Source organism: Nicotiana tabacum, chromosome 10 (genome assembly GCF_000715075.1).
Source record: "Nicotiana tabacum cultivar K326 chromosome 10, ASM71507v2, whole genome shotgun sequence".
NCBI classification, from domain to species: domain Eukaryota; kingdom Viridiplantae; phylum Streptophyta; class Magnoliopsida; order Solanales; family Solanaceae; genus Nicotiana; species Nicotiana tabacum.
Genome location: NC_134089.1, coordinates 2792464 through 2863050, shown reverse-complemented (window position 1 = coordinate 2863050; position 70587 = coordinate 2792464). Strand labels below are relative to the sequence as shown.

The following is a 70587-nucleotide window of genomic DNA, read 5'->3' as shown; positions in this document are numbered from 1 at the left end:
TTCCGGGACCATATAAAACAATCTAAGGAACAATAGTCACCACCTCGCTATGATTTTTCCTATTTTTTGGAATTTTAGGGCCATAAAACTGGAATTCCATCCGATTCCTCGATTTTCGTATGTTATAGCCCATGCCATCTTCATGGGTCCGGGCGACCAGACCTGGATCGCCTAAAATTTTGTCGGCCCATCAAAAATGATCTATAGAACAATGGCCATCTCCTCGCCATGATTGTTCCTCGTTTTTGGTATTTTAGGGCCATAAAACTGGAATTCCACCTGATTCCCAGATTTCATGTGTTATATATAGCCCACGACATTTGTATGGGTCCGGACGACTGGACCCTAATCGCCTAAAATTTTGTCGGCCGAAAACAAAATGACCTAAGAAACAATAGTCATCGCCTCTCCAAGACTGTTCCTCGTTTTATGGCATTTTAAGACGACAAAACTAGAATTCCGCCATATGTTCATTTGCTATAGCCCACGCCATCTGCATGGGCCCCACCGACCGAATCCGAATCGCCTAAACTTTTGTAAACCCATCAAAAAAAAACTAAGGAATAATTGTCATACCCTCACCATAACCGCTCCTCATTTTCTATCGTTTGAAGGCCATAAAACTAAAATTTTGCCCGATTCCCAAATTGTTTTTGTGATATAGGCCACACAATCTGCATGGGTTTGGGCGACCGGACCCCGATATCCTAAAATTTTTCCACCCCATCTAAACTGACCTAAGGAACAATATTCGTCACCTCGCCATGACTGTTCCTCATTTTTTGGCGTATTAAGGCCATAAAACTGGAATTCACCCCGATTCCCGGATTGGGTCCGTCCGACCGGACTCGAATCACCTAAATTTTTTATCGGCCCATCAAAAATGTCCTAAGGAAAAATTGACATCGCCTCACCATGATCGGTCCTCATATTTTGGCGTTTTAGGGCCATATAACAGGAATTCCGCCTGATTCCCATACTTTCGTATGTTATAGCCCACAATATCAGCATGGGTGCGGGCGACCGGACTCGAATCGCCTAATATTTTATAGACCCATCAAAAACAACCTAAGGAATAAAATTCATCACCTCTCCGTGACTATTCCTTATTTTTTGGCATTTTAGGGCCATAAAACGGGAATTCCGACGACTCCTTAACCGGACCAGATTCCTTGCCATGAAAACAACTACCGGCCCAAACCGAACCTGATTACCAGCCCATAAAAATGACTTAAGGAACAATATTCAATTCCTCTCCATGAAAAATCCTACTTTTTTGTATTTTAGGGCCATAAAATTGTAATTCTGCGCGATTCCCAGATTTTCGTGTGCTATAGTTGAGGCCATCTGCATGGGTCCGGGCAACTGGACCCGGATCACTTAAAATTTTGTTGTCCATCAAAAACGACCTAAAGAAAAATATTCATTACCTCTCCATGACCGTTACTCATTTTATTTTTTGCATTTTAGGACCATAAAACTGGAATACCCCCTAATTCCCTGATTTTCGTGTGCTATAGCCCATGCTCTATGTATGGGTCCGGAAGACCGGAATCGGATCGCCTTAATTTTTACCGGCCTACCAAAAATAATTGAAGGAAAAATAGTCTTCGCCTCTCCATGACCGTTCCTCTTTTTTAGAGTTTTAGGGCTATAAAACTAGAATTTCGTTCGATTCTCATATTTTCGCCCACACAATTTATATGGGTCCAGGCGACCGAACCCGGATCGCCTAAAAATATTTCGGCCCATCAGAAAAGACCTAAGGAACAATAGTCATCGCCTCGCCATGTTCGTTCCTCATCTTTTTGCATTTTAGGGCCATAAAACTGGAATTCTAACCGATTCCTAGATTTTCGTATGCGATAGTCCACGCCATCTGCATGATTTCGACCGACTGGCCCTAGATCGCCTAAAACTTTGCGGGCCCATCAAACATCACCTAAGGAACAATAGTCATCGCTAGGCCATGACCGATACTTATGTTTTTGGAGTTTTAGGGCAACAAAACTTGAATTCCGCCCGATTCCCAGATTTGTTTGTGCTATAGCCCACACCATCTGCATAGGTCCGGGCCGCCGGAACCCAATCGCCTAAAATTTTGTCGTCCTATTAAAAACGACCTAAGAAATAATAGTCATTGCTTTTCCATCACCGTTCCTCATTGTTTGACGTTTTAGGGCTATAAAATTTAAATTCCACCGGATTCTCAAATTTTCGTGCGCTATATTCTACGCCATCTGCATGAGTCCGGGTGACCGGCCCCGGATCGCCTAAAACTTTCCCGGCCCATAAAAACCAATCTCGTTTTATGGCATTTCAGGGCCACAAAAGTGAAATTCCGCCTGATTCCCAGATGTTTATGTGCTATAGCCCACGCCATCTGCAAGGGTCCGGGCTACCAAACCCAAATCACCTTAAATTTTGCCGACCTATAAAAAACGACCTAAGGAATAATAATCATCATCTTGCCATGACCGTTTCTCATTTTTTGGCATTTTAGTGCCATAAAATTAGAATTTCGTCTGGTTCTTATATTTTCATTTGTTATAACCCATGTCATTCGCATAGGTCCGAGAGACCGGACCAGAATCTCCTAAAATTTTGTTGGCGCACCAGAAATGGCCTTGGGATTAATTTTTATTTTTCCATGATCGTTCCTTATTTTTTAAAATTTCAGGACCATAAAACTGAAATTCTGCCCGATTCCCAGATTTTCATGTGCTATCGCCCACGCCATCTGCATAGGTCCGGGTAATCAAACCCTAATTGCCTAAAATTTTGCTGGCCCATCAAAAATGATCTAAAGAACAATAGACATCACCTTGCCATGACCTTCCCTCATATTTTACCTTTTTAGGGCCATAAAAACTGAAATTCCGCCCGATTCCCAAGTTTTCATATGTTATAGGCCACGTCATATGTATGGGTCCAGGCGACCGAACCCCGATCGCCAAAAAATATGTGTCCCATTAAAAAGACCTAGGAAAATAGTTATCACCTCACCATGACCGTTCCTCTTTTTTTGGCATTTAAGGGTCATACAACCAGAATTCTGCCCGATTCCCAAATTTTCATGTGATATATGGGTCTAGGTGACAAGACCCCGATCGCCTAAAATTTCACTGGCCCATCTAAAATGACCTAAGGAACAGCAGTCATCGCCTCGTCATGATTTTTCCTCATGTTTTAGCGTTTTAGGGCCATAAACTTGAATTCTGGCCGATTCTTAGATTTTCTTGTGTTATAACCCACGCCAGCAGCATTGGTCCTGGCGACGGGTCCCAGATCACATAAAAATTTGCCCGCCCTTCAAAAACAACCTAAGAAATAATAGTCATCGCCTCTCCATGACCGTTCCTCATTTTAGGGCCATAAAACTAGAATTCCGACCGATTTTCAGATTTTCATGTGTTATAGCCCATGCGATCTGCATGGGACCGGGCAACCGGACCTAAATCGCCTAAAATTTAGCCGAACATCAAATAAAATCTAGGGAGAAATAGTCATCACCTCGCCATGACCGTTCCTTATTCGTTTTTTGCATTTTAGTACCATTAAACTAGAATTTCGCCCGGTTCCGAGATTCTCGTGTGTTATAGCCCACACCATCTGTATGGGTCCGAGTGACCATACCCGAATCGCCCAAAATTATTCCAGCCCATCAAAAATGACTTAAGGAACAATAGTCATTGCCTCTCCATAACTATTATTCGTGTTTTGGCATTTTAGGACCATAAAACTAGAATTCCGCCCGATTCCAAATTTTCATTTGCTATAACCCACGCCATATGCATGGGTCCGGGCGACCGGACTCGGATTGTCTAAAATGTTACTGGCCTATAAGACACGGCCTAAGAAACAATAGTCATCGCCTCGCCATGACTGTTCCTCATTTCTTGGTATTTAAATGCCATAAAACTTGAATTTCGTACGATTCCCAGATTTTCGTGTGCTATAGCCCACGCCATCTGCATGGGTCCGAATGACCGAAACTGAATCCCCTAAAGTTTTACTGGCCCATCAAAAATGACTTAAGGAACAATAGTCATTGCCTCTCCATGACGGTTCCTCATTTTTTGGCGTTTTAGGACCATAAAACTGGAATTCTGTCTGATTACCAGATTTTCATGTTCTACAACCCCACGCCATCTGCATGGGTACGGGCGACCGGACCCGGATCGCCTAAAATTTTGCCGGCCCATGAAAATTGACCTAAGAAACAATAGTCATCACCTCGCCATGATCGTTCCTCTTTGTTTGGTGTTTTAGGGCAACAAAATAGGGATACCACTTGATTTCCAGATTTTCGTGCGCTATAGCCCACGCTATCTGCATGGGTCTGAGCGATTAGACCCCGATCGCCTAAAATTTTGTCGGCCCATCAAAAATGACATAAGGTAAAATAGTCATCGCCTCTCCCTAACTGTTCTTTATTTTTTGGCGTTTTAGGGCCATAAAACTTGAATTCTACGCGATTCCTAGATTTTCGTGTGCTATAGCCCACGCCACGGGTCCGGGTTACCGGACCCGAAATGCCTAAAATTTGTTGGCCTTCCAAAAATGACCTAAGGAACTATAATCATCACCTCTCCATGATCGTTCCTCATTGTTTGGCATTTTAGGGCCATAAAACTGGAATTTTGTCCGATTACCAGATATGGGTTCGAGCGACCAGACTCGGATCGCCTAAAATATTGTCGGCCCATCAAAGTCAACCTAAGAAACAATATCCATCACCTCGTCATAACCGTTCCTCGTTTATTGGAGTTTTAGGGCCAAACAACTGGGATTCTACCTGATTCCCATATTTTTGTGTGCTATTGCCCAAGCCATTTGCATTAGTTTGGGCGACCGAACCCAGATCACCTAAAATTTTATCGGCCCATCAAAAATGACCTATGGAACAAAAGTCATTATCTCTCCATAATCGTTCCTCATTTTCTAGCATTTTAGGGCCATAAAATTGGAATTTCGCTCGATTTCCAGATTTTAGTGTGTTATAACCTACGTCATCTGGATGGGTCTGGACAACTGGACCCCGATCGCCTAAATTTTTTCCGGTCCATCAAAAAACACATAAGGAATAATAGTCATCGCCTCGACATGACCGTTCCTCATGTTTTGGTGCTTTTGGGGCATAAACTGGAATTCCTCCCGATTTTCAGATTTTTGTGTCATCTACATCTAAACCCCGATCGCCTTAAATTTTTCTAGCCATACAAATGACCTAAGGAACAATAGAATCACCTTGCCATGATCGTTCCACATTTTTTGGCATTTTAGGGCCATAAAGCTGGAATTCTGCCCGATTCGTAGATTTTCGTGTGCTATAGCCCACGCCATCCGCATGGATCCGGGCGACCGGACCCCGATCATCTAAAGTTTTGTTGGCTCATCAAAAATGACTTAAGGAAAAGTAGTCATCGCCTCGCCATGACCGTTCCTCATTTTTTTGGTATTTTAGGACCATAAAACAGGAATTACGCCCAGTTCCTAGATTTTTGTGTGTTATAGCCCATGCAATCTGCATGGGTTCGATAGATCGGACCACGATCGCCTTAGATCGGACCACGATCGCCTTAGATCGGACCAGGATCGCCTAAAAAATTGTCGGCCGATAACAAATGACCTAAGGAACAATAGTCATTGCCTCTCCATGATCGTTCCTCGCTTTTTGGTATTTTAGGGCCATATGTTTTGCCTGAAATTCTAACTCATCAGCATGGGTCCGGGCAATCGGAACAAAATCGCATAAAATTTTGCTGGCCCATCTAAAACGACCTAATAACAATATTTAACGCCTCGCCATGACTGCTCCTCGCGTTTTTGGCATTTTAGGACCGTAAAACTAGAATTTCGTCTGATTACCAGATTTTCGTGTGCTGTCGCCCACGCCATCTGCATGGGTTCGGGCAACCAGACCCGGATCGCCAAAAATTTTTGCGGCCCATCAAAATCGGCCTATTAAATATTATTCATCACCTCGCTATGATCGTTCATCGTGTATTGGTGTTTTAGGGCCATAAAACTAGGATCTCGCTGGGTTCCCATATTTTCTTGCGCTATTGCCCACGCCATTTGCGTTAATTCGAGCGACCGGACCCGGATCGCCTAAAATTTTATCGGCCTAACAAAAATGATCTATGGATCAAAATTCATTTCCTCGCCATAACCGTTCCTCATTTTTTGGCCTTTGAGGGCCACAAAATTGGAATTCACTCTGACTTCCTGATTTTAGTGTGCTATAACCCATGTCATATGTATGGGTCTGACCGACATGACCCTGATCGCGTATAATTTTGCCGGCCCATCAAAAAAGACATAAGGAATAATAGTCATCGTCTCCCCATGTCCGTTCCTCATGATTTGGCATTTTAGGGCCATAAATTAAAATTTCGCCAGATTCCTAGATCTTCGCGTACTATAGCCCACATCATCTACATGCGTCCGGACAACGGACCCTGATCTCCTTAAATTTTGCCGCCCTATCAAAAACGATCTAAGGAACAATATTCATCACCTTGCCATGATCTTTCCTCATGTTTTGACATTTTAGGACTATAAAACTAGAATTCTCCTCGATTCCCAGATTTTCGTGTCTATAGCCCATGCCATCTGCATGGATATAGGCGACCGGACCCCGATCATCTAAAGTTTTGACGGCCCATAAAAAATGACTTAAGGAGCATTAGTCATCGCCTCGCAATGATCATTCCTCAGTTTTTAGAGTTTTAGGGCCATAAATTTGGAACTCTGCCCGGTTCCCAGATTTTTGTGTGCTAGCACATGCTATATGCATGGGTCCGATCAACCGGACCCCGATCGCCTAAAATATTGTCAGTGATAAACAATGACCTAAGGAAAAATAGTCATTGCCTCTCCTTAATCGCTCCTCATTTTATATATTTTAGGGCCATAAAACTAGTATTTCATCCAGTTCCTAGATTTTCGCTTGTTATAGCCTACGTCATCTGCTTGGGTCTGGGTAACCGGGCCTAGATCTCCTAAAATTTTGTCGACCCATCACAAATTACCTAAGGAACAATAGGCATCGCCTCTCTATGATTGTTTCTCGTTTTTTGGCGTTTTAGGGCCATAAAACTGAAATTTCGCCCGGTTTCCATATTTTAGTGTGCCATACCACACGCCATCTGAACCGGGCCCGGATCGCCTAAAACTTTGTCGGCCCTTCAAAAATGACCTAAGGAACAATGGTCACCACCTCGACATGACCGTTCCTCATGTTTTGGCCTTTTACGGCCATAAAACTTGAATTTCCCCTGATTCCCATAATTTCGTGTGTTATGGCCCACAATATCTGTATGGGTGCGGGTGACCGGACTCGGACCGCCTAAAATTTTATAGACCCATCAAAAATGACCTAAGAAAAAATAGTCATTGCCTTGTCATAGTTGTTCCTCGACTTTTGGCGTTTTAGGGCCATAAAGCTAAAATTCAACCCGATTCCTAGATTTTCGTGTGCTATAGCCCACGCCATCTGCATGGGTCCGGGAGATTGGACCCCGATCCCCTAGAATTTTGTGGCCCATCAAAAATGACGTAAGACATAATAGTCATCGCCTCACCTCGCCTCGCCTCGCCATGACCGTTCCTCTTGTTTTGGCGCTTTAGGGCTATAAAGCTTGAATTTTCCCCGATTTCTAGATATTTATGTACTATAGCCCACGCCTTTTGTATGGGTCTAGGCTACCGGACCCTGATCACCTAAAATTTATCCGATCCATAAAAATGACCAAAGGAACAATAGTCATCGCATCGCCATGACAGTTCCTTATTGTTTGGCGTTTTAGGGCCATAAAACTAGAATTCTAACTGATTCCCAAATTTTCATATGCTACAGCCCACGCCATCCGCATGGGTCCGGGCTAACGGACCCAAATTGCCTTAAATTTTGCCGGCCCATCAAAACGATCTAAAGAAAAATAGTCATTGCTTTGCCATGATCGTTCCTCGTTTTTAGTATTTTAGGGCCATAAAACTAGAAATTTGCCCGATTCTCGGATTTTCATGTGCTATAGCCCACTCGATTTGCATGGGTCCGGGCAACCAAACTGGGATAGCCTAAAATTTTGTTGGTTCACCAAAAATGACCTAAGGAATAATAGTTATTGCCTCGCCATGAACATTCCTCAGATTATAGCATTTTACGTCCATAAAAGTGGACTTCCGTCTGATTCTCAGATTTTTGTGTATTACGCCATATGTATGGGTCCGAGCGAACGGACCCAAATAACCTAAAATTTTGCTGGTATATAAAAAATGACCGTAGGAACAATAGTCATCGCCTCGCCATAACCGTTCCTCATTTTTGTGCGTTTTAGGGCCATAAAACTGAAATTCCGCCGAATTCCCAGATTTTCGTGTGTTATAGCCCAAGCCATCTGCACGGGTCCAGGCGACCAGACCCAGATCACCTTAAATTATACCGGCATATAAAAAATGACCTAAGAAACAATCGCCATTGCCTCGTCATGGTTATTCCTCGAGTTTTGGTGTTTTAAGGCCATAAAGCTGAAATTCAGCCCGATTTCCAGACTTTCGTGTGCTATAGCCCACGCCATCTGCATAGGTTCGGAAAACTGAACCCAGATCCCCTAAAATATAGCAGGCCATCAAAAATGACATAAGGAACAGTAGACATCGCCTCACCATGACCGTTCTTCATTATTTGGTCTTTTAGGGCCATAAAAGAGGAAATTCGCTCGATTTTCAAATTTTTGTGCGATATAACCCACGCCATCTGCATGGACCCGAGAGACCAGACCCATTGCCTAAATTCTGTCAGCCCATCAAAAATGACCTAAGGAACAATAATCATCACCTTTCCATGAACATCCATATTTTTTGTATTTTAGGATCATAAAATTACAATTTCCCCTGATTCTTTGATTTTCGTGTGCTATAACCTGCACCATTTGCATGGGTCAGGAGGACCAGACCTGGATCGCCTAAAATTTTGTCCGCCTTTCAAAAATGACTTAAGGAACAATAGTCATTGCCTCGCCATGACTGTTCCTCATTTTTTGGCGTTTTAGGGCCATAAAGCTGGAATTTCGCCCGATTCCCAGATTTTACATAGGTTCGGATGACCGGACTCAAATCATCTAAAATTTATCCGGCTCATAAAAATTGACCTAAGGAATAATAGTCATCACCTTGCCATGACCGTTCCTCATTGTTTGGTGTTTTAGGGCCATAAAATTGGAATTCCACCTGATTCCCAGATTTGCGTGTGTTATAGCCCACGCTATCTGCATAGTTCCAGGCAATCGGACCTAGATCGACTAAAATTCGGACCATCAAAAATGACCTAAGGAACAATAGTCATTGCCTCGCCATTACCGTTCCTCATTTTTTTGGCGGTTTAGGGTGATGGTAGGCTAGGAGGTCGTGTTTTAGCTATATTTTGCACTCTAGTTACAACACTTTGATTGTATTTGAGGCTAAATATTAGTACTTTATACTTATTACGTGTGTTATGTTGTGTAGGATGTGATTCCGCATAAAGAAGCAACTATGGAGCTAAAATAGTTGATTTGGAGCTTTGAAGTTTGAGTAGAAGCCCAAGAAATTAAGTCGTGATCATATTCGGAGGTCGAGGACCAAGTCTAGATGTCAAGAAGTGAGAGAAAAAGATTACTATAAAAAAATGCACTACTGCACCGCGCCATGCGCAGCGGGTCACTAGTGCAAATTTCATGTAGAGTGAAAAGAATAGGCCTCTGAACTTTTCCACTAATGCGGCGCATGGTGCGCCACTCGGTGCGTCGTGGTAGTGCATTTTCTCGCCCAACATTTCCCACTTCGGCTTGGAAAGTATAGTTTCGTCTGGACCCATTCCTTCATGGTATAAATACATCAAAAATACGATTTTTAGAGGACTTTTGACCTTGGAAGCTTTTGGAGAGCATTGTGGGCTACAAGACACAAGATTTTATCATATTTCCATCAATTCAATACGTGAGTTTAGATTGTCACGTTAGATTGATGTTTTCTTACTCTTTAATTATATTTTTTATGACTTCTTTCATGATTATGGAGTAGTTTCTCTTAGGGTTTGACTAATATGGTGTTTTGATTCCTATTTGTGGATTTTAACTCAAGTTCTTTGCTTGAATTCGTTCATGGAGCTTTGAATTATTGCAACTTTATTCTTTGGTTTATTTAATCCAAAGAGAAATATTTTGGTGATTATCTTTGAATTATTTGGTTTGATTTAAATCAGTGATTCTTTAAAGTAATCAAAAGAGCTTGTTGATTAACTCAAGTTAGAAGAATATTCGAGAGACGTTTTTCTGAAGACTAATCCATTAACGCATGCTTGCATATTTTCACAGTGCTATATTAGTTCACCTCGTAGAGTTAATATTTAATCAAGAGAGAAGTCTTGGCTACACGTTTGAACTAATCACCGAGTGAATTCGTTAGAATCATTAGAATAATAGAGTGAATTGAACTAAAGTTGAATTTCAAATAGCTATCTTGCACCTATCCTGTCACGACCTTTATTTTTTTCGTTGATTATTTCGGTGTTGCTCAATTTTTTTTTTCTATGATAAATTGTCACTTGTTTAGTTTTCATAGTTAGTTTTAGTTATTAATCATCCCAACTAAAGTGTTAATCAACCTGAATAACGTTAAGCTAGAAATTACTTGAACTATAGGGCCACTAATCCAATCGTGTTGTGTTTTGCGCTCGTCATAGGGCCACAAATTAAACTATAGTCCACAATATCTGCATGGGTCCAGGAAACCGGACCCAGATCGTCTAAAATTTTGTCGGCTCATTAAAACAATCTAAGGAACAATAGTCATCGCCTCTCCATGACTGTTCCTCGTGTTTTGGCATTTTAGGGCCATAAAACTAGAATTCAGCCTGATTTCCAGATTTTTGTATGTTATAGCCCACGCCATCTGCATCGGACCCGAATTTCCTAAACTTTTACCGCCCATCAAAAACAACATAAGGAATAATAATCATCGCCTCGCCATGATCGTTCCTCAGTTTTTGGTATTTTTGGGCCAAAAAACTAGATCGCTGACCGATTGCCAAATTTTTGTGTACGTTCACACCATCTGCATGAATCCGGGATACCGAATCCGAATAGCCGAAAATTTTTCGGGGCCATAAAAATTATCTAATGAACAATAGTCATGGATTCGGCATGACCGTTCCTCATTGTTAGGCATTTTTGGGCCAAACACCTAGAACTCGGGCCAATTTTCATGTGTTATAGTCCACGCCATCTGCATGAATCCGGGCTACCGGATCCTAATTGCCTAAAAACTTTTGGGGCCATAAAAATGAACAAATGAACACTATTCATCGCTTCGGCATGACCGTTACTCATTTTTATTTTGTATTTTACGACCAAAAAAATACTATCTGCATGAATATAGGCTACCGAATCCGAATAGCCTAAACTTTTGTGGGGCCACAAAAATTATCTAATGAACAATAGCCATGGCTTCGGCATGACCGTTCCTCATTTTTCGACATTTTGTGCCAAAAAATAAGAACTTGGGTCGATTTTTGATTTTGCGTGTAGTCCACGCCATCTGCATGAACTCGGACGACCGACTACGAAACGCCTATAATTTTGCGGGCCCATCAGAAATGATATAATGAATAATAGTCATCGCTTCGCCATGACTATTCCTCAATTTGTTTTGACGTTTTAGGGCCATAAAATAGGAATTCGATACTATTTTTGATTTTTTTGTGTGCTATAGTCTAAACCAATTGCATGAACTCGGGAGACCGGTAGGTAAATAAAATTCATCTCTTTTTTTTATGTGTTTTAGGAAGAATCCTTAGTATTTTTTTATTTTCTTATTCTTTGAATTTTGAGCTCTAGAAGTATATCAGGTTATTCAGGAGTTTGAATATAATACTTAAGCATATAAGTTCTTTATACCTATTAGACTAACTCATGTCCTGGGTAATTTATGTCTGTATACGGGTAAAATCGGGGTAGTAAGCACCCCGATTTTCCGGTGGGGCAAACAAAGCAAGGACATAACTACATGGAACTAGAATCGAAGCTAAAAACCTCTCGTACTAAGGCCTGAACGAAGCGCTTACGATTCAGGCCATCGAGACAACGCCCCCCGAATCTGATTCGGGCTCCAGGCCTCAGAAGGAATAACCAACACTACTAAAAAATGGTCAATTTCCGACTGAAATATTCCGACCGGAAAAAATAGTCAAATATTTCCCACGGAATCGGTCGAAAATTGAATAAAAATATATTTTTTAATTTTTAATAATAATTACGACTGATATTCCGTCTATATCCGTTGTAAATTTTGGCGGAAAATACCGCGTAACTGTTAGCGACCAATTCGGTCGGAAACAATTTAAAAAAATTAAAAAATTGCGATCGATTTGGTCGGAATCCTTTATTAAAACGATGTTTGACTAATTGACCTAATTTTCGACTGAATCAGTCGGGATATAATTTTAACCCCCCCCCCCCCCCCCCCGACCCCTTTCATTTTTCTTTTCCTATTTTCTCCCTTCTCTCTTCTCTCTCTCACACTCAAACCGCCCCTCTCCCTCCCCCCACCCAACCCGCTGCTGACATCACCAGCGACACTCGCCGGCGATGCGGCCCCGCTGCAGCTCCGTCGACGACCCTCCACTGCCATGTAGGTTTTCCTCACCTTCCTTTCTATTTTTTTTAAAAAAATACACCGATTTTGTTTAATTGCTCCTAGTTTGGTTTGTAAATATTGATTGGTTTTAGCTAAAGTAAATATATAACTATTGTTAGTAGCTAAATTAAAGTTATATATTGGTAATTTAGAGTTATATGTTAAAGTTATATGTTGGTAATTTAGGGTTTTATGTTAACCTTATATGTTAAAGTTATATGTTGGTAATTTAGAGTTATATATTGCTAAATTAAATTTATAATTTAAAGTTATATGTTGGTAAATTACATACTAATTTGGGGGTAACATTACCCAGTTGGGGATAATTTTACTAAATAATTTTTCTAACTAATTTGTAGAGTTGTTACATATATAGCAATTCATCACATTTGATTATATTGGGGAGGGTACTAATTTTAAGAGGAGAAAGTATGAAGAATCTATTAAAACTCTTAGTGCTAGTTGACTATTTTTGACAATATGTCTTACTCCTAACTTTTTTAATATCTTTTGACTGTCATGGAATTAAGCTTAATTGAAATCTATTATCATTTTTATCCATTAAATTGTTAAATTGTTGTTGTAGATTAGTCCATTTGTTTTTGCATTATTGTTATTGTAGATCCCAAATATTTGAATTCATTCTACTTTATATTAAACAATTATGCTCTTTAAATTAAATGCCTTAATTTTTATATTCTATTTGAATTCTTTAATTTTTATATTTTGAAATAGTTTAAATAATTGTTAATTAAGACTATTTCTTTTGTTTGAGAAATCATTAGTTAATTTGGATTATATGAATATTTAAGAAGCTATTCAAATTTAATTATTATATTTAAAGACTTATATTATTTAGAATAGGAATTAATGTGAGATTTCGAGTGTTAAAAAATATTAATTTAAAAAATAAAATATATCAATTCAAGTGCTTTGATACAATGATATGTATATATCTAAAACGAACCTTTGAAAGAGTATAACTTTTTAACCAGTTTAAATAAATCAAATTGTTTTAAATATCTCATTTCTAGATTTCTATTTGTGTAGATAGAATTTGAGCATCGTAGATGGATATATAATACGAATCGTCCTAATCGTGCCGTGTTGAGGGATGAATTTATTGAAGGGATTGCTGAATTTATTGCTAAGGCTCAAACACTTGATGATTTTCTTATTGGAGGAAGGATTAGGTATCCTTGTGTGAAATGTAAGTGTGTTTGTAGAAAATTATTATATATGGACTGTTCACGGAGAGAAACATGCTAGTTTAGATGATGTTAACTTTCATAATTCTTTTGGTGGTGAGGGTAGCACCATTGCGGAGCATAATGTTGAAAATTCTCGATACAATGAAATGATGAAGGATGCTTTTGGGATATTTTCTGGGGTTCATTCCGAACCAAATGATGAGGCTAAGAGTTTCTATGAACAATTAGAGGAAGCTAGTCGTCCATTGTATGAAGGCTCGGTGCATTTCAAGTTGTCTGTTGCAGTTAGATTGCTAAGTATTAAATCAGATAGTTTTATTTCCCAAGCAGGTATCGATTCTATTATTGGGCTTATGAATGAACTTAATCCAAGTAACATTGACTTACCAAAAGATTTCTACACTGCTAAGAAATTGGTTTCTAAGTTGGCTCTTTCATCAGAGAGAATTGATTGTTGTGAGAAAGGTTACGTGTTATTTTATAAGAATGATGCATCTCTAGAGAACTGTAAATTTTGTAATCCTCCTCGTTTTAAGGAAGTCACAAACGCCAATACAAAAAAGAAAGTTACAGTTAAAGCGATGCATTACTTACCTCTTATACCTAGGTTAAAGCGATCGTATGCATCAATGATATATGTTCCTCATAGGAGATGGTACTATGAACATAGAAGGCCACCCGGTATTCTCTGCCATCCGTCAGATGGAGAAGCATGAAAGCATTTTGATAGGGTGTTCCTCGAGTTTGCTAGTGAACCAAGAAATATTAGGTTGGGATTGACTTGTTATTCTTTTTTAGGTTGTTCTTCCTTCAATCATTTAATATATTTGAAGAATTATTGTATGTTTTTTTATGACATGTTAAACATTTTATGTTATTCCTTTAATTATCTATTATGTTGTAAAATTATTTTATATTTTTATGACTTGTTAGATTGTTTATTTATTTCTTTAGTCGTTTAATTTGTAGAATAATTATTTTATATTTACTGTCACTTGTTGTATTTTTTGTTTTATATTTTATTATGTTTATATTACATATATGGCATCTAAGGGGAAGGAAAAGATGAAATCTAAGAAGAAAAAATAATTTGTTCCAACTTTCTCAAGTATGCCAAATATGAGTCCTCCTCTTCCTCATTCTCCTCAGTTGACTTCATTGCCATCTACCATGTTCACTATCCTCCCTCCATCTAATAATTCAGTTTAATATTATTCTATGCCTGCCAAAAGAAGTAAAAGTAACATTGTTTTTAACTTTGTACTCATACCTTCTATACCATCATCTTCACCGGGCTTTTATGGTAGTCAGCATACTGGCTTACCAGCTGCTGCACCCCCGAGCTTTTATGGTAGTCAGCATACAGGCTCACCAGCTATTGTACCCCCGAGCTTTCATGGTAGTCAGCATGGTGGCTCACCAGCTGCTGCATCACCGAGCTTTTATGGTTGTCAGCATGATGGTTTGTCTTTTGTTACACCATCATCTTCCAGTCCACCATCATCATCCATTCCCAGCATATCTAGGATGGATATTGGAGGCTCTCGCCCAGCTACATTCTGCACCATCTAGTAGACGTAGACAGAATCTTGGAAGGGATGTACAATTTGATAGTTATAATCGATTGATAATCGTCCCCTATGAGGATGGGTAAGAAGGTTCTTATACTATTTTTTAGGTTTTGAATGTACTTTTAGATATGTCAACATTAAGGAATATTTATTTATAATTAAAACTTTTGAAACTTTAAGATGTTTATTAATTATATACATGTTAACTTTAATGCAGGTTTTTGCCATCCTTTCAGTCTACATATTTAGTTGTGGATTCTATGACGCTATTTTATCATGAGCCATGGAATTCTTGGAGACAGACAGATATCGTACAGCATCAGAGAGCAAATGTGGAATCAATTTAGGATAAAATTGATTATATTTATTTAATAATTATCGTCTTCATCTAATGTTACTTTTTTATGTTGCAGACAAAGTGTACATGGCATCCACAATATCAAAATAAAATAAATAGTATTTTCGAGAAGAAGGCTGCTAAGCGGATTAAAGATACTATGTTCGCTGCTCGGAATGTCGGTAAAATGCCGGACTGGGTAAGAAACGATGTTTGGGATAAACCTCTTGAGAAATGAAATACCGTAGAATGGAAGGAGAATATTGAACAAGCAAAGGCAAAATTGTGCCTCCAATAAAGATGGCTCGTTCCATACAGGAGGTTCGATTAATTTTGCAGCCCATAAACTAAGATTGGTAATTACTTATAAAATTATTCTTAGTTTTACATATAGAATTTTACGTTTGTAATGTCTAACTCATACTTTTTGTTATGAAGGATAAAGGAAATAGGGCGAGATATGAGTCACGCTGAGGTATTCGAGGAGACGCATAAGAAAAAGAAGAAGGATGGTACAAGAGAACACTAGGTGGAGACGCGTGCGTCAGACACGTATGTAAAATTCTAACTTCATAATTATTTATAGTTTATGAATATTAGTTTGTTTACATAATAGTTATGTTTTCATTTCAGGAAGATTATCATAAAAAGTTGGAAGAATGGCAACAAACTCAGCCTCCTTCAACTCAACCAACACCTGATGATATGGCTTCATTGTGGACAGAGGCAGTGGGTGGAGTAAACAAAGGCAGAGTCTACGGACTTAAAGTATGTTGACCTACAGGTCATCCAAATTCACTCTTAGCCAATTCTTCTTCTTCTCAAAATCAAGAACAAATGGATGATATGAGAAAGAAAATTCATGATTTGAAGCAACAATTGGACTCCCAATTCGGAACATTTGTTAAGATGCAGAAATTCATGAGAAAATATGGGCATGATCTATCTGATGATGAGGATGAACAAACTGAATCTGATGTGTAGTAGTTTAGGTATGGTATTTTGGTTGATTGGTAAACTTGATTTTGAAAGACAAATTATGTTTTGTTTTTAAACTTGAATGTGGGCTACTATTTGGATGTTTATGCCCAAAATTATTAGGTTTAATGGTTGGTATTGTTGGTTTAGGTTGTGTTAATGATTGGTATTGTTGGTTTAGACATAATGGTCGGTATTGTTGGTTTAGACATAATGGTTGGTATTGTTGGTTTAGATTGTGTTAATGGTTGATATTGTTGGTTTAGATTGTGTTAATGGTTGATTGGTTGTTGGCGTTATTGTATTGTAATAGGCTGACAGGTGGTGTAGCTCAAAATTGGGCAGAATGCTGCCCAGTTTTACAGAAAATTCCGACTGATTTCCGACGAAAACAGTAGGACAGCTGCCCAGATTGTGCCAAAAATTCCCATATTTTCGACCGATTCGGTCGGAAATTTAAAAAATAAATAAATTAATATTTAAAGGTTTTCGACGTATTTCGTCAAAAATTAAATAAAATTTATTTTTTAATTATTAATTTTCGACCAATTCGGTCAGAAATTATATATTTATATTATTTTAATTTTAAATAAATAATTATTTTTATTTATATTATTACGGCTGATTCGGTAAGTAAATTCCGACCACTTTGGTCGAAAATTTGAAAATACTTGGTCGTCTGACCTTTTGAACGTTCCGACTACTTTGGTCGGAAATCACCAACGGATTCGGTCAGAAATTATTTTCCGATAAACTGTTTTCCGACCGACCAATTTTGGTCGGAAAGTAGTCAAAATTCGTGATTTCTGACCGATTTTCGATAGTTTTGGCGGTCGAAATTCTGCCATTTTTCAGAAGTGTAAACGGTTTTACACGACTAAAGAAGGGCAGTGATATCCGCGCCCAAACGGATATCATGACCTAGATCTCGGCCTGTGTCAACAACGGATCAGTAATTAACGAAAAAGAAGATTTTTACCTTTCTTAGAATTGTTCTTAGGGTAAAACTCCCCTACTATATAAAGAAAAAGTTGATTATTCAATACACACATTTGTAACACGCACATCAAGGCAATATAGATTTGTTTCCTCTACATCCAAGTTATTCAAAGTTCTTAATTTTTCTCATAGCTTTTCATACATTTCTGGCTCCGAGTCGAGGGCAGAACAATCGTTAAGCTCATATCTAAGCCCCTACTTAACATCACAACTGGTTTGATTATTTAATTTATCCTCAATCTACTTACCTAATGTCATTGATCACTTGTATTGAATTATTCCACATATCCTTAAAACCACGTATAAATTCAATTGTTATCTAGTTTCAAGGGTAAACTGTTTGGCGCCCACCGTGGGGCTAAGGATAATAGTGATGGTTTGATACAAATCTCCATAACACACTCTATTTTACACTTTTCTTTTAGGTCTCAATTTCAGTTCAGCTTAAAAATATCAAATTCTCAATCCGCTCACTTGAACATTGAGGATGGGTCTGGCCATCATGGCGAAAATAACAATCTGGTGCTAGGGGTGATAAACGGGGGGTCGGATATGAGCAGATCAAAAATGGGTAATTAAAAAATGGATAAATTATCCGACCCGGACCGTATTTGAGACAAATATAAAATTGGTTATCCAGTAGATAACATGGATATCCATATTATTCATGACTTCTTGAATATGATCACTTATGGGAGAATTCCTAGTCTCCCAAACTTGAGGAACACCAAATTTGAGGCTTTACAAATGTAAAAGTTAAACACATTAGTTATCCATTTGGTTAACCATTTTCTAAGTGGATAGTATGATTCGTATCCATATTCGGCTCATTTTTAAAAAGTTCATTATCCAACTCATTTTTAATGGATAATATGGGTGGATAACTATTTTCTTTTAACCATTTTGCCACCTCTATCTGGTACCTAGCAATGAGGTGCCCCGTACTGATCCCAATGGGGTCCCAGTCGTAGACCCAGTCGATGATAACTCACATATGGATATCGACGCTAACCTTCCTATTGACCCCAAAAATAGCGTTCTTGGAGGAGCCCAACCGACTGTTCAGGGAGCACCCAAAGGCGACGGGGTTAGTCTACGATTGATCTTCAAAATGTTGCAGGCTTAGCAAGCGGTGATAGCGCAGCTGCAAAACCAAAGCCGCACCCCCAACAGAGTTGAGCCTGAACCACCCCGGGAAAACACCCAAAGAAATGAGTAGATCGCCGAAAGGTCGGGCGAAGCTGGGTCCGGTGTGAGCCTTGAAGTAATGAAAATGCTAAGGCATTAATGAAACGAGTGGAATCTGATGAAAAGAAAATCGAGGCAAATGACAAGAAGGTATAGACATACAATTCCAGAGTTGATCAAATCCCAGGAGCGCCTCCAATATTGAAAGGCCCGGACTCCAAGAAAATTGTCCAAAAGCCTTTCCCTCCGAGCGTGGCACCAAAACCAATCCCAAAGAGGTTTCGTATGCCCTATATTCCAAAATATAATGGAACCACGAATCCAAATGAGCATGTGACCTCTTACACATGTGCCATCAAAGGTAACGACTTGGTAGACGATGAAATCGAGTCGGTGTTATTAAAGAAGTTTGGGGAAACTCTGTCAAAAGGAGCGATGATATGGTACCACAATTTTCCCCAAAATTCCATTGATTTGTTCGCTATGCTCGTAGATGCTTTTGTAAAAGCTCATGTCGGGGCCATCAAGGTCGAGACCAAAAAATTGGACCTTTTCAAAGTTAAGCAAAGGGACAGCGAGATGTTCAAGGAGTTAGTGTCAAGGTTTCAAATGGAACGGATAGACCTGCCTCCGGTTGCGGACGATTGGGCCATTCAGGCATTTACTCAGGGACTCAACCCCCAAAGCTTCTTGGCTTCGCAACAGCTGAAACAAAACTTGGTAGAATACCCAACAATAACTTGGGACGACGTCCACAATAGGTATAAGTCAAAAATTAGATTCGAGGATGCCTAAGAGAGTCGCCAATCATGAATGAAGGTCGGCCCGAGATCGGTATCAACCATAATGTGCAGATCGAAGGGGAAACGGGCCTGGGAGCAACTCTACAAGGAACGAAAAGAGAAGAGATCGAGGGCCCAATAGCCGAGGCTCGATGAGCAAAAATGGTTTCGACAAGCCGCTCAGGGGAAGGGAAGCTCCGATATTATTAGAGTATAACTTCAACGTCGATGCAACCAATATCGTATCTGCCATCGGGCTCATCAATGAGACCAAATGGCATCGACCATTGCAGTATGATCCTGCCTAGAGAGATCCGAACCTTATGTGTAAGTATCATGGCACTCATTGCCACAGGACCGAGGACTACTGACAATTGAGAGAAGAAGTTGCCCGGTTGTTTAATAATGGGCATCTCCGGGAATTCCTGAGTAGGGATGGTTATCGGGCGGATAATTACACTTAACGGTTTGGCTTAATAGTTATCGGATTATAAATGTAGTAATCTGTTAGCCATCTAATAAGACAACGTGCAGATTGGTATCAAATTAACAATTATCGGGTGGTTATCAGGCGGCTTATCGGCTAAACCAAATAGAAAGTTTTTGAACAATCATTCAATCAATACCAAATTTTTAATACCATCTAAGATCTAACTAAATAGTATTATTTAATTGAAGAGTCTTCAAGATTACTCATACTGTCATACATGTATTAACAAAATTTTTAATACCATCAAGACTACTCATACAGACATACACATATTAATCATTGAGATTTCAATTTATTTGACTTTTCAGTTCTCAGTTCAAGAGAGAGACAAGACTGACGACTTCTCTGCCTCTAGTGGCTGCAGACAATTGAGAATTAGAAAAAAAAAATTAGGGATTTAGTCATTTAGGGTTTCAATAATACTTTATATACATAGGGGTAAAAGTGTAAATATAAAAATTATTAACGGGTTAACGGTTTACACGATAAGAAAATTGAGTAATCCGTCCCCAAACTGTTAAGACATTAATTATAAAATATGAATCTATTCACCATCCATTACCCCGATAATTTGATACCAATAAGCTAATAAGTCATCGATTCGGTTCAGTTAACGATTTTGGTTCGGTTTTGAACAACCCTATTCTTGCGTGATCGAGCCAAAAACAACTTCAGGAACAGGGACTCCAACAAACATTCAGACCAAGAAGAACCTCAACACGTCATCAACATGATCATTGGAGGGGTCGATGTCCCTCAAGGGCTCGTGATAAAGCGCACAAAAGTATCCATCAAGAGGGAGAAGCGTACCTGAGATTATATCCCGGAGGGAGCCATTTTGTTCAGCGACGAGAATGTCGAGGGCTTCGTGCAACCTCATAATGATGCACTGGTAATATTCATACTTATAAACAGATCCCAAGTCAAGCGTGTGTTGATTTATCCGGGCATCTCGTCCAACATTATGAGATCGAGGGTCGTAGAACAGTTGGGTCTACAAGATCAAATAGTGTCGGCGATCTGGGTGTTGAACGTATTTAACATGGCATGCAAAACCACCAAAGGAGAAATAACTTTGCCGGTAAATACCGCCAAACGATTTAGAATACCAAATTCTACATGATCGAAGGGGACATAAGGTATAACGCCTTATTCAGAAGGCCTTGGGTTCACAACAGTAGGGAAGTACCCTCGACATTACACCAGGCACTGAAGTTACCCACACCGGTAGGAATCAAAACGGTTTATAGAGAGCAGCCGACCATAAAAGAAATGTTCGCACTCGATGAGGTAATCCCGGTTCCCATGCTCTCGACATCAAAGTACACAGAGCCGATTAAGAAGGAAGAAACTAAATAGAAATCACCGATATCGGCCCCGACTGAATCGGAGGAGCGGGGAGCAGGCGAGGATGATGATTACGGAGTCCCTAGGTCGTTCATCACCCCTGATGATTCCGATGCCACCAAATTAATGGTTGAGGAGCTGGAGCAAGTCATATTGATTGAACACTTGCCCGATTAGAAGGTATACATGGGCACGGGGTTAACTCCCGAGATCAGGAAAAAACTCATTAAATTCCTTATATCTAACATAGATTGTTTCGCTTGGTCCCATCTTGAAATGACAGGGATCTTGCTGGGCATAACCACTCATAAGTTGAGTTCAGATTTGAAGTTCCACCTAGTTAAACAGAAGAGGAGTCCGAAGTCTGAAGTCAAACATGCATTCATCAAAGAGGAGGTATCTAAACTCCTTAAAATAGGTTCTATTCGGGAAGTTAATTACCGTACTGGTTAGCTAACGTAGTGGTAGTGCCTAAAAAGGAAAAATATTAAGAATATGCGTAGATTACAAAGACTTGAACAAGGCATGCCCTAAGGATTCTTATCCTTTCCTAACATCGATTGTGTGATCGATGCGACGCCAGGCACGAGATACTCAGCTTTCTCGATGCCTATTCCAGGTATAACCAAATCCGGATGGACCTGGACGATCAAGAAAGGACCTCATTTATCACTAAATTAAGCACCTATTATTATAACGTAATGTCGTTCGGTTTAAAAAATGCCGGAGCCACTTATTAACACCTAGTAAACCGGATGTTCGAAAAACAAATAGGAAAAATCAATGGAGGTTTATATTGACGACATGTTAGTCAAGTCCCAGCGAGCAGAGGACCTTTTGAAACATTTGTAGGAAACCTTTGATATATTAAGGAGATACAATATGAAGTTGAACCCGACAAAATACGCATTCGGGGTCGGATCCAAAAAGTTCCACGGGTTCATGGTGTCCAATAGGGGGGATCGAGATCAATCCCAATAAAATCAAAGCTATAGAAGACATCACTGTAGTGGACAGTGTCAAGGTCGTTCAAAGACTAACCGGGTGTATAGCCTCCCTAGGCCGGTTAATATCGAGGTCCTCAGACAAAAGTCATCAGTTCTTTTCACTATTGAAAAAGAAGAATGACCTTTCTTGGACCCCGGAGTGCCATCAAGATTTGGAAGAACTCAAACGGTACCTTCCGAGTCCACACCTGCTCCATAATCCGAAGACAGATGAGAAATTGTACCTTTACTTGGCGGTATCCGAGGTACCGGTAAGTGGAGTCTTAGTCCGGGAAGAGGAAGGTAAGTAATTTCCTATTTACTATGTTAGTAGAACTCTAGGCGAGGCTGAAACAAGGTATCCTTACCTGAACAAATTGGCGCTCGCTTTGCTAAGCGCCTCCAGAAAATTAAAACCATTCTATCAATGCCACATCATATGTGACGTAACCTCTTACCTACTAAGGAACATCATGCACAAACCTGATCTCTCGGGTCGGTTAGCCAAATGGACAGTCGAAATTAGCGGGTACGATATCGAGTATCGTCCCCGAACCGCCATCAAATCATAAATTTTGGCAGACTTCGTAGCTGACTTTATGCCGGCCTTAATACCTGAAGTCTAAAGGGAACTATTGTTAACCTCGGGAATTACCTCAGGAGTATGGACCCTCTTTACGGATAGTGCGTCGAATGTAAAGAAGTCCGGGCTCGGCATCATGCTGAAACCACCTTTGGGTAACGTTGTTAGGCAATCTATTAAAACTGTGAAATTGACTAACAACGAGGCCGAGTATGAGGCCATGATTGCAGGTCTCAAATTGGCTAAAATCCTTGGGGCCGAGGTGGTCGAAGCTAAGTGTGATTCAATCCTTGTGGTAAATAAAGTCAATGGGATATTCAAAGTAAATGAGGAACGAATGCGAATGTATTTAGACAAGTTGCAGGTAATGTTGCATCAATTCAAAGAATGGACCCTACAACACGTGCCCCGAGATCAAAATAGTGAGGTCGATGCCCTGGCTAACTTGGGATCATCAGTTCATGATGATGAATTAAGTTCGGGAATAGTCGTACAACTCATGAAGTCGGTGGTGGAAGAAGGTCATGCCGAAGTAAACTCAATAAGTTTAACTTGGGATTGGAGGAACAAATACATAGACTATTTGAAGACTAGGAAGTTGCCCTCGGATCCTAAAGAATCGAGAGCTCTACGTACGAAGGCAGCCAGGTTTAGCTTGTCCGAAGGGACTCTATTTAGAAGAACATTCGACAACCCGCTCGCCATATGCTTGGGGCCGGGAGATACCAAATACGTCTTGAGATAAGTTCACGAAGGCACTTGCGGAAATCATTCAGGGGCGGAATCTTTGGTTCGGAAACTAGTCAAAGCCGTCTATTACTGGATCGACATGGAGAAAGATGCGAAGGACTTTGTACCAAGATGCGACTGCTGTCAGAGACACGCACTGATGATCCATCAACCCGGAGAGCTACTACATTCGGTTTTTCCCCCATGGCCTTTCATGAAGTGGGGAATGGACATCGTTGGTCCCTTGCCGTGGGCACCTGGTAAGGCACAATTCATATTGTTTATGACCGATCATTTTTTCTAAATGGGTTGAAGCTCAAGCGTTCGTGAAAGTATGGGAAAGAGAAGTTATTGACTTCATTTGCGACCGCATAATATACTTCTTGGGGATACCGACTGAAATCATATGTAATAATGGGAAGCAATTCATTGGCAGCAAGATAAATAAGTTTTTCAAAGACCAGAAGATTAAAAAGATACTATCAACACCCTATCACTCTAGTGGGAATGGACAAGAAAAATCTACAAACAAGACCATACTCCAAACATTAAAAAAGAGGTTGACCGATTTCCAAAGGGAAGTGGAAGGAAATCTTGTCCGAAGTCTTGTAGGCATACCATACAACTTTGAAGTCTAGTACCGTGGCCAACCTGTTTTTATTGGTCTAAAGTACCGAGGCCTTAAAACCTGTTGAAGTTGGAGAACCGAGCCTCAGGTTTCAATATGCGACCGAAGAGTCGAACGGCGAGGATATAAACATTAGACTGGAACTATTGGATGAAAGACGTGAGGCCGCCCTGGTCCGGTTGGCCGTCCAGAAAAAACGGATGGAAAGATATTATAACCGAAGAGCCAACCTTCGACACTTCAAGATCGGGGACTTGGTGTTAAGAAAAGTAACATTGCACACCCGAAACCCGAACGAGGGAAAGCTAGGACAAAATTGGGAAGGACCATATCGAGTCGTCGAAATTACCGGCAAAGGCTCGTACGAATTCGAAGCAGGAAATAATGTACAACCACTGAACAACTAGAATATGATGCACTTAAAGCGGTACTATTGTTATGGTACGATCTCATTTACTTATTTATAATATTATGAATTGGACAAACACTTTCAGGAAATGTCCAAGGGAGAATGTGAATATTAGGTCTGAAAGCACGTATTGTACTCATTTTCCCTTGAACTCGTTTTGTCCCAAAATAGGTTTTTCGGCAAGGTTTTAAATGAGGTAACAGTAAAACGTGCTAACTTAGATTCGATGGCCGGTCTCAAACCAGAATCAATTAGTGTTCATTGGGCATCAACAGTATCTGAGCCCTCTCAAGCTCGACCTCGAATACTGGGGGCCATCATCCCGGGGTGGTTCTTAGCAAGGAAGGGAGGACACTTCTTACTTGAGTAGCCAAGGCTCGGCGGTTAGGATACATTGTAAGGGCCAAACAATCATAAGAACCATGCCCACATAGCCCACCTTAGACATGATACAAATATTTATCATGTACTTTACACATTAAAATGAAAGAAAGTTCTGCCTTGCTATTATACATTTTCTTGCCTATTAAATCCCCGGATCCTAAAAGCCCAAGGGCTACCCCTACTCGGAGATTATCAAACTCAAGGGCTACCCCTAATCGGGGACTATCGAGCCCAAGGGCTACCCTTACTCCAGGACTATCATCCAAAAAAAGGTTCAGATGAATCGAGCTATTAAATCCCGGGGGCACCAAACCTATTGAACGACGCCAAAAAGTAAAAGGCTACGGCCGCCCAAAAAATGACTCAGAGACACCCGAAGCTCATAATCAAAAGAAAGGGCTTCATAAAAATTCAAAACCTGCTAAAAGGTTACCCTCAAGAAAAGCACTCTAAAATCACTTAAGCATCTTAAAAAAACTTCCGATCACACCAAGATTTTAAAGCCTCGAGCAAACAAGGTTGCATCGAAGTCAGGCTCCGTTCGAACTTCTGAAAAGACGGGTACCCTATAACTACCTTAGATTTTATGCTAAGGCATTAGGAACATGTCAAGTATATAAATTATTAAAAGATGCTAAAAAGGTAAAGACTCGGAATTTCCAGAAAAGGAAAATTTTATATATTCCAGAGGACATAATGATGTCTTACCTAGTTTAGCGCCTCATTGAAGAGACACGACATGCCCACCTCGTTCATTTTTGCATGGTCCTCCTCTTTCACCGGGCATCGGAGGTAGCTGGCTACGCCCACAGGAGTGGATAGAACTCAAGAATCCTCCGGGACAATAAGAATAATTGATCTCTTGCCACTAGGGCCCACACTCGGAGCGGGAAACTGTTTAATCAATTTTTGTCTCAAAGTCGGCCTGCCAGCTTTCGAAGGTACGTCCTTCTTCGGTACCTCCAAGTCGCCAGCCCGGTAAAAATATCCAAATTAGACATGTCCACGCCATCAAAGAAGGAGCGGAGGGGGTCATCTGCACCTTGTGCTCTTTCACTTGATTTCTCTTTGCCTGCTTGGGCCTCGTCGAGCATAGAATCGGTGTAGGATGGCGCCTCAATGATGTCAATCACACCTCTATCTCAAGGCAGAAGAAGTCTCTTGAGAGGTCGCGACTTCCATCTCAACTTCGGACTCTCGGACTAGGAAAGGCTCGACCGCGGCAGCCCCAGGCTATCCCATAATAGAGGAATCGATGAGTAGGGACGCGTCCCCGTCCCCCTTCAGTGGCCTAAGTTCGGTGGTCTTAGGAAAACCCATGAAGGAAAAAGAAAGGGTGAGTTGTACGGTCACGAATACGAATGATGAGAAAGGAAATGAAGAAAAATTTACACTTAAGTAAATACTGCACTTACGAGATGTGTTCCACTTCTCGGGGAATGAAAGAAACTCGGAAGGGATCAGATCTTCAGTCTTCACCCGAACGAAGCGCCCCTTCCAGCAAGGTCTCGATCTTCGTCAATACTCTAAAAAGGGACCTTGCTGGTCCGGCGAGTGAGCTTGATTAGTCCTCCTCACAAAATTCGGGGATTGTATAGAAGGAGAAGGTGGTTGAGGGTGAACCGAAAGGATTAGGTGTGGCTCACAAAATAACAAAGAAGGATCACGATCCTCCAAAGAGACGGGTGGATTTTCCCGAGGCACACCTCGTACCTCTTACAGAGGGCCAAAATCATGGGGTCTACCGGACCTAGAGTCAAGGGGTAAGTGTAAATACTTATGTACCCCTCCACATAGGTAGTAATATCATCCTCAGGCCCGGGGACTACTACGTCCTTGCCTTCCTATTTACAGTCCTCTCGGACCACAGGAAGGACATTTTCAGTAACGGAGCATATATACCTCGATGCTACTTCACCCCTGTCCTATTTGGTTGAGGACTTCTCGACTTTAAATTCATCCGTGATTGAGAACCCCCCCCTCCCCCCCGGGTATAAAGCTTTTCATGGAAGGCTCGGGGGAAGCCACCTAGGGAGCGACCACTTCGGGAACTAGCCGTCTCAAGAGCAGCCACCTCAACATTTGTGTCCAGGTAGGAAGATGAAGAGGCAACCTGTTGAGGAACTGATTTGGACATTTTAGCCATTGCTATCTGGTAAAGTTTGAAAATTTAAAGAAAAAATATGAAGGTTTGAAGGAACAAGTTTGAAGGCTGAAAAGCAAAGTATGAAGATTTGAAGAAAATCTGGGTAAGAACCTAAGAACAATTATGAGAATTTGAAGATCAAGGATGAAGAAATGAAGGTTTGAAAGAAGTTGGTGATATCTAAAAAATTCGAAGGTGGAAGCTTGATCGGAAAGTAGAAAAAGAGCAGAGGGTAGAATCTTTTATAGGGGAAGTATGTGACGCTTCGCATTAGAAGACAAACATCTGATGGTTGACACGTGTCTGAAGTCAGAACGACACGACTGATGGGACGGGACGTTCCGACTTCTTCGTCGTTTCGGTCGTGACATGCGAAGGGAGGAACCGGGGTTCATCTATCGTTTCTCATTGTTTCTGTAAACCTACTCTCTAAAGAACGAGGGGACTATCTAAATACGGGTAAAATCGGGACTAGTGAGCACCCTTATTTTCCGGTGGGGAAAACGAAACAAGGACATAACTAAATGGAATCGGAATCGAAGCTAAGAACCTTTCGTACCAAGGCCCGAACAAAGCGCTTACCACCAGGGCCATTGAGACAACGCCCCCCGAATCCGGTTCGGGCTCCAAGACCTCGGAAGGCATAACCAAACGGTTGTACACGACTAACGAAGGGCCGTGATATACGCGCCCAACTAGATATCACAGCGCGAATCTCGACCCGTGTCGACAACGGATCAGTGATTAACGAAAAAGAAGATTTTTACCTCTCTTAGAATTGTACTTAGGGTAAAACTCCTCTACTATATAAAGGGGAAGTTGATTATTCAATACACACATTTGTAACACGCACATCTAGGAAATATAGATTTGTTTCTTCAGCTTCCAAGTTATTCAAAGTTCTTATTTTCGCTCATAGCTCTACATACATTTTTGGCTCCAAGTCGAGGGCAGAACAATCGTTAAACTAAGATTCGAGCCCGAACTTAACATCACAACTGGTTTGATTATTTATTTTATCTTTGATCCGCTTATCTAACGTCATTGATCACTTGCATTGAATTAATTTATCAACAAAAAAAAGAGAGTATTTTCTCACCTATTTCTTTTATAAAATAAATATTTGATCAATATGTTATTTTGGTGGCGACCATAGAGGTCAAAGTCGTCACTGGATGTAGGCGTAAATAGAATCAACAACTCACTTTCATTTTTTGCTACTACTTATGTTCTAAATTAAGAAATTTGTACATATTTAATAAATTTTTTATACAAAATATGGACTAATACTAATAGGTTCGATCGAACTCATAAGATGCACTTTAGCTCCGCCCCTTAGTATATGTATTCAATTTACAGAATCTGCTGTAATCCATTATAGATGAGATAATTAAGGCTTATTAATGTGCTAAATGAATATTATTTTTATGTTTTCATGAGATTACATTAAATGCAAGTGGAGTTTGGTTTTACCCCTATATAATAATGTTGTTAAATACCTTGCTCCAAATCAATTAAAAATTATATTAGTTTCTTCAGTAGAAAGTGCAATATGGCGAAGGTTCTTATGCAGTCTACATTCTTTGTTGCCCTGTTGCTACTTCACATTGGGTTTGTCCCTCTTTCTAATTATTGATAATCAGTGCTAACCTATTGTTAAATAATTCGTTGCTATATTATACATTGCATGTTTCTTAAATTATATTTTTTTGTCTGCAATTTAAATATTATTTGGATTCAAATAAACAAGAGCAGTCCTCATAGAACTTTAAATATTAACGAATTTTATTTTAGTTTATTTATACTGCTCACAGATTGTCATTGTAATGTTCGAGACGAAAAATATTTTTTTTTTAAAAAGAACCATATGTGAAATCATGATTTGTTTAAATATTCGATGTTTACATTCACATACACTGAGTGCACATAAAAGTTTTTCATTGATGTCTTGACTCTGGTCATGTCTCAATTTCCTAAATAGAGATATGGAGTACTCAAAACTCTTATTTTGAGTATTACAAGTTGCCAAAATTATGTGATTTGCTATATGACATGATGCTTTAATTTAAGTACTAATAATGTTTTTTGAAATAAAATTTCTGAACTACTCAGAAAAGGCTTATTATGTAGAAAAATAGGAAGATAAATGAGAGAGACGAAGTTTTTGGAATGATTTTCTCTGTTTATTTCACTGTTCAAAGTCTCCTACTTATACATGCAAATTCCTGATAAGAAAAATAAGACAGAGAAATAGAGTTGTACAAGTGTATGTTTTCTATTGGCTACCCTATAGCTGTACAACAGACTAATATTCCTGTAATCACAAAGAATTCGTGAGCTTCCAGTAATGTGCACCTGTCCTTCTCATCAATTGGATGAACAAGATGAGATCCAACATAAAATGATCTTACGCCTGTGATCTTGCCACATGTATCACCTGATATTTTGCCACGTATCTCGTTACTCAAATCAGATTTGGGACACTTATATTCAATACTTCGATTAAATCGATCAATCAGACTCATTGATTCCACCAAACCCTTCTCTTTGTTCTCTTGGTCAAGACCATTGTTAAGATTGGAATCACCACTATCAACACCCCCCCCCCCCCAATCAAGTTAGAGGGGAGAGAAGAGAGCCCCAACTTGCCAAGAATCTAATAGTGTGAAGGCCATGAAAGAGGCTTGGTAAAAAGATCGGCGAGTTGAGAAGACGATGGTACGAAAGAGATAGAGACTAAACCAGAAAGAAATTGCTGCCTTACAAAATGGCAATCGATTTCAACATGTTTAGTTCTCTCGTGAAAGACTGGGTTGCGAGCGATGTGTATGGCAGCCTGGCTATTGGAATGCACCGGAATCGGAAAAGATGGAGGTGCAGATAGATCCTGAAGAAGACGACTCAACCAAGTCAATTCAGCAACCACTCGCCGCATAGAACGATATTCTGCTTCTGCAGAAGAAAGAGAGATCGAAGTCTGTTTCTTTGACTTCCACGAAATAGGTGAGCCTCCAAGGCTGATAAAATAGCCACTAACTGATTTTTGGGAGTCAAGACAAGCTCCCCAATCGGCATCACAAAAATCAAGAAGCTTTAGAGAAGAAGCTGCAGACATAAATAGTCCTTGCCCTGGATCTGTTCGTATATATCTAACAACACGGAGAGCAGCCGAAAAATGAGGAAGGCGAGGTGTTGAGTGACAATGAGGCCATGTGGTTCTCGAAGAACTTCCAATCCCAAAAAGTAATGTAAGTCCCCAAGGTCCTTTATTTTAAATTCTGTATCAAGAAAGATCTTCAAATGATGCAATTTTGTAGGATCATTTCCAGTGAGTAAAATATCATCAACATAAACAGCGACTATAGAAATTGAACCCCTTGTCCTTTTGAAAAATAGTGAATAATCATTTAAAGAAGAAGAATATCCCTTAAAATTCAAAGTTGCTGCAAGTCTAGCATACCACTGGCGAAATGCTTAATTTAAACCACATAGAGATTTCCTTAGCTTGCAAACATGATTAGGACTAGGTGAAGCCATCCCAACAGGAAACTTCATGTAAACTTCCTCTTCTAGGTTGCCATGGAGGAAAGCATTATTCACATCCAATTATGAAATTTGCCAATTCTTTTTTATTGCTACTGCAAGAATGCAACGTATGGTAGTCATCTTGAGTACTAGGGAAAAGGTGTCATTGAAATCTATCCCTTCTCGTTGAGTATCACCACGAATGACCAATCGAGCCTTTAGTCTATCTAAACTCCCATCTTATTTATGTTTAACCTTGTAGACCCATTTGCATGGAAGAGCCTTCCTTCTGGGTGGTAATTCCATTATCTCTCAAGTTTGATTAGCCTCCAAAGCTGCAAATTCATCTGCCATAGCTTGTCTCCAACCAGGGTGTAATGCATCTTGAGAAAAACTAACTGGCTCGGTAATATTGCAGATAGAGTTTAAGAGTTGTTGGTTAGAGGTAGAGAGTGCAGCAAAAGGAAATATGGTGGGTTGTACTGGAGGAATAAAACAAGATTTGGTCAGATTGGTAAAAAATACAGCATTACACACGTAAACAGACAAATAGGATGGTGGATTGTGAGGTCTTTCTGACTTTCTAAGAGGTGGGGCAGAAGTTAGTTGTGGAGATTGAAAAATTGGACCGAAGGGAATGATTGGAGAGATATTGTGAGGGGAAACAATAGGAGAGGAAGCTTGGACTGGAGAGGAAATAGAAACACTGTGATTAGAAGGTGAAAAAGTTGAAGAAGTAGGAGGATGAGGCATAGGTTAAGATGGAATTGAAATAGAACCTGATTGAGAAACAATGGGAGTTGAAGAGGTTTGAGTAGAAAAAGGAAACTCGGACTCAGAGAACTGGACATCTATGGAAATAAAGACCTTTTTAGTAGTTAAATCAAGTAGTTTATATCCTTTCTTCCCATAAGGATAACCCAAAAAAATACAAGGTTTAGCTCTAGGTGCAAATTTAGGTCTCTATTATGGGAGGGAGTGGAAGCAAAACAAAGGCACCCAAAGCTCCTTAAAAAATGATAAGAAGGAATTGATCCAAACTGGATCTCATATGGTGTTTTCCCTGTGAGTACCCTTGAAGGAAACCTATTGATCAAAAAAGTTGCAGTCAACATACATTCCCCCCCAATATTCAATAGGAACTTTAGATTGAAGTAATAGTGCCCAAGAAACCTCTAGGAGGTGTCTATGTTTCCTCTCTACTATCCCATTTTGTTGTGGAGTACCCACACAAGAAGTTTGATGAAGGATTCCCTGAGAAGTAAGAAAAATAGAAGTTGTTGTACTTCCCCCAAGCTCTAAAGCATTATCAGATCTAATGACTTTTACTTTGGAATGAAACTGTCTCTCAACTATGGCTAAAAACACTTTAAAACAGAGAAGGCATTACTTTTGGTACTTAATAGATAAGTCCATGTTGCTCTGCTAAAATCATCCACAATCGTCAAAAAATATTTATAGCCATTATAAGTGGGTGTTTTGTAGGACCCCCATGTATCTATGTGGATTAAGTCAAAAACACCTTTAGTTTTGATGTTACTGGAAAAGAATGGCAATTTGGATTGCCTTGCTAAAGGGCGGATATCACAAGAACAATTGGAGATAGGAACAACAGAAATACTACTAATATATTCCATTGCTTGAAAAGGTAAATGACCCAATCTAATGTGCCAAAGTCTTACATTAGAATCACTGTTTGCGGAAAAAGAAATAAGAACAGAATTACATCTGGAAAAACTATTACTAGCTAAAGGTACTACATTTTTCTTGATGAAACTCTTAGGTTCTAACTTGGAGTAGGGTAGCAGATAGAGACCACCATCTTCTTTACCAACACCAGAGGGTTCTTCACTAAAGGGCCCTGCAATACACATCCAATGGAATAGATCATCAATAAGCAATCTAATTGCTGACACAACTTGTGAACTGATAGTAAGTTCACTTTAAAAGAAGAAATGTAGAGCACATTGTGAATGATCAAATCAGGAAAAAGACACACACTACCAGCATGAGTGACCCTTACTTTATAGGAAGTAGGTAGACTAACTAATTTAGGAAATGGCAGTCGCTTTAGAGCAGAAAAAAGGCTAGAATCAGAAGTCATATGCTTTGTGGCTCCTGAATCTAGGATCCAATAGGTAGAATTAACATAAGTGAGAACAGAGATTGGTTTATTGTAACCTTTACCAGCATAGTTGCCTGCATTTGCATTTGCATCTGAGGTTGAAACACTAGCAAAATTGACCTTAACTTGTTGAAGGAGTTGAACCAATTGCGTGAATTGTTTAGAAGTGAGTTATTGTCCTGCAGGAATAGATTCAGAAAAACCAACACCATTAGATCTTGTGTCATCAAGTGAAGACTGCATTGCTCCTCGTTTGTCCCTGAAATTTCTTAGGTTTGGTAAACTTGAAATCAGAGGGAAATCCTATGATTCTATAACATTTATCCACTAAATGACCAGGTTTCTTGCAATAGGTACGAGATAGGGCAGTCTTCTTTCCCTTAAAATCAAACTGAGAAAAGTTTTTCTGTGTTGAGATGCTTTAATTAGCTACCTGAAATGATGAGGAATCAGCAGGAAACTGTGAGTTAACATAAACCTCCCTTTGTTTTTCATCCTGAATAAGCAAGGAGTATGCATGATTAACATTAGGTAAAGGTGACATCGTAAGAATGTTACTCTTAACAGCTGCATATCCATCGTTCAACCCCATGAGGAACTGGATAAGTCTTTCATCTTGAAATGATTTCACCATTTTAGCCTTACCACCACAGGTACAAGCACATGAACATTGAATAGTAGTGGTGAGAGCATCAAGCTCATCCCACAGACCTTTGATTCTGGTAAAATATCCAGCAACATCACTTGACCCCTGAACTAAGTCACTTAATTCCTTTTGTAGGTGATAAAGCTTGGCGCCATTGGACTGTCCAAATCGATCTTCAAGAGCAGTCCAAAGTTCTTGTGCAGATTTGGAGTAGAGCACACTTGCAGCAATCTCTCTAGAAAGTGAGTTGAGCAGCCAGGAGGTTACCATATCATTGCTCATGTTCCATAGATTGAAATCAGGAGAATCAGAGGGAGGAGACTTGCAAGTTCCATCAATAAACCCCAGTTTATTTTTAGCTGAAAGGGCAATCAGAATAGATCGTCTCCAGCCTCCATAAGCTCTACCATCGAAGGAGGAATTGACCAAGGTCATTCCAGGAGAGTTGGCAATGGATTTAGTTTAAAAGATGGTATAATCTGTATATTTAAGAGATTTTTCATAATCTCAACAACTACTTTTCTCGAATGTTTTTTTAAGTACTTAATTATGAGATATGTCCTTTAAAGTAATGTGATTCTAGAAATCATTATATTAACTAGGGGAGAAATCCCTGGGAGACCTTGGCGAAAACTTTTCACAAAAATTATATATAAACTAAAAATAAATATAGTTTAGATTAACTAATACTTTCTATGACAAAAGTATTAATTTTAAAAATAATTTACTTGGCTTCAACAACTCACACTACATGTAATAAAATTTCTAGTGACAACCTACATTCAGTGACGAGGAAGTCGCCAATAAAAGGTTTTCTTAAAGCCTTTATGATCAACTGTGTTAATTGTAGATCTTTGTGATTTTATTAAAGAATTGGTAAATTAATTAATTTTTTACTGAGAAAATCATTTTTTTTTGTTTCACTTCAGAGCTCCTAATTAGGATAGGTACTCGATTTCTATATAGGCATATTTGGGGAATCAATAGTTTGATTTTGCATAGTTTTAAAAGCTGATATCCTGAAGCTGTTAAAACTTATGGAAAAACATTTATGTTATTGAAAACTTCCCAAATTAGATGCTATAGTTTAAATTGATATCCTGAAGATGTTAAAATTTATGGGAATATATTTACGTTATTGAGAATTCTCCAAATTAGATCCTATAATTTAAAAGTCTGCCTTTATTTTTTTTACGTTTTTACGTTAGTTTAACCACTATATAATGCTAAACAAGACCTTATATAAAAAGTCTATTAGTGGAGATAAAAACATGGCCAAGGTTCTAGTGAAGTCCCCATTCTTGATTGCCTTATTACTAATCACCATAGGTTTGTTGCTATTTCGTTTTTTTGTTTCTCTCTTTATTATATTTTAAAACATCTCAGTATGCATAAAAAAGATTTTATACTTTTTTTTGTACCCTCCCATGTTTTTCAAGTGTAGGGCGATTTTACCTCCTTGTTGAGTTTAAGAATGTCCCACATTAAGAATATAAGACATATATAATCGCTTTTACTTTGACATTCGGAGAATGATTGTAATCGATCCCAATTCAGTAACAATAACAATAACAATTATGTTTTAGCTTTAAATAAATTGGAATCGTCACTTAATCCTTACTGACTATTCCTATATTTGAATGTGAAATAATGACTTGTTTAAATATTTCAATATGCAGTTGCAAATACTCCATCCTACAAGGTGGCTGCAGTACACCACTGTCATTCTGACGTAGACTGTATTGAAGTATGTAAAGGTCGGGCGCCAATTTGTGTTTTTCATAGTTTTTGCATATGCTTTCACAAGACGAGAAAGCTTGGGGAAGCTGCATTTGGTCATGGCGTGCCTGCAAATTGATATATTGCAAGTGTTTGATAGATTGCCCAAATGGATGTATTAGTCTTTATATTACAATTGTGATTCCGCTTGATCTATTTATTTAAAGCACCTTTTGGGAATTTTGAGTGTAGTACCAATTTTGCACCATATGAAATTAATCGTGAACGACAACAAAGCCTTTTTAATTTACTCACGTTTTATCTCCCTTCGTTCTATTTTATGTGATATTATTGCGAAGAATGATACCCTTCTATATTTCGAAACAATTTAGATCTCAAACTTCTTATTTTATCATTGTGACATACTTTTATAACCATATATATCCATGGCATACTTAAAATCACAAATTTCAAAAGTATTTTTTTCTGTTTAAATTTCGTGTTCAATCAAACTACGCTTTATAAGTTAAAACAATTAGAGTAACTAAGTTACTCCATTACATACTATTCGATCTTTTCCAAGATGAATCATTGAAAAAAACACAAAGATAAAGAGGAATACGTTTTGTGGCCTTGCACATGGAATAATTCCGAAATTTTTCAAGCTAGAATTAAGTAAGCGCACTTTATTTGAGAATTAACTGGAAGTCGAGTATGGCTATTCAACATAAACTAAGGCATTGGTAGATAGGAGGATCATCGATAACCTAAAAATTCTTAGCAAAGACTTCTACAAGATATTCTATTCTAATTTACTCATTTGTACTTTTAACTAGTAAGGGATTGCCCATGTTGCGTATGGGCCCAATAATACTATTAACTAAATATTGGGGTCGTAAAGATGTATATGGTAGAGTTAGATCGAGTTCATCTTCAAAAGATATTAAAGTTAGTCAAATTACTCTTAGATCGAAAATATATTTGAAAATACATAACTAATATCGTTTTAATTTCCCAAAGCAACATTTATTTTGGCCAAATATATTTAACTAAATAAAATTACATTTATTATTTAGGGAAGGGGATATAACCTAATTAAAACTGTTTACATGTGAAATAAGTAGGAAAAAAAAAGGACTCTTGTTCTTTGATTTTACGTCAAATCAGACTCTCTTTTACTCAGGAAAATAGTTTAATCAAAGAAGGATTTTAATGTTACTTTTATAAGATTATAGAGATACATATACTAAAGTTGGATGATTTTAGCTTCAAGTATTGATTATGAAATTTTATACCACTACTACTACTTTATAGGGGGGGAGGGGATTCTTAAAAATTGAATGATGGGAAGAAATTTATGTTTAAAGAGAACTTTAGAGACCTTAAAATGATGGGAACAAATGTTAACTATACAATTTAAGTTAATAGGTATTTTCTTTGCCATTTTAATCGCTATAGTTGTCTTTAAACTTTGTTCCAAGCATTTTAAGCTTCCACCTGGATCAATCCCAGTACCAGTGTGACATTGAAACAACCGAAGAGGGGCCCACTTGAGTAAGTGTCGTTTTAAAATGCTGCAGTAAGTTGAGGTGGACCCCACACTTCCACCCATCTTATCAAGAGTGTACAAGCAGTAAGCGAGCACGTACAATCCCTATTTAAGTATGAAATTCCATAAATACATGTTGACGCTGCCTGGTTATTTCCACTTATAGTATAGGAATAGATAGATATATAAGACTTAAAAGAAAGTATTTTTTAAAAGATTAGAAAGTTCGACCTAATATTAAATGGAAATAGTTGCCACTGATGTCTATTAATATACCGAAAATGGCCATATATGCCAGTGAACTATGCGAATTAGGACAGTTATGCCCGCCATTATTAGTTTGGCCCAAATATGCCAAAACCGTCCAATACTTGCTCATTCATGCCCTTAGTTAAACGGAACCTACTATTTTTGTCTTTCTTAAATAATTAATAACCGGAACCAACCAAAATCTGCTGACCCGGTCCGTTAGGAGCCAACCGGTCTCAATACGAACATCAATTTCACAGATTATTAGAAAATAAAATTTATGTATTTAAAGTACTATGGAGACTGTCACGACCCAAAATCCATAAAGGTCGTGATGGCGCCGGACACCGCTGTCAGACAAGCCAACAATAAATATTAAATAAATTCTCATTTTAATATTTTTGAAGTCATAGTTATTCCCCTCAATTAAATAGCAGAAGATGAAGTTTACAAAATACGTAATAATATCTTTAAAAATTTTCAATACAGTGCAACACATAATCATCCTAAAACCCAGTATCACAAGTGCATGAGCATTTACTAGGGCATTAAAAATAAAGTACAACATCTGTCCAGAATACAAATTAGACAGAAAAATATAATATTTCTGAAGGAGACTTTGTTGGCTGCGGATCGTAATACAGAATGCAGCTCACTTATGTCCCCACAATTATTAACCACACATCTGCGCCCACAAGGCCGCTAGACAAATATGTACCTGCACAATAAAATGTGCAGCAAGTGCAGCATGAGTAGGAAATAACGTGTACCCAGTAAGTATCAAGCCTAATCTCGAAAAGGTAGAGACGAGATAGCCGACTTTGAAACTCACTATGAGTCAATAATGTTAAATAATCATGAAAATAGAAATATTTATATCAACGTGATTCACAAAGTTAACAATAATTTTATTGAACCAGCAAAAGTAATTAAATCCCTTCAATTCTAATAAATTTTTAATTAATTAATTAGCCTCATTTACAGGAATAACAATAATTTTTTTAACAAGCAGAGATAAATAAATTCTTTAAATTCCAATAATTTCCAAATCTCAATTAGCTTCACAAGCTGAAATAAACTTTCAAAGTATCGTGTAATTATTATTATTAAGCACGATTTCTGCCGAGGTCATTCGGCCCGATCCAGATTTTCGTGTACACTGCCGATGGACGAGCGGCATGATCCATAGATGCATCTATTCTGCCGAGGTGTTCGGCCCGCTCCACAAGAAAGGAGGACATTTTTCTTATGTATCTCCAGGAATGAGAGTATGTTTATTATAAGATAAATTCGAGAGGATGAACAATTCCTTTTAACAATTAATTAATTTAAACAGAAATTAAGCATATGAGATTTCATCTTTTAATATCTTTCCCTAACAATTCACAATATATATCAAATAATTAAATTAAATAAAAGATAAAATTTACACAAGTAATTTATACTTTGAGTCCTAAACTATCCGGACTTTAGCATCAATAGTAGCTACGCACGGACTCTCGTCACCTCGTGCATACGTAGCCCCCCACAATTAGCAATAATTATTAATTTAATTACCTATGAGGTAATTTTCCACTCACAAGATTAGACAAGAGACTTACCTTGTCTTAAAGTCCACTTTCCGATCACCACGTCGCGTTAAATTCTCAATTCAATGCCGAAAAATCCGAACTATCAAAAAGTTATATAAAATAATTAATACACGCTCAAAAATTAGAAATTTATCTATTAAATAAATTACCCTATCCAAAATGGTAAAATTCCTAAAATTCACCCCTGGCCCACGCGCCCGGATTTCGAAAATTTTCGGAGGCAATCGTTACCCATATTCTCAAGAACTCAAACATATAATTTTCATCCAATTCCATAACCATTTTCGTGGTGAAAAATAAAAAATACCAATTTTCTAGGTTTTCCTTCAAAACTCCAAATTTCTACAAATTTTCATGTCTAAATCCATATATAAACCATGTATTTAACTTGCAATAGGTGGGAATTAACTTACCTCCAAGTTGCTAGGTGAATGCTCCTCTCAAGAAGCTCCCAATATCGTCCAAGAATGAAAAAATGAGCAAAAATGCTCAAATCCACGTTTTAAACACTCACTGCCCAACGATCATCACGCCCGCGGTAAAATATTTTCGCGCCTGCGGCTTCGCACCCGCGATGGATTTTTCGCACTTGCGGCTTCGCACCCGTAATGGATATTTCGCACCTGCGGCTTCGCACCCGCGATGGAGTTTTTGCATCTGCGATCACAATAGATATCAGCTGCCTCAACTCTTCTTCAAATTTCAAATTCGATCCGTTAACCACCCGGAATCCACCCGGGGGGCCTCGGGACCTTAACCAATTATACCAATATGTCCCAAAATATATTACGAACTTAGTCGAGCCTTCAAATCACATCAAACAACGTCGAATTCATGAATCGCAACCCATTCCAAGCCTAATGAACTTTGAAACTTCAACTTCTACAATCGATGCCGAAACCTAACAAATCACGTCCGATTGTCCTCAAATTTTGCACACAAGTCATAATTGATATAACGGAGCTATAAAAATTTTCAGAACTGAGTTCCGACTCTGGTATCAAAAAGTCAACTCCCCGATCAAACTTCCAAAATTAACTAAATTTCCTACTTTCGCCAAATGACTCCAAAATGATCTACGGACCTCCGAATCCACCTCCGGACGCGCTCACAATACCAGAATCATTATACGAAGCTATTCCCAGGATCAGAATCCCAAACGGACATCGATAACATTGAAATGTACTTCAACCCAAATTTATGAAATTCTTCCAAAATGTCAACTTCCACAATATGCGCTGAAACGCTCCCGGGTCATCCAAAACCCGATTCGGATATACACCTAAGTCCAAAATCATCATACGAACCTGTTGGAACCTTCAAATCCCGATTCAGCGGTCGTTTTCTAAAAATATTGACCGAAGTCAAACTTGCCCTTTTAAAGCCAAACTAAGGAACCAATTGTTCCGATTTCAACCCGATCGCTTCCAAATTCTGAATCAACCATCCTCCCAAGTCATAAATTAGTAAAAGCACATACGGGGAGTCTTATTTAGGGAAATGGGGTTCTAAAAGTCGAAACGACCATTTGGGTCGTTACATTCTCTCCTACTTAAATTGTAATGACCCAACCGGTCATTTTAACTTTTAGAACCTCATTCCCTAAAATAAAACTTTATGTAGGTGCTTGTAATGATTTATGACTTGCAGGGATGGTTGGTTCGGGATTTGGAAGTGTTTGAGGTGAGACCGGAATACTTGGTTCCTTAAGTTGGCCTTAAAGTGATAAGTTTGACTTCGGTCAACATTTTGAGAAAATGACCCCGGAATAGAATTTTGATGATTTCAACAGCTCCGTATGGTGATTTTGGACTTAGGAGCATGATCGGAATTTTATTTGGAAGTCCGTAGTGAAATTAGGCTTGAAATGGCTAAAATAAGAATTTAAAGTTTGAAAGTTTGACCGGGGGGTTGACTTTTTGATATCGGAGTCGGAATCCAATTCTGAAAATTTTCATAGCTCCATTATATAATATATGACTTGTGTGTAAAATTTGAGGTCATTCGGAGTTGATTTGATAGGTTCCGACATTGAATGTAGAAGTTAAAAACTCCTAGTTTCATTAAGCTTGAATTGGGGTATGATTCATGGTTTAAGCGTTGTTTGATGTGATTTAGAGGTTCGACTAAGTTTGTATGATATTTTAGGACTTGTTGGTATATTAGGTTGAGGTCCCGAGGGCCTCAGGTGAGTTTCAGATGGTTAACGGATCAGAATTTTGACTTAAAAAGCTGCTGCAATTTTTCCTCTTCTGTTGGGCATTCTGGACTGTCATCGAGCCCAGACCTCGAGCCCAGGCATCAAGCCAGAGTTGACGAGGCTCAGGCTCGAGCTTAGGTATCAAAGCCATGATCGAAGGCCATGATCGAAGGCAAAGCTCGAGGGATAGGATCGAGACCCAAGATCGAGGCCATGACCGAGGTCCAGGTTCGAGCTGGTTGATCGAAGTCCAGTACGAGGGCCAGGATCGAAGGTCCAGTTCGATTCCATGATCGAGAGCAAGGCTCGAGGGACAAGATCGAGAGCAAGGCTCGAGGGTCACTATCGAAGGACCATGCTCGAGCCTGAGATCGAAGACAACCCTCGATACCCTGATCGAAGGTACAAGCTCGATGCCGCGATCGAGGCCGAGTTCGAGGCCCAGTTCCGAACTGCTGGGCAGTTATAAAAATAGAGGACTTTCGTCCCATTTGCTATTTTTGGCGAAACTTGAGCTTGAGCAGAGGCAATATTTGGCAGATCTTCAAGGGAAAAATATTGGGGTAAGTGAATCTAACTTGGATTTGACTTATGAACATAAATATATCCTTGTTTTCACAATCTAATTAGTGTTTTGAGATTTAAATTTAGAAAAATTTAGAAATCTCATAGAAACGAAATTTTTTAGATTTCGGTATCGATTCGGAGTCGGATTTGAGTGAAATTGGTATGGTTGGACTCGTAATTGAATGGGTTGTCGGATTTCATAACTTTCGCCGGATTCCGAGATATGGGCCCCGCGGACGAATTTTTAATTAATTTCGAAATTTTTATTAAAAATATAGTATTTCCTTATAGAAGTTATTTCCTACAATCTTTAGTGATTGTACTGAATTATTTTGGCTAGATTCGAGCCAGACAGAGTTGGATAATCGTGGAAAAGGCAAAATCTTGGATTAAATTGGAGCAAGACGAGGTAAGTCTCTTGTCTAATCTTGTGAGGGGAAAATTTTCTCATAGGTGATTAAGATTAAATAATTGTTGCTAATTGTGGGGGCTACGTATGCACGAGGTGACGAGAGTCCGTGCATAGCTTTTATTAATGTCAAAGTCCGGGTAGTTTAGGACTCAAAGCATGTATTACTTGTGTAAATTGTATTCTTTGATTAATTAATATTAATTGATATCTATATGAATATATTGTGAATTGTTAAATAAAGATACTAAAGGATGGAAATATCACAGGCTTGATTGTCTGTTTTAATCAATTAATTGTCAAAAGAAATTGTTCTCCTCCCAAATTTATCTTATAATAAACATACTGTCCTTCCGGAGGCACATAAGAAAATGTCCTCCTTTCTTGTGGAGCGGGCCGAACGCCTCGGCAAGATAGATGCATCTATGGATCGCGCCGCACGTCCCTCGGCAGTGTACACGACACTCTGGATCGGGCCGTACGTCCTCGGCAGAAATCGTGCTTAATAATAATAATAATTACACGATACTTTAATAATTTATTTCAGCTTGAGAAGCTATTAATAAGTTGGAAAATCCTTGGAATTTAATGAATTATTATTCTTACTTGTTTATGGAATTTATTTATTACTCCTGTAAATGAGATTTAAATTGATAAATTGGAATTTTTCTGACTTTAAGGAATTTAATTAATATATTGAAAATTGATACATTGGAAGGAAGTTGATTATTTTTGCTGATTAAATAAATTCTGTAAATCACATTGATTTAAATATCCTAGTTTTATTTCAATTGCTATTGACCTATAGTGAGTGTCAAAGTCGGCCATCTCATCTCTACCACTTTGAGATTAGGCTTGATACTTACTGAGTACACGTTGTTTACGTACTCATACTACACTTGCTGCACTTTTTGTGCAGGATCTGAGACAGGTACTAGTGGAGGACCTATCATCACATACCCACGTCATCCAGAGGCATAGTGGTGAGCTGCCCTTCTAAGCCGTTCTGCAGTTACCAGTGTCTCTTCTTATGATATTTATATTCTGTCTATTTTATTTCAGACAGTATTTGGAGTTTATATTCTGTCTATTGTATAATCTACTAGATGCTCATTCACTTGTGACAGCAGGTCTTGGCACACACATTAGTAGAGTTTGGGTTTATATTTTCTTGGTTTTACATTTTATCAATGTATGCTTAATTTATTAGTTGGCTTGCCTAGCTGTAGTGTTGGGCGCCATCACGACCTACAGGTGAAATTGGGTCGTGACAACATGGTATCAGAGCTCTAGGTTCACGTAGGTCTCACAAGTCATGAGCAGACTTAATAGAGTCTTGCGGATCGGTACGGAGACGTCTGTACTTATCTTCGAGAGGCTATATGTTGTTAGGAAACTACCTTTCTTCATATTCCATCGTGCAATTGATGTAGTACTAAATATCCTTCTCTTATTCTCTCATATATGGTGAGAACACGCTCTAATGAGGTTCCAGACCAGGGAAGAGCTTCTCCCCCAGTTGTTAGAGGTCGAGGCAGAGGCCGAGGCCGAGGGAGGGCTCCAGCCCGTGGTAGAGTGCGAGGACGTCCCAGGACTATTCCGGTTATGCCGCTAGTGGATCCAGTAGAGAATACCATTATTGAGGAGCAGGGTGAGGTGCCTGTGGCAGAGCCAGCTCCGGTGGACATCACATCTGCACCGGGATTTCAGGATGTTATGGGTCGTATACTGCGATTCATGGATAATATGACTCAGGCCGGTTTATTTCCGATAGACCCAGCCACATCTCAGGCGGGCGGGAGAGCACAGACCCCTACTGCGCAGGCTCATGGATAGGCAGCTGCGGTATATCAGACCCAGGGTGCATTACCCGTGGGTGGAGTTCAGCCAGTGGCAACAGCTACACCTGAACCCAGGTCGGCTATAGCCGCCGATCCTCAGAAACTATTGGACAGATGGACTAGACTACATCCTCCTGTCTTCGGGGGTGAGCGACATGAGGATCCACAGGATTTCATTGATCATTGCAAGGATAGACTATACAACATGAGGATACTGGAATCCCATGGGGTTGATTTCGCTACTTTCCAGCTAGAGGGTAGAGCCCGTAGATGGTGGCAGTCTTATACTCTTGGCAGACCAGCAGATTCTCCTCCCATGACTTGGGACAGGTTCACCCGCATCTTCTTGGACAGGTATATTCCACCCTCCCAGAGGGAAGAGTTGCGGTTTCAGTTTGAGTAGCTCCAGCAGGGTCAGATATCAGTAACCGATTATGAGGTGAGGTTTTCTGAATTATCTCGCCATGCACTAATGATACTCCCTACTGAGGCGGAGAGAGTGCGAAGGTTTGTAGCCGGTTTACATACTGGTATTCAGGCTACTATGGCTCGAGAGGTTGAGATGGGTACTTCTTATGAGCGAGTTGTGGAGATAGCCCGGAGGATTGAGGGTGTACGTCAGCGGAGCCGAGAGCAGGTTATGAGAGATAAGCGGTTCAGGTACTCTGGAGAGTTCAGAGGTGCTCCGTTTGGGGGCAGAGGTCAGTTCTTGAGGGGACAGTCCAGCAGACCCCCATATCCAGCACCACCACCTCCTCGAGGTGCTCCAGTGCGACCTTATCTCAGTGCTATCCCAGAGAGTTCTTACCGCCCATCAGCTATTCAGGGTCCTCCCAGTGGGTATTCAGGTCCCTAGGGCCAGACACTTAGTCAGCAGCCCATCGCATCGAAGAGTTGTTACGAGTGCGGGGATCCCAGTCACATACGAAAGTTTTGCCCCAGGCTTCGAGGTAGACCAGTACAGTAGGGTCAGCAGCCTATGCTTACCGGACCAGTTGCTCCACTAGTAGTCCGACCACCCAGAGGTGGAGGACAGGTGGGAAGGGGCCGTCCTAGAGGCAGAGGCCAGCCAGTTGGCGCTCCATCTCAGTTCTATGCTTTTATGGCTAGACCAGATGCAGAGGCCTCAAATGCTGTGATTACAGGTATTATTTCTGTTTGTGGCAAAGATGCCTCAGTATTATTTGATCCAGGATCTACGTATTCATATGTGTCATCTCTATTTGCTCCATTCCTGGGTGTTTCTCGTGAGTCCTTGAGTACTCCTGTTTATGTGTCCACTCCTGTGGGCGATTCTGTTGTCGTGAACTGGATCTACCGGTCCTGTATTATTATATTCTGTGGTTATGAAACTAGAGCAGATCTCCTATTGCTTGAGATGACCGATTTTGAAATTATTCTGGGTATGGACTGGTTATCTCCATATCATGCTATTCTAGATTGTCATGCCAAGACTGTTACCTTGGCTATTCCAGCATTGCCTAAGCTGGAGTGGAAGGGTTCGCCTGTTAGTTCATTTAATCGAGTTATTTCTTTTATAAAGGCTCAACACATGGTTGAGAAGGGTTGTTTGGCTTATCTAGCCTATGTTCGGGATACTACTGCAGAGACTCCTGCTATTGATTTAGTGCATATAGTTCGGGAGTTCCCCGATGTATTTCCGTCAGATCTTCCAGGTATGCCACCTGATCGTGATATTAATTTCTGTATTGACTTGGCTTCAGATACCCAGCCTATATCTATCCCACCGTATCGCATGGCTCCGAAAGAATTGAAAGAATTGAAAGAACGGCTTGAAGAGTTACTAGCCAAAGGGTTTGTCAGACCGAGTGTATCGCCTTGGGGTGCACCCGTATTGTTTGTGAAAAAGAAGTATGGAACAATGCGGATGTGTATTGATTATCGCCAATTGAACAAAGTCACTATTAAGAACAAGTATCCGTTGCCACGTATTGATGATCTATTTGACCAGTTGCAGGGTGCTAGGGTATTCTCTAAGATCGACTTGAGGTCGGGGTACCATCAGTTGAAGATTCGGGATTCGGATGTTCCGAAGACTGCTTTCCGTACTAGATATGGTCATTATGAGTTTCTGGTAATGTCTTTTGGTTTAACTAATGCACCGGCAGCATTTATGGATTTGATGAATAGGGTATTCAGGCCATATATTGACTTATTTGTCATTGTCTTCATTGATGACATTTTGATCTATTCTCGTAGTAAGGAGGAGCATGAGCAGCATATGAGAGTAGTGCTTCAGACATTGCGGGAACAAAAGCTATATGCTAAGTTCTCTAAATGTGAGTTTTGGCTAGAGTCTGTAGCATTTTTGGGACATATCGTATCAGGCAAAGGTATTAAAGTTGATCCCAAGAAGAGTGAGGCAGTTCAGAATTAGCATCGTCCCACTTCGGTGACGGAGATTAGGAGTTTTCTGGGTTTGGCAGGTTATTATCGTCGGTTCGTGGAAGGTTTTTCATCTATTGCAGCACCTTTGACCAAATTAACCCAAAAGGGTGCTCCATTCTGATGGTCCGATGCTTGTGAGGTGAGCTTTCAGAAGCTCAAGACATCATTGACTACAACACCAGTGTTAGTGTTGCCTTCTAGTTCGGGGATGTATACAGTGTATTGTGACGCTTCGCGCGTTGGCTTGGGTTGTGTATTGATGCAGGAAGGCCAAGTTATTGCATATGCTTCACTTCAGCTGAAGCCCCACGAAAAGAATTATCCGGTACATGATTTGGAGTTAGCTGCGATTGTTCACGCTCTCAAGATTTGGAGGCATTATCTTTATGGAGTGTCTTGCGAAGTTTACACTGATCATCGCAGTTTGCAGCATTTGTTCAAGCAGAGGGATCTAAATTTGAGGCAGCGCAGATGGCTGGAGTTACTAAAAGATTATGATATTACTATCTTGTATCATCCGGGCAAAGCAAATGTGGTTGCAGATGCCTTGAGCAGAAAGGCGGAGAGTATGGGTAGTTTGGCTTTCATTTCAGCAGAGGAAAGACCATTAGCCTCAGATATTCAGTCTTTGGCTAACAGACTTGTGAGGCTGGATATCTCAGAGCCCAGTCGAGTTCTTGCATGTGTTGTGGCCCGGTCTTCACTATTTGAACAGATCAAGGCTCGCCAGTATGATGACCCACACCTGGTGGTTCTTCGTGAAACGGTACTACGAGGTGGTACCAAGGAAGTCACTATTGGTGTAGATGGTGTTCTACGACTCCAGGATCGTCTGTGTGTTCCTAATGTGGATGAATTGAGGAAAAAGATCCTGTAGGAGGCACACAGTTCTCGATATTCTATTTATCCAGGTGCTACTAAGATGTCTCGTGACTTGAGGCAACATTATTGGTGGCGACGAATGAAAAAGGACATAGTTGAGTATGTAGCTCGGTGTCTAAATTGTCAGCAAGTTAAATATGAGCACCAGAGGCCAGGTGGCCTACTCCAGCAGATGACCATACCAGAGTGGAAATGGGAACGAATTACTATGGATTTTGTAGTTGGGTTGTCGCGGACCTTGAGGAAGTTTGATGCAGTTTGGGTGATTGTTGACAGGTTGACCAAGTCGGCACATTTTATTCCTGTTGTGACTATGTATACTTCAGAGAGGTTGGCCCAGATTTATATTCAAGAGATAGTTCGGTTGCACGGTGTGCTAATTTCCATCATATCAGATAGAGGCCTCAGTTTACTTCACATTTCTGGAGAGCAGTACAGAGTGAGTTGGGGACCCGTGTAGAGCTCAGCACAGCCTTTCATCCGCAAACCGATGGACAGTCAGAGAGGACAATTCAGATTTTGGAGGATATGCTCAGAGCATGTGTGATTGACTTTGGAGGTCAGTGGGATCGTTTCCTGCCTTTGGCCGAGTTTGCTTATAATAACAGTTACCAATCCAGCATAGAGATGGCTCCGTTTGAGGCTTTATATGGTCGGCGATGTCGTTCACCTATCGGATGGTTTGAGCCAGGTGAGGCTAAGTTATATGGTACTGAATTGGTAAGGGATGCCTTGGAGAAGGTAAAATTGATTCAGGAGCGACTTCGTACAGCACAGTCCAGACAAAAGAGTTACGCGGATCAGAAAGCGCGTGATATATCATTTATGGTAGGTGAAAAAGTTCTCTTGAAGGTTTCGCCGATGAAGGGAATTATGAGTTCGGGAAGAAGGGCAAGTTGAGCCCAAGGTTTATAGGCCCATTTGAGGTGTTGAAACGAGTTGGGGAGGTTGCTTATGAGCTTGCCTTGCCTCCCAGCCTATCGGGAGTTCATCCGGTTTTTCACGTATCTATGCTTCGGAAGTATCATGCCGACCTATCACATGTGTTAGACTTCAGCACAGTTCAGCTAGATAATAGCTTGGGTTATGAAGAGGAGCCAATTGCCATTGTTGATAAACAGGTTCGCCAGTTGAGATCCAAGAAGGTTTCTGCAGTAAAGGTCCAGTGGAGGGGCCAACCAGTCGAGGAAGCGACTTGGGAGGCCGAGGAAAACATGCAGAGCAGATATCCAGATTTATTCAGCACTCCAGGTACAATTCTAAACCCGTTCGAGGGCGAATGTTTGTTTAAGAGGTGGAGAATATAATGACCCAACCGGTCATTTTAACTTTTAAAACCCCATTCCCTAAAATAAAACTTCCCGTAGGTGCTTGTAATGATTTATGACTTGCGGGGATGGTTGGTTCGGGATTTGGAAGTGTTTGAGGTGAGACCGGAATACTTGGTTCCTTAAGTTGGCCTTAAAGTGATAAGTTTGACTTCGGTCAACATTTTGAGAAAACGACCCCGGAATAGAATTTTGATGATTCCAACAGCTCCGTATGGTAATTTTGGACTTAGGAGCGTGATCGGAATTTTATTTGGTAGTCTGTAGTGAAATTAGGCTTGAAATGGCTAAAATAGGAATTTAAAGTTCGAAAGTTTGACCGGGGGGTTGACTTTTTGATATCGGAGTCAGAATCCAATTCCAAAAATTTTCATAGCTCCGTTATGTAATTTATGACTTGTGTGTAAAATTTGAGGTCATTCGGAGTTGATTTGATAGGTTCCGACATTGAATGTAGAAGTTGAAAACTCCTAGTTTCATTAAGCTTGAATTGGGGTATGATTCATGGTTTAAGCGTTGTTTGATGTGATTTAGAGGTTCGACTAAGTTTGCATGATGTTTTAGGACTTGTTGGTATATTAGGTTGAGGTCCCGAGGGCCTCGGGTGAGTTTCAGATTGTTAACGGATCAGAATTTTGACTTAAAAAGTTGCTGCAATTTTTCCTCTTCTGTTGGGCATTCTGGACTGTCATCGAGCCCAGACCTCGAGCCCAGGCATCGAACCCAGGCATCAAGCCAGAGTTGACGAGGCTCAGGCTCGAGCTTAGGTATCGAAGCCATGATCGAAGGCCATGATCGAAGGCAAAGCTCGAGGGATAGGATCGAGACCCAAGATCGAGGCCATGACTGAGGTCCAGGTTCGAGCTGGTTGATCGAAGTCCAGTCCGAGGGCCAGGATCGAAGGTCCAGTTCGATTCCATGATCGAGAGCAAGGCTCGAGGGACAAGATCGAGAGCAAGGCTCGAGGGTCACTATCGAAGGACCATGCTCGAGCCTAAGATCGAAGACAACCCTCGATACCCTGATCGAAGGTACAAGCTCGATGCCGTGATCGAGGCCGAGTTCGAGGCCCAGTTCCGAACTGCTGGGCAGTTATAAAAATAGAGGACTTTCGTCCCATTTGCCATTTTTGGCGAAACTTGAGCTGGAGCAGAGGCAATTTTTGGTAGATCTTCAAGGGAAAAACATTGGGGTAAGTGATTCTAACTTGGATTTGACTTATGAACATAAATATATCCTTGTTTTCACAATCTAATTAGTGTTTTGAGATTTAAATTTAGTAAAATTTAGACATCTCATAGAAACGAAATTTTTTAGATTTCGGTATCGATTCGGAGTCGGATTTGAGTGAAATTGGTATGGTTGGACTCGTAATTGAATGGGTTATCAGATTTCATAACTTTCACTGGATTCCGAGATGTAGGCCCCGCGGGCGAATTTTTAATTAATTTCGAAATTTTTATTAAAAATATAGTATTTCCTTATAGAAGTTATTTCCTACAATCTTTAGTGATTGTACTGAATTATTTTGGCTAGATTCGAGCCAGACAGAGTTGGATAATCGTGGAAAAGGCAAAATCTTGGATTAAATTGGAGCAAGACGAGGTAAGTCTCTTGTCTAATCTTGTGAGGGGGAAATTTCCTCATAGGTGATTAAGATTAAATAATTTTTGCTAATTGTGGGGGCTACGTACGCACGAGGTGACGAGAGTCCGTGCGTAGCTTCTATTAATGCCAAAGTCCGGGTAGTTTAGGACTCAAAGCATGTATTACTTGTGTAAATTATATTCTTTGATTAATTAATATTAATTGATATCTATATGAATATATTGTGAATTGTTAAATAAAGATAATAAAGGATAGAAATCTCACGGGCTTGATTGTCTGTTTTAATCAATTAATTGTCAAAAGAAATTGTTCTCCTCCCAAATTTATCTTATAATAAACATACTGTCCTTCCGGAGGCACATAAGAAAATGTCATCCTTTCTTGTGGAGCGGGCCGAACGCCTCGGCAAGATAGATGCATCTATGGATCGTGCCGCACGTCCCTCGGCAGTGTACACGACACTCTGGATCGGGCCGTACGTCCTCGGCAGAAATCGTGCTTAATAATAATAATAATTACACGATACTTTAATAATTTATTTCAGTTTGAGAAGCTATTAATAAGTTGGAAAATCCTTGGAATTTAATGAATTATTATTCTTACTTGTTTATGAAATTTATTTATTACTCCTGTAAATGAGATTTAAATTGATAAATTGGAATTTTTCTGAATTTAAGGAATTTAATTAATATATTGAAAATTGATACATTGGAAGGAAGTTGATTATTTCCGCTGATTAAATAAATTCTGTAAATCACATTGATTTAAATATCCTAGTTTTATTTCAATTGCTATTGACCTATAGTGAGTGTCAGAGTCGGCCATCTCGTCTCTACCACTTTGAGATTAGGCTTGATACTTACTGAGTACACGTTGTTTACGTACTCATACTACACTTGCTACACTTTTTGTGCAGGATCTGAGACAGGTAATAGTGGAGTACCTATCATCATATACCCACGTCATCCAGAGGCATAGTGGTGAGCTGCCCTTCTGAGCCGTTCTGCAGTTACCAGTGTCTCTTCTTCTGATATTTATATTCTGTCTATTTTATTTCAGACAGTATTTGGAGTTTATATTCTGTCTATTGTATAATCTACTAGATGCTCATTCACTTGTGACACCAGGTCTTGGCACACACATTGGTAGAGTTTGGGTTTATATTTTCTTGGTTTTACATTTTATCAATGTATGCTTAATTTATTAGTTGGCTTGCCTAGCTGTAGTGTTGGTCGTCATCATGACCTACAGGTAAAATTGGGCCGTGACATAAATATACATTCGTCCTTGAACGTGCTAAGTACTGTTCCGGAGTTGTCCAAAATCACTGTTTAACACTTCGAGCACCTACCGTGCTACCACACCCGATTGAGCACATTAGCTCGAGCAAATTTGACGATTTCCCCCCTTATTTAGGCAATTAAGCCTTAGAGCCCAATTCTAACATCCAGAATTCTCTACCATGCCTGTTTCCAACGTACGAACACCGTATCAATAACTACGATGCCCCAATATTGGTTCCAACTCTTGACATCCTTCCACGATGGAAGAAATGTGTCGAAATTCATAACCAACTGCCGCGTTAACAAATTATTGAGTTTCTCCTTCTGACCAGAACCATTGCCTCATTATGGACCAAATAATGGTATTTGCTCTTTATTATACTTCATATAATCCGATCTCACTGATCTCGGACCCAATAATCTTGTCTCACCCAGTATAAGTTGTTCAGGCAATAAGCCACCTCAGACACTATCAGAAAGCCTCATATGATGCCACAATGAGCTAATAAGCTACAGACTCGATTGTGATACATAAGAAAAAAAATGAACTCTGGAAAGGATTACTCAACCCACATGACTAATTAAACAACTGAAAAGGTGTCATGAACCTTTCTCACAAAATACACAAAATAGAATATAGGGGACTATACTCAATATCACATTGTTGCGGCGTACAACCATATCCATACATGATATCGTTGCTGCGTGCAACCCGATCCAAACAACATACCCTTGGCGGCGTGCCACCCGATCCGCACATGATACCATTGCAGCATGCAACCCGATCCAAACAACATACCCGTGGAGGCATGCCACCGATCCGCACAAAAAGAATCTATAAGAAAATACTTACCGAGCTAGAATGCTCATTACTGCAAAAATATCCGAATATCGGACACAAGCACGCTAAGTGCATGATACCATCCCTGGGAGGATCGACAGCGCCATACGCTACAAAACTCAAGCACAACTAAGATGCGATATATGAATTTGAATTTCGAGAGCCATCCTGCTCACATAGAACCATCGCTACGCATAACCTCAACACAGAAGAAATTTATCAAGCCATTTCACAACTTACATGGCACGATTTAGTATTACACGAAATAGCCGACGACAAAACGACGTCCAACATCCGAATACTCCTCCTTAAGAAGCGTTATGCTGAATGAACACATCCGGCCTGATATAGAGCCCATATTCATATTTAAATCCATCCACAGACCTCAAGACGATTCTGATCATACCATACTTGGGTAAATAATCTCTCAAGGATCCACAACGACCCTTTTTTTTTTTTCTTTTTTTCTTTTACATTTTTTACATGACACGCAAGAACAACCGTCGAATTCAAAACAAACTTTTACAATTCTCAACCAACTGAATAGAGCGCCCTTCAGGCATAAATTCTCACATTAGCAATAGTACCTAAAATCTTCATATTTGGTTGTTAGATATTTAATCAATCAAGTGACTACTTGTCACACTTATACAATCTTCCCGTGGAATACGCTCCCACGAGCTTCCGCAACAGATAACAAGTCTGCACATCTATACTATCGGCCATACAAATGCTATAAGGAGAATCAAGGATACGCAAATCAATACACAAGCCTCTTACGCATAACACCGATCTCAGGTGACGCTGAAGACAACACCAGCTTGCTTTAAGCCTCTAAATCCTTTCCCGCTCGTCCGAGCTTGTGACATTCTTGTCAAAACCGAACCGCAACCTCGATCCTCAAATTTCAAATTCTCATGCCGTTCACTGCACCTAGCATGCCAATACGCGAGAGTACATGAATTCCATCATAACTCCCGAACCACTAATAGATCAAATATTTCATCAAATAACAACCTTTTTCCTTACTCATTTCAAGAGAACCATTTCAATACGCGATGGGATTCTCATATCCGCAAAATATTATCGGCCTCAAGTAGTGGTCTAAACCACTATAACTTTTCTGGGATCCCTCTACACTTAACATGCCCTAATACTTGAATTCCTCCAAATAAAATCAATTACAGCGGCTATCAAGCCTCGCACGTACCGGCACAAATCACATGCATAACTCAATGCGCTGAAGGAACTTATCATTGTCACCATCATGACAATTCAACCATTGTTAGCCGACCCGTCTTTTCTCAATTTATTCTCAACTTGCCTTAGAAATAATAATAGCTCCATTGATTACATCACAAACTCAAATCTTTACTCATCCCGAGTGACCTTATTTCACGAGACCTCGCTGTTTCAATATCCACAAATCATCTCATACCCCTCCTTGTGCGCACTTTTTCATCTTCAATTGGTACACCCATTCTGATACTTCTTTTATGAATCCGAAGTTATTTTCTTCCGTTTCTCAAATGCTACACCACAACCTAAAGATAATGTAGAGTACTCCAAGCCCCGTTTCATAATCTGCTGCAAAAGCTCGATACTCAACCATACTACGGACTCGAGATCCTTAGACATCACACTTTAAATTTTTGAACCCGCTAAGACCATTATTGAGAGTCACTTGTTCTGACTTGTTCCCAAACATGATCAACTCTAAGGCCCTGCTAGCATATGGACATTTTCTCAAGGAAACACCTGACTATCTCACTTTCCCTGTGCATTACATCTACACGAAGCATAAACTCTGAGTCTTCCCAAAGCCCAAACATGAATCGATAAGGCCAAATATGGCATACATTCCTCAAATCCTTTGCTCAAATTACCACCGATGTTTTCTTTTCTTAGTCGTGATGACCCACCAATACACCGATAACCATAAACCGCACAAGTTGACACTACGCAATCCAATCATAGACGGTGGGGCTCTCCCACTTAGCTTGAAGCTACAATTACGAAATTCTGGAATCCACCGAGATTCTTTCTTCATTGTTGACATGATCCTGCACACGCAACTCGCCAAATTTCTCGGAATCCTTCTATTAACCTTTGATAAACACTCCGAACCACTATCCACATTTACATATTAAATCTCTTACCGGGTAGCTAGTAAAACTCTTCGCAGAAGCTTTGACAACACCACGCGACCGCTAACCTGCTCACAGGAGATAACCCACCTGTGGAAATTACATGCCGACATATTCCAACGCCGCTGCACTAGGTGCAAATACTACGAAATCAATAGAGCATCCTGAGTCCGAGCTCATTCACCAGCTGCACTAGTCCGTTCACTCCTCATGAATGTCAACTAAAGGTGCGACAATACATTCCAATCCAAAGTCATGTTGTATCCTTCTTCATATCAAGCAACTCCCTCATGTTGTATCCAATCTTCCTCAATATAGCAGTTAATATTACAACTTAAGTCCGTAGACCTAGTCACTGTCCATCCTAAATCCCAAATCACTTCAAACTTTCCTCAAGCCGTGTAGTTATCCTACCACGTAACTCATATGCTACCTTGCCACTCTTCTTTAAGCAACTACTCAACTTATGTTTCTCACACTTGGCCTCCTAGGAACTTAACCACCACAAGACACCTTCCACATGTCCTTCCTCATCCTTCGTTGCCCATTTGTTGCCTTAACTAAAAATTCGTCTCTGTAGCACTTGAACTAATAGCTCGTTACTAGCTTTAAACCTTTCTGACGATCATCCTTCTCGAGACATCAATACTAGGAACGCTGCTTCAATCCTGAATCACTGCACACCGCGATCTCTAACAACTGCTTCCCCTGTACCAATTCCTAACACCCCGTCGTGAAAGCGAGTTGAAAAAACCAATAACATCAGCGAACCTTAACGCATTTTACAAGGCAATGACACCATATCAAAATTGAGAACTCTACCACACTCGAAAATATCAAGCTTCGTTACTCCATCAACCCCAAACCTGAACATTCATAGTCCGATTGCCTTTTCTCCGCTGGAATTAAAACATGGAACCTCTGAATCATGTACTGAGAAAACCTTCTTTCAAGTCGTTTACTGCCCTGACACATAGACGGGCATTTTACCATTTCATAAACACTATGCGATAACAACACACGAATCGTCATAATAATCAATGCCAAATCTTAAAACCTTAGGTAGTATTGATACTTAATTTGAAATGACAGAGTGGCCTTTCGCAAGGCGACGACAATAGCCCAATTAATTACACCGGGAGAAGCATTATGTACTACATCTGTAGTACCATTAAAAATTTCCTTAATCCCCAATTTATAACAAGCGCTTCACGTCGCATAAGATTGAGTAGGAAGGAAATGAAGGCATAAGTCTCAAAGGAATCAAATCGCATGATGAGGAATCAAAAAGGGAAGTATTCCTAACAGCCTTATATCCTTTCAATGATAAGTACAGACGTCTCTGTACCGATCCGCAAGACTCTACTAGACTTGCTCATGACTCATGAGACATAAGTGAACCTAGTGCTCTGATATCATGTTGTCACGACCCAAAATTCATAAAGGTCGTGATGGCGCCGGACACCGCTGTCAGACAAGCCAACAATAATTACTAAATAAATTCTCATTTTAATATTTTTGAAGTCATAGTTTTTCCCCTCAATTAAATTGCAGAAGATGAAGTTTACAAAATACGTAATAATATCTTTAAAAATTTCCAATACAGTGCAAAACATAATCATCTCAAAACCCGGTGTCACAAGTGCATGAGCATTTACTAGAGAATAAAAATAAAATACAACATCTGTCCAAAATACAAATTAGACAGATAAATATAATATTTCTGAAGGAGACTTTGTTGGCTGCGGATCGTAATACAGAATGCAGCTCACCTATGTCCCCATAACTATTAACCACACCTCTGCGCTCACAAGGCCGCTAGACAAATATGTACCTGCACAATAAAATGTGCAGCAAGTGCAGCATGAGTAGGAAATAACGTGTACCCAGTAAGTATCAAGTCTAATCTCGAAAAGGTAGAGATGAGATGACCGACTTTGGCACTCACTATAGGTCAATAATATTAAATAATCATGAAAATAGAAATATTTATATCAACATGATTCACAGAGTTTACAATAATTTTATTGAACCAGCAGAAGTAATTAAATCCCTTCAATTCCAATAAATTTCTAATTAATCAATTAGCCTCATTTACAGGAATAACAATAATTTTCTTAACAAGCAGAGATAAATAAATTCTTTAACTTCTAATAATTTCCAAATCTCAATTAGCTTCACAAGCTGAAATAAACTATTCAAAGTATCATGTAATTATTATTATTAAGTACGATTTCTGCCGAGGTCATTCGGCCCGATCCAAATTTTCGTGTACACTGCCGTGGGACGAGCGGCACGATCCATAAATGCATCTATTCTATCGAGGCGTTCGGCGCGCTCCACAAGAAAGGAGGACATTTTTCTTATGTACCTCGAGGAATGAGAGTATGTTTATTATAAGATAAATTCGAGAGGATGAACAATTCCTTTTAACAATTATTTAATTTAAAAAAAATTAAGCATATGAGATTTTTATCTTTTAATATCTTTCCCTAAAAATTCACAATATATATCAAATAATTAAATTAAATAAAAGATAAAATTTACACAAGTAATTCATGTTTTGAGTCCTAAACTACCCGGATTTTAGCATTAATAGTAGCTACACACGGACTCTCGTCACCCCGTACGTACGTAGCCCCCCCACAATTAGCAATAATTATTAATTTAATTACCTATGAGGTAATTTTCCCCTCACAAGATTAGACAAGAGACTTACTTTGTCTCAAAGTCCACTTTCCGATCACCACGTCGCGTTAAATTCTCAATTCAATGCCGAAAAATCCGAACTATAAAAAAGTTATATAAAATAATTAATACACGTTCAAAAATTGGAAATTTATCTATTAAATAAATTACCCTATCCAAAATGGTAAAATTCCTAAAATTCACCCCTGGCCCACGCGTCCGGATTTCGAAAATTTTCGGAGGGAATAGTTACCCATATTTTCAAGAACTCAAACATATAATTTTCATCCAATTTCATAACCATTTTCGTGGTGAAAAATAAAAAATACCAATTTTCTAGGTTTTCCTTCAAAACTCCAAATTTCTACAAATTTTCATGTCTAAATCCATATATAAACCATGTATTTAACTTGCAATAGGTGGGAATTAACTTACCCCCAAGTTGCTAGGTGAATGCTCCTCTCAAGAAGCTCCCAATATCGTCCAAGAATGAAGAAATGAGCAAAAATACTCAAATCCACGTTTTAAACACTCACTGCCCAGCGATCATTGCGCCCGCGGCAAACGTTTTTCGCGCGTGCGGCCTCGCACCAGCGATAGATTATTCGCACCTGCGGCTTCGCACCCGTGATGGATTTTTCGCACCTGCGGCTTCGCACCCGTGATGGATATTTCGCACCTGCGGCTTCGCACCCGCGATTGATTTTTTGAATCCGCGATCACAATAGATATCAGCTGCCTCAACTCTTCTTCAAATTCCAAATTCGATCCGTTAACTACCCGAAATCCACCCGGGGGCCCTCGGGACCTTAACCAATTATACCAACACGTCCCAAAACATATTACGAACTTAGTCGAGCCTTCAAATCACATCAAACAACGTCGAATTCATGAATCGCACCCCATTCCAATCCTAATGAACTTTGAAACTTCAACTTTTACAATCGATGCCGAAACCTATCAAATCACGTCCGATTGTCCTCATATTTTGCACACAAGTCATAATTGACATAACGGAGCTATAAAAATTTTCATAATTAAGTTCCGACTCCGGTATCAAAAAGTCAACTCCCCGGTTAAACTTTCAAAATTAACCAAATTTTTAACTTTCGCCAAATGACTCCAAAATGATCTACGGGCCTCCGAATCCACTTTCGAACGCGCTCCCAATACCAGAATCATTATACGGAGCTATTTCCAGGCTCGGAATCCCAAACGGACATCGATAACATTGAAATGTACTTCAACCCAAATTTATGAAATTCTTCCAAAATGTCAACTTCCACAATAGGTGCCGAAACGCTCTCAGGTCATCCAAAACCCGATTCGGAGATACGACTAAGTCCAAAATTATCATACGAACCTGTTGGAACCTTCAAATCCCGATTCCGGGGTCATTTTCTAAAAATATTGACCGAAGTCAAACTTGCCCTTTTAAAGCCAAACTAAGGAGCCAATTGTTCTGATTTCAACCCGATCACTTTCAAATTCCGAACCAACCATCCCCGCAAGTCATAAATTAATAAAAGCACATACGGGGAGTCTTATTTAGGAAAACGGGATTCTAAAAGTTAAAATAAGCGGTTGGGTCATTACAGAAACATAGCTACAAATTATTATTTTGTAATCGAAAATATGAAAATCATACTCAATTTTTTTTTTTAGTTTAACTTCTCAAATATTAATAATGTCACAGAAGAAGTAACAGTTTGATATAAAATGAGATAGAGATTATTAATTTTTCCTTTCCGTGTTGCTGCTTGTTTGACAACTAATATTAACAATTCATGACAGCAAAAATGTTGTAATTAATGATCGACGACCGAGACAACAATGAGACTTATGGCGCCTGTTGGATCTAATATGAAAGATGATGGAGCAGAAAAATTAAATATAAAAATGGAAAAGAAGCACCATTGTTTTAACAATTTATTAATTATTTCATAACAAATTTGTAATTAATGCAGAAAATAATCCAATAAACTAATAATCAATCATATAATGATCACTTATCTAAACTAAAAAACGGATCCATCAGGTTAAGTTATAGTGAACATGGAGTTATTTGTATTTGTATTGGTAAAAAATATAAATAGATTGTGAGAAAAATAAAAATAGATGGTAAAATGATTGACGAAAGCACAAACTAATTCGAATATTATATTATTAAAATAATAAATAAATATCAATTACTACTTTTAGTAGGATTACCTCCCGAAATGATGTATAACAAAGAAAAACTGATTATCAAACTACTCAAATAAATAAATATGATTATCACACAATTTCTCAATCAAATAAAAATAATATATTAAAAAATATCTTTGAAATAAGGGTGGGTCGGTCCTAACGGATCGGGTCAGCTGATTTTGGTTGGGTCCGGTTATTAATTATATAAGAAAGATAAAATAGTGGGTTCTATTTAACTAAGGGCATGAATGAGCAAGTATTGAACGATTTGGACATATCTGTGCCAAACTAATAACGACAGGCATATCTGTCCTAATTCGCATAGTTCATCGACATATGTAGCCATTTTCCGATTAATATATGATACTATTCTACTACATGACCCTACAAAGATGTTCCCAAAGAATGTTCTCTATAAAGGTTATAGAGAGGAAGGATGCTAACATTTTGTTGATTTAATTTATGACTAAATCACATGTACCAAGTCTAAAAAATTGAATATTAATTTTTTTTTTGTTTTTTCGTTTGGTATTTGGTATTTATATTGGAGCCCGACTAAATCCGGTTGATTCACACTGTGATAGATTAATATTTTACTATTTTTTTTTATAATCTCGAATCTGTGTAAATATTGAGGGAATTAGTTCATCTATTGGTATAACGATTCGAAAGCACTAACACAAAGTAAGTAAAATTTTGCAAGAGATAGTTTGCACCTAGCTTTAAGATTGTGTACGATCAAAATCGAGCTCGCCTACGACATGACAGATTATGAACATGACAACCAAAGACTAAAGATCGGCCCCGAGTCTCACCGAGCTAGAACCCAGGGTCATAACGCCTGCTTTCGAGAACATTGAGTCCGTAATCCCGAAGTCAATCTTAGTCCCGATCGAGCTCGAAGAAACGTTGTTAGCATAACTAATAGAAGACCGAAATATCCGTGACCGGTCAGATACTACGGCGGAAATCTCGGCACGTATCAATAAGGCACCGGCAATCATCAAATCAAGAGATTTTTTTACATTTTATAGAATTGTACCTAATGTAGGACTCCTCTATTATATAAAAGGGGGTCTGATAATTCATTGAAAATATTGTAACGCGCATTCCAAAGCTATATATCATTATTATTTTTTAAAGCTCTTGTTCTTTTGTATCCTGGCACCAATCGGAGCATACCTGATTCGAGGGGGATTAACTTTCCAAGGCTAAGATCGTTCAATTCGTGTGTATCCTGGCACCGATCGGAGCATACCTGATTCGAGGGGGATTAACTTCCCAAGGCTAAGATCATTCAATTCATGTGTATCCTGGCACCGATCGTAGCGTACCTTATTCGAGGGGGATTAACTTCCCAAGGCTAAGATCGTTCAATTCGTGTGGTTTGCATTTACTTTATCATAACTTATTTCAATTACAATCTAATTTATCGTTTTGTATCAAGTTAGTCCACGTATCGTTAAAATTACTTACAAATTCAATTGTCATCCGATTTTGAGGGTAAACAGTTTGGCGCCCACCGTGGAGCTAAGGATAATAGTGGTTATTTGATACAAATCTTTATAACACACACTACTTCACACTTGTTCTTTGAAGTGTCTCTAATTTCAGGTTAAAACTCAAAATGTCGAACTCTCAATCAGCACCCCTACATGTTGACAATGAGTCCAGCCATCACAATGAAAATAACAACATAGCGCCCAGTGATGAGGTAGCACCCGTTGATCCCATCAAAATTTCGATCGCGGGTTCGATTGATGCTAATTCACATGTGGCTATCGGCACAAACTTGCCTACCGACCTCGAGAATATCGTCTGTGGTGGAGCTCGATCGGCAACTCAAAAAATACAAAACATTGGAGGAGACGGGATCAGTTTACGGGTGATCTTCGAAATGTTGCAGGATCAACAGGCGGTGATAGCTCAGTTATAGAACCAAAGCCATGCACCGAGCAGGGTTGAACCCGATCCACCTCGGGAAGTCACCCGCAGGGATGAACCGGTCACAGAAAGGTCAAAAGAACATGAATCGGGGGCTAACCCCGAGATCATAAATATGCTCGAAGAGTTGACAAAATGGATAGAATCAGGGGAGAAGAAAATCGAAGCTAATGACAAAAAGGTGGAAACCTACAATTCCAGGGTAGACCAAATCCCAGGAGCACCGCCAATATTGAAAGGCCTGGATTCCAAAAAGTTCGTGCAAAATCCTTTTTATCTGAGCACGGATCCAAATCCGATCCCTAAGAAATTCCGCATGCCTGAGATTGCTAAGTATAGTAGAATGACCGACCCAAATAAGCATGTAACCTCTTACACATGTGCCATCAAAGGGAACGACTGGGAGGATGATGAGATCGAGTCTGTCCTGTTGAAGAAGTTCGGAGAGACCCTGTCAAAAGGGGCTATGATATGGTATCACAACTTATCTCCTAATTCTATTGATTCATTTGCTATGCTTGCAGATTCTTTCGTGAAAGCACACACCGGGGCCATCAAGGTCAAGACTAGGAAATCAGACCTTTTCAAAGTAAAACAGAAGGATAACGAGATGCTCAGAGAGTTCGTGTCCCGGTTTCAAATGGAACGAATGGACCTGCCACATGTCGCTGATGATTGGGCCGTTCAGGCTTTCACCCAAGGGCTCAATGTTCGAAGCACGGTGGCTTCACAACAGTTGAAACAAAACCTGATAGAATATCCGGCCGTTACTTGGGCCGACGTGCATAGCTGGTAACAATCGAAGATCAGAGTGGAAGATGATCAACTCAGGGCCCCTTCAGGTCTGTTTATCCCGTCAGAACCATCGACAGAGTCAAGAGAGACATAGATCATGAACCGAAACCAAACATGGATCTATATCAGCCGTATAATGAAGATCGAAGAAGCAATGGGTCTGAGCGGAACTCTATGAAAAACGAAATGAGAAGTGACCGAGGTTAGAGCAACCGGGGACTCATGAGCAAAAACAACTTTGACAGGCCCATTACGCGGTAATTGAAGCCAAGTGTGACTCCCTCCTTGTAGTGAACCAAGTTAATGGGACGTTCGAGGTCAGAGAAGAACGAATGCAAAGGTACTTGGATAAATTGCAGGTAACATTACATTGATTCGAAGATTGGACTTTGCAACATGTACCTTGGGATCAAAACAGTGCGGCTAATGCCCTCGCTAACCTAGGGTCATCGGTCGAGGACGACGAGTTCAACTCAAGGGCAGTCGTACAACTTTTGAGATCGGTAGTGGAAGAAGGTAATGCCGAGATTAACCCAACTAGCCTAACTTGGGACTCGAGAAATAAATATAGAGAATACCTGAAGACCAGAAAACTATCGTCGGATCCAAAGGAACCGAGGGCCCTACGTACAAAGGCAGCCTGGTTCAGCCTGTTCGAAGACGAAACCCTATTTAGAAGAACAATCGATGGCCCACTCGCGATATGTCTAGGACCAAGGGACACCGAGTACGTTTTGAGGGAAATCCACGAAGGCACCTGTGGAAATCATTCATATGCCGAATCATTGGTTCGAAAAGTGATCAGAGCCAGCTACTACTGGATCGATATGGAAAAGGACGCGAAGGAATTCGTACAAAAATGTGATGAATGTCAAAGATACGCTCCGATGATTCATCAGCCCGGGGAGCTGCTGCATTCGGTTTTGTCACCATGGTCGTTCATGAAGTGGGGAATGAATATCATTGTCCCCCTTCTATGGGCACCTCGTAAGGCTTAATTTATATTGTTTATGACTGACTATTTTTCTAAATAGGTGGAAGCCTAGGCATACGAAAAGGTCAGGGAAAAGGAAGTCATCGATTTTATTTGGGACCACATCATGTGCCGGTTCGGAATGCCGGCCGAGATCATATGCCACAATGGGAAACAATTCATGTGCAGCAAAGTTAGCAAGTTTCTTAAAGATCATAAGATCAAAAGGATCCTATCAACACCCTACCACCCTAGTGGGAACAGACAAGTAGAATCGACCAACAAAACTTTTACTTCAAAACCTCAAGAAAAGGCTGACCGACGCCAAAGGAAAATGGAAGAAAATCCTACCCAAAATCTTATGGGCATACCGTACGACCTCGAAGTGCAGTACCAGGGCCACCCCGTTCTTACTAGTTTACGGCGCCAAAGCTTTAATACCAGTCGAAGTCAGAGAACCAAGTCTCAGGTTCCGATATGCAACCAAGGAATCAAACGACGAGGCTATGAACACGAGCCTAGATCTATTAGATGAAAGGCGCGAAGCAACCCTTGTCCGGTTGGCTTCCCAAAAATAGCGGTTCGAGAGATATTACAATTGAAGGGCCAACCTTCAACACTTCCATGTCGGGGACATAGTGTTAAAGAAGGTCACACTAAACGCCCGGAACCCAAATGAAGGAAAGTTGGGCCCGAACTAGGAAGGACCTTATCAAATTATCGAGATCACCGGTAAAGGATCGTACAAGCTCGGAACAATGAACGGTGAGCAACTACCAAACATTTGGAACATAACTCATTTGAAGCGATACTACTATTAAGGTATGATCTCATTAATTTCCTTTTATTTATTTACATTACGAACTAACACTTGTAGGCAATCATCAAAGAACGATACAATCTTTAGGCCTGAAAGCACGCATTGCACTCTTTTTCCCTTGAACCGGTTTTGTCCCAAATGGGTTTTTCAGCAAGGCTTTTAATGAGGCAACAGTAAATCGTGCTAACTTAGAATTGAAGGCCGGTTATGAACTGGTATCAAAAATTATGACAACAGTATTCGGGACCGAGCGTAACAAGAAAGGAAATTTTATGATTGAATGGTCTCGGCTCGATCGATAGGATTTACTGTAAGGGCCAAACGGTCAAACGAATCGTGCCTGCATAGATTGCTCGAGTCCTGACAAAAAACTTGTACACATGTGTAACTATTACGCACAAGAATAAAAAGAAGTTTCTACCTTGCGGATAAATATCTTGTCCCTTAAGAATTTCTCTTTTTTTTTTCTTTTTTTCTCTTAAGGAATTTCCTACATCCGATCCCTTAAAGGTATTGAGCCCAAGGGCTGCCTTTATCCGGGTTCAAATGATCACTCCCATTCGGAGACTGTTATCTTAGGCAAAGCCCGAATAATTTGAGGGCATGAATCTCCTCGAGGGATTCTCTTCGCGATTGTCGCTTCTCATAATCAACAATGTCCTTCAAGCGGTCTTGGGCCGCCTCGGCATCGGCCTTATATTGGGCCACCATCTCGTCGGCTTCGGCGTCGACTTTAACCACCGTTTCAAGTTCCTTGGCCATAATTTTTCGATCAGAGGCAGCCGAACTTAGCCGAGACTGGAGCTCTTCAAACCTTTTGGCCTGCACCTTGACCTTTTCATTTGCTGCTCGAAGGTAGACCTCGGCCGAAGTCTGTTGTGCCCAAGCAACCTCTTTTTCTGAGGATAGGCGATCTATCTTGCCCTTCCATTCATCGGTCTTGGCCTTGACAACATCCATCTCAGCTCGCAGTTGATCGATCTGATCAATTTTTTGTTGGACTTGCGGATTTCGACCATTAGTCACCGAGCTTAGCTCTTCGTCACTAACCTCAAATATTTTTACCTGCTCGACCAAGTCGGCATGCTCCTTTCGAGCCACTTCCAACTCAGCTCGGATGCTCTTAACCTCCCACTCACATTGCTTACTGAGAAGTTTGTACATATCTCTCTTCTTAGTAAGCTCTTTGGCTTCGGCCTTGAGGAGACTCAACTCTTCCCGATATTGGAGGAAGGTCTCATGGTGAAGCATCGAGTCCTGCAGATACAAGGAAAAATATTAAGATCATTAAGTAACCAAAGCTGGAAAATGCAAAGGTTTGGTAACACCTTACCCGATTCAATGCATGTTGTGCTTCATTGAACAAGCATGTAGATTCTACCTCATTCATCTTTGACTGGTCTTCTTCATTCACCAGGCACCGGAGGTAACTATCTAACCCAACAGGCGCAAAAAGGACCCAGGCATCCTCCGAAACATAGATAATGATCGACCGCTTACTATCGGGATCGGCACTCGGGGCAGGGAATCGGTTGACCAATCTCAGGTTCGAGCCAGATCCACCTATTTCCGAGGACGGACTTCTTCTTGGCACTTTCAAATCACCCAAACCGATGACATCCTCCATGGAAATAGAGTCCACCCCATTAAAAAAGCCTTGGAGGGGATCATTCGCTTCTTGGACCCCCTCATTTGAACGCTCCTTCGCTGCTTGAGCTTCACCGAACATTGAGTCCGTGAACAAAGGCGATCCTGTTATATCGATGACACCGGGTGGAGCAGAACCGACATCTTGAGGGTTATCGACTCTCACTGATACATTGACCTCTAAAGTTTGGGAAGGATTGGCCTTTATCGTCCCCCCTTCAGTTGATTCCCGTTCTTCAGGGATCGATGGCTCCCGAGCCACTAAAATATCCTCCTCTTCAGACTCATCCCTGAGCCGATAGAGGGAGTCCGAATCAAGTATTTGGGAGCTTGAGATTTCTTTTGGCTTGCGGATAAGACTCCTCTTTGATTTCTTTTTCTCCGAGCCCGGAGAACTTAGAGCCCTTTTTCTCTTCACCCTGTTTCAGAGCAGGGGACTCAGTGGGGAAATCATCACTACCGTATGGGGGCCTTATTTGGACATCCTTGGGTAAACCTGCAAAAAGAAATAAAACAAGTAAGGACTTAATCATGCAAAGGGGAAACAAAATATCACTTGTGAAAGAGATCTCACAGTGCGAACGGGCCTCCCATCGGCCCTTTGAAATCTCACGCCACGAGCACTCGGAGTAAGGCCTTTGTGATACGATACCCAGGACCCACTCCTCGAGTCGAGGAACTGTGTTCGGGATCCAAGCAAAAGCTACACCATCACGGAACACCGATAAGAAGGAAGAAGCAGGGCGATAAATAAAACCTTGGAAGCAAAATTATATACTTACGTTTCATGTTCTACTTCTCTGGGAACGACATGTGCTCGACCAGGATCAAGTCCGAAGTCCTCACTCGGACGAAACGGCCTAGCTAACCGCGATCCTTATCTTCATCGATACTTGAGAACACGGCTTTACTGTCCTGATGAGCGAGCTTGATCAGTCCCTACCGATAGAGTCGGGGACTATATAAGCGCATAAGGTGGTCGATTGTGAAAGGGCACCCTTCGATCTTGCTTACAAAGAAGCGGAGGAGGATTGCGATCCTCCAGAAAGAAGGGTGAATTTGATCGAGGGTTACCTCGTATCTTTTGCAATAGTCAACGATAACCGGGTCCAAGGGGCCCAACGTGAAGGGATAAGTGTAAACACTTAAAAATCCCTTGACGTGGGTGGTGATGGCTTCGTCAGGTTCGGGAACCACCACATGTTTGTCAGTCCAGTTACAATCCTTCTTGACTTCGGAGAGAATATCCTCGGTGATCGAGAAGATGTACCTCGAGACCTCCTCACACCGGCCTGGTATGGAGGATGGCTTTTCGACTTTAATGTCAACATTGATCGGGCATCCCTCTGGGATGAACATTTTTAGAGGAGGTTCCGGTGATGGTTCCTTGACAGCGGTACGTGAAGCGGTCTATTCGGTATCCGTCGCGAGGTAGAAGGAGTTTTTTTTGGGGAATGGTTTTGGAAGTTTTCGTCATTTCTTTATAGATAGGAAATAAGCAAAAAGAGGAAGTTAAAAGAGTACACCTGGTGGTTTGAGAAAAAGTCGAATGAGAGTTCTTATAAAAGATCTCAAAGTACCCAGATTATAAGTACTTGGAAGTATTGAAATTTCTTAGGAACGAGGGCAGAAGGTTTGAATGTAAAGTTTGAATGAACAAATGAGGGGGTATTTATAGTTTTTCAGCAATGGTTCACATCTAGGAGTGGTCGACCAGCAACTGACAAGCATTTAATGCCATTAAGACTTGACTAACGAGGCGTTTTGACGGTTTTGTCATTTTTGTCATGTGATATCGAAGAAAGAATCGGAAGCTCATGTCGTTTCTCGTTGTCTACTCTCCGAAAAATGAGGGGACTATCTGTGTACGGTCGAAATCGAGCTCGCCTACGATATGAAAGGTTAAGAACATGACAACCAAAGACTGAAGATCGACCCGAGTCCCACCGAGCTAGAACCCAGGGTCATAACGTCTGCCTTCAAGAACATTGTGTCACGACCTAATTTCACCTATAGGTCATGATGGCACCCAACACTACAGCTAGGCAAGCGAACTGATAAATTAAACGTATATTGATTAAACTTTTAATCTAAGAAAATAATAAAATACCAAATTCTACTAATGTGTGTGCCAAGACCTGGTGTCACAAGTGTATGAGCATCTAGTAGATTATACAAAACCTCAAATACTGTCTGAAATAAAAATAGACAGAATGAAAAAAACATACAAGGAGAGACACTGATAGCTGCAGAACGGCTCAGAAAGGTAGCTCACCACTATGCCCCTGGATAACGTGAGTGTAAGGCGGTAGGTCCCCCACTAGTACTTGCCTCAAGTCCTGCACAAAAAGTGCAGCAAGTGTAGTATGAGTAAGTAAACAACGTGTACCCAGTAAGTATCAAGCCTAATCTCGAAGTGGTAGAGACGAGATGGCCGACTTTGACACTCACTACGGGTCAATAATAATAATTAAAATAAAATTAGAATATATAATTCAGCATAATTAACAGAATATAACAATAATTTATTTAACCAACAAAAATAATTAAATTCCTTCAAATGCAACAATTCTCAGTATATTAACTAAATTCCTTCAATTCCAATAAATTCCTAGTTTATTAATTAATCTCATTTACAGGAATAACAATAATTCCTTAGCTAACAGGGATAATAATCCTTAAATTCCAAAGATTTCCAAATTTATCAATTAGCTTCACAAGCTACAATAAAATATCAAAGTATCGTGTAATTATTATTACTAAGCATGATTTCTGCCGAGGTCGTTCGGCCCGATCCAGAATATTGTGGATATATTTGATGCATATATTGTGAATTGTTATGAAAGGTTGAAAAATATGAAATATTTATATCGATTTGCGTGCACAGTCCGGGCAGGTTTCCGGAAAACTTTATGTTGAATATTAATGAAAATAAGAATTTATGCCTTAAAAGTTAATTTTAGTTGACTTTGGTCAATATTTATAGTAAATAGACCCAAATCCGTGCTTTGACGGCCCCGGTGGGTCCGTATCGAATTATGGGACCTAGGCGTATACCAGGAATTGAATTCGGAGGTCCCTAGCTTGAGTTATGAATTTTTGATGAAAATTAAAAGTTTGAAAACTATTTGTTTTTAAGAACTGATTGATATTTGGCATTGTTAGTATCATGTCCGTATTTTAGTTCCGGAACCCGGTACAGGTTCATTATGATATTTAAGACCTGTCTGTGAAATTTGGTGAGAAACGGAGTTGATTTGACATGATTCGGATGTCCAGTTGAGAAAATAAAAATTTTAAAGTGTTCTTGAGAATTTCGTTTGATTTGGTACTAAATTCGTAGTTCTAGGTGTTATTTTGGCGATTTGATCACGCGAGCAAGTTCGTATGATATTTTTAGACTTGTGTGCATATTTGGTTTGGAGCTCCGAGGGATCGGGTAAGTTTCAGATAGGCTACGGAGTGAGATTTGGCTAGGAAAACACTGCTGGGCCTCTGATATTATTGCAGGCCTCTGATCTCGCATTTGCAAGATCAGGCATTGTAATTGCGAGATCAGGCATCACAATTGCGAGATCAGACATCGAAATTGCGACCTCTGAGAGGTTCGCATTTGCGAGCTTCTCATCGCAAATGTGAAGAGAAGCTGGGCCAATAGTTTTCGCATTTGCGAGTTTTCTTTCGCATTTGCGAAGGGAGACGGGGAAGGGCAGTAATCGCAAATGTAGTCAGTTAGTCGCATTTGCGAAGATTCAAGGTCGCATTTGCGAACTTATCTTCGCATTTGCGAAGGGAGCAGGAGTGTGAAAGGCTTCGCATTTGCGATGCTCAGGTTGCAAAAGCGACATCTGCAGTTGATCAAAATGACTTTTGGATGGGAATTTTAATTCATTTCCCAAATTTTCAAGACCTAAAACACAATAGGCGATTTTCCAAAGACCAAATCTTCCCCAAATCATAGGTAAGTGATTCATAACTCTTTTCTTTCAATCTTTTACATCTTATAACAAAATTTCAACCTAGAATCTAGAATTTTTATGGTGAAATTAGGATTTTTGGGTAGAACTTAGGAATTTCGAAATTTGAGGATTTAGACCTCAATTTGAGGTCGGATTCCAAAACTAATTACTTATTCGGGCTTGGGGGTGAATGGGTAAAAGGATTTTGGTCTGAACCTCGGGTTTTGACTAAGCGGGCCCGGGGTCTATATCTAAACAAAAATTAAGCATATAAACATTTCATATTTTTCTACCTTTCATAACAATTCACAATATATGCATCAAATATTTTAATTAATAAAGAATACAATTTACACTAGTAATTCATGCTTTGAATTCTAAACTACCAGGACTTTAGCATTAATAGTAGCTACGCACGGACTCTCGTCACCTCGTGCGTACGTAGCCCCCGCAATTAGCAACAATTATTTGATTTAATCACCTATGGGGTATATTTTCCCCTCACAAGATTAGACAAAAGACTTACCTTAATTTGTTCCAATTTAATCCACTAGAAGGCCCTTTTATCGATTATCCAACTTTGATTGGCTCGAATCTAACCATAAATAATTCGATACAATCACTAAAATTTATAGGAATCAATTCTATAAGAAATACTACATTTTTAATAAAAATCCCGAAATTAATTAAAATTCGTCAGTGGGGCCCACATCTCGGAATCCGGCGAAAGTTATGAAATCTGACAACCCATTCAATTACGAGTCCAGCCATACCAGTTTCACTAAAATCCGACTCCGAATCGATACCGAAACCTCAAAAATTCGTTTCTATGAGATTTCTAAATTTTTTCAAATTTCAATCTCAAAACACTAATTAAATGGTGAAAATAATGATATATTTATGTATATAGACCAAATCCGAGTTGGAATCACTTACCCCAAATGTCTTTCCTTGAAAATCTGTCAAAAGTCGCCTCTACTCAAGCTCAAGTTTGTCAAAAATGGCAAATGGGTCGAATGCCTCTATTTTTATAACTTATAGATATGTCCAGTCCGATCAGGGAGCTCGATCAGGGGAGCTCGATCAGGGAGCTCGATCAGGGGAGCTCGATCAGGGGAGTTCGATCTCGGGAGCTCGATCTTGGGAGCTCGATCTCAGGAGCTCGATCATGGGAGCTCGATCTTGGGAGCTCGATTTTGGGC

General features: G+C 39.9%; 1 long non-coding RNA gene across 1 annotated transcript; it reads left to right on the top strand.

The window, feature by feature from the left end:
- Positions 1–29966: 29966 nt before the first annotated feature.
- On the top strand, positions 29967–34317 carry LOC142164577 (uncharacterized). The gene is made up of 2 exons (XR_012695327.1): positions 29967–30697; positions 33881–34317. It is a non-coding gene; the product is annotated as an uncharacterized LOC142164577 (long non-coding RNA).
- Positions 34318–70587: the final 36270 nt, after the last annotated feature.